Source organism: Oncorhynchus clarkii, chromosome 32 (genome assembly GCF_045791955.1).
Source record: "Oncorhynchus clarkii lewisi isolate Uvic-CL-2024 chromosome 32, UVic_Ocla_1.0, whole genome shotgun sequence".
Classification (NCBI taxonomy): Eukaryota; Metazoa; Chordata; class Actinopteri; order Salmoniformes; family Salmonidae; genus Oncorhynchus; species Oncorhynchus clarkii.
Window position 1 is genome coordinate 1817929 of NC_092178.1, and position 72089 is coordinate 1890017.

General features: G+C 46.3%; 1 protein-coding gene across 1 annotated transcript; it reads right to left on the bottom strand.

Annotated features, from left to right (window-relative positions):
- Positions 1-29423: 29423 nt before the first annotated feature.
- Positions 29424-54692, bottom strand: LOC139391866 (tribbles pseudokinase 1). Its single transcript, XM_071139472.1, has 3 exons — positions 53909-54692; positions 51288-51580; positions 29424-33476 (listed from the first exon to the last, which is right to left on the bottom strand). The coding sequence occupies exons 1-3, from the start codon at positions 54212-54214 to the stop codon at positions 33002-33004; spliced, it is 1074 nt and encodes a 357-aa protein (XP_070995573.1). The 5' UTR covers positions 54215-54692; the 3' UTR covers positions 29424-33001.
- Positions 54693-72089: the final 17397 nt, after the last annotated feature.

Consider the following 72089-nt stretch of genomic DNA (forward strand, 5'->3'; position numbering starts at 1 on the left):
TGTGAATAGAGTCCTTCAATTTGAATCACACTGTGAAGCTGAACTTCTGCCATGTGAATAGAGTCCTTATTTTGAATCACACTGTGAAGTTGAACTTCTGCCATGTGAATAGAGTCCTTATTTTGAATCACACTGTGAAGCTGAACTTCTGCCATGTGAATAGAGTCCTTATTTTGAATCACACTGTGAAGCTGAACTTCTGCCATGTGAATAGAGTCCTTATTTTGAATCACACTGTGAAGCTGAACTTCTGCCATGTGAATAGAGTCCTTATTTTGAATCACACTGTGAAGCTGAACTTCTGCCATGTGAATAGAGTCCTTATTTTGAATCACACTGTGAAGCTGAACTTCTGCCATGTGAATAGAGTCCTTATTTTGAATCACACTGTGAAGCTGAACTTCTGCCATGTGAATAGAGTCCTTATTTTGAATCACACTGTGAAGCTGAACTTCTGCCATGTGAATAGAGTCCTTATTTTGAATCACACTGTGAAGCTGAACTTCTGCCATGTGAATAGAGTCCTTATTTTGAATCACACTGTGAAGCTGAACTTCTGCCATGTGAATAGAGTCCTTCAATTTGAATCACACTGTGAAGCTGAACTTCTGCCATGTGAATAGAGTCCTTCAATTTGAATCACACTGTGAAGCTGAACTTCTGCCATGTGAATAGAGTCCTTATTTTGAATCACACTGTGAAGCTGAACTTCTGCCATGTGAATAGAGTCCTTATTTTGAATCACACTGTGAAGCTGAACTTCTGCCATGTGAATAGAGTCCTTCAATTTGAATCACACTGTGAAGCTGAACTTCTGCCATGTGAATAGAGTCCTTATTTTGAATCACACTGTGAAGCTGAACTTCTGCCATGTGAATAGAGTCCTTATTTTGAATCACACTGTGAAGTTGAACTTCTGCCATGTGAATAGAGTCCTTCAATTTGAATCACACTGTGAAGCTGAACTTCTGCCATGTGAATAGAGTCCTTATTTTGAATCACACTGTGAAGCTGAACTTCTGCCATGTGAATAGAGTCCTTATTTTGAATCACACTGTGAAGCTAAACTTCTGCCATGTGAATAGAGTCCTTATTTTGAATCACACTGTGAAGCTGAACTTCTGCCATGTGAATAGAGTCCTTCAATTTGAATCACACTGTGAAGCTGAACTTCTGCCATGTGAATAGAGTCCTTATTTTGAATCACACTGTGAAGCTGAACTTCTGCCATGTGAATAGAGTCCTTATTTTGAATCACACTGTGAAGCTGAACTTCTGCCATGTGAATAGAGTCCTTATTTTGAATCACACTGTGAAGTTGAACTTCTGCCATGTGAATAGAGTCCTTATTTTGAATCACACTGTGAAGCTGAACTTCTGCCATGTGAATAGAGTCCTTATTTTGAATCACACTGTGAAGCTGAACTTCTGCCATGTGAATAGAGTCCTTATTTTGAATCACACTGTGAAGCTGAACTTCTGCCATGTGAATAGAGTCCTTATTTTGAATCACACTGTGAAGCTGAACTTCTGCCATGTGAATAGAGTCCTTATTTTGAATCACACTGTGAAGCTGAACTTCTGCCATGTGAATAGAGTCCTTATTTTGAATCACACTGTGAAGCTGAACTTCTGCCATGTGAATAGAGTCCTTATTTTGAATCACACTGTGAAGCTGAACTTCTGCCATGTGAATAGAGTCCTTATTTTGAATCACACTGTGAAGCTGAACTTCTGCGATGTGAATAGAGTCCTCATGGAAGTTTTGTAATGCATTCTGTTATTACTAAACGTGGAATATCATAGGTATTTTAACATTACTAACACAAAAAACAAACATATGATTAATAAAATATTGAATCGGTCTTCTTCCTCAAATGAAGGGGATAATGACGCAAGCTTGGAGTTTGTGAGAGGGAGGGAATCAGATTTGATTGGTCCTCAACTTGCAGCTCAGACAGGATAAATGGAGTTAGCCCTCAATTAGCCTGCCCCGGAACAAGCCGGAACAAGCCGGTTCTGAAGGATTCGTTGCAATATATATTTACCTTGCTAAAAGGTAAGCCCCTTTTGTGGTACCAGTTATGCCTAGTTAAATTCAGAGTTGAATAAAGTTTCATGGTACCTAGTAGAGGGTTAGGTTAAGTTACCTTGTTGAGGGTTAGGGTTAAGTTACCTTGTTGAGGGTTAGGGTTAAGTTACCTAGTAGAGGGTTAGGGTTAAGATACCTAGTAGAGGGTTAAGTTAAGTTACCTTGTTGAGGGTTAGGGTTAAGTTACCTAGTAGAGGGTTAGGGTTAAGATACCTAGTAGAGGGTTAGGTTAAGTTACCTTGTTGAGGGTTAGGGTTAAGTTACCTAGTAGAGGGTTAGGGTTAAGATACCTAGTAGAGGGTTAGGATTATGTTACCTTGTAGAGGGTTAGTGTTGAGGGATAGGTTAAAACTTATCTAGGGTAGGGGGCAGCATTTGGAATTTTGGATGAACAGCCCAAATGAAACAGCCTTCTACTCAGGCCCAGATGATAGGATATGCATCATTTTACCCTTATTTTACCAGGTCTGTGGAATGAGAACATGTTCTCATTTACAGCTACAACCTGGGGAATAGTTACAGGGGACAAATGAGCCAATTGGAAGCTGGCGATGATTAGGTGGTCATGATGGTATGTGGGCCAGATTGGGAATTTAGCCAGGACACCAGCTCTTACAATAAGTGCCAAGGGGTCTTTAGTGACCACAGAGAGTTAGGAGAGTTAGACTCCAGCTGATCCACTCCAGCACTTTATTCTCCCTGGTGGACTCCAGCTGGGTCGCGTGGGGAGAACAACAGCGTGGCTGAAGCTGTTGCTGGGACAACTGATCCGGGATTTAAACAGAGGTACAATGGGAGCTGTGTGTGTGTGTTTATCCAGAGGTACAATGGGGTCTATGTACTAAGAAGGCTGGGGGCCAGCTCTCACTAATGGGCTCTTACACAGGACAGAGCACTATATCATTATAGTCAGAACCAATAGCTATGTCATTATAGCCAGGACCAAGCACTACATCATTATAGCCAGGACCAAGCACTACATCATTATAGCCAGGACCAAGCACTACATCATTATAGCCAGGACCAAGCACTACGTCATTATAGCCTGGCCCAAGCACTACATCGTTATAGCCAGGACCAAGCACTACATCATTATAGCCAGGACCAAGCACTACAACAATTTAGCCAGGACTAAGCACTACATCGTTATAGCCAGGACCAAGCACTACATCATTATAGCCAGGACCAAGCACTACATCGTTATAGCCAGGACCAAGCACTACATCTTTATAGCCAGGACCAAGCACTACATCATTATAGCCAGGACCAAGCACTACAACAATTTAGCCAGGACTAAGCACCACATCGTTATAGCCAGGACCAAGCACTACATCATTATAGCCAGGACCAAGCACTACATCATTATAGCCAGGACTAAGCACTACATCATTATGGCCAAGACCAAGCACTACAACAATTTAGCCAGGACTAAGCACTACATCATTATAGCCAGGACCAAGCACTACATCATTATAGCCAGGACCAAGCACTACATCATTATAGCCAGGACCAAGCACTACATCATTATAGCAAGGACCAAGAACTACAACAATTTAGCCAGGACCAAACACATCATTATAGCCAGGACCAAGCACTACATCAATTTAGCCAGGACAAATCAGCACATTCTTATAGTCAGGAACAAAGATGACATCATTATAGCCAGGACCAAGGACCACATCATAAAATCACCATCACTGTAAAGCCCTAGTTATTTTGTTGCTTTGTCAAAGTCATTTCTGTAGATTCTTATTCTTAGTGCATTTTTACAATATAGCCAATTCCAATTTTGCAGCTGGCTCATCAAGTGGAAACCTTTTCAGTTGTGCCCCCAAGAGAAGAATGGTGACAATAATAACCTTCATTAACCATCATTAACCAAACATAACCATCATTAATCAAACATAACCATCATTAGCCAAACATAACCACCATTAACTAAACATAACCATCATTAACCAAACATAACCATCATTAACCAAACATAACCATCATTAATCAAACATAACCATCATTAGCCAAACATAACCACCATTAACTAAACATAACCATCATTAACCAAACATAACCATCATTAACCAAACATAACCAACATTAACTAAACATAACCACCATTAACTAAACATAACCATCATTAACTATCATTAACCATCACTAACCTTAAACAACCTTCATTAACCTTAACCATCATTAACCAAACATAACCATCATTAACCAAACATAACCATCATTAACCATCATTAACCAAACATAACTATCATTAACCAAACATAACCATAATTTACACATTTAAAATCAACCATCATATCCCATAACCATAACTAAGTATCTTAACCCATCGTAACTATCAGTAACCATCATTAACCCTAAATAACCTTCATTAACCTTAACCATCATTACCAATAATTCACCATCATACCCATCATTACCCATCATTAACCATCATAAACATTAAACACATAACTGTCAAGCCCTGACCTCAGTTACCTCTGTTTTCTTTATTATTTTGGTTAGATCAGGGTGTGACGAGGGTGGGTATGCTAGTATTACATTGTCTAGGGTTTTTGTATGTCTAGGGGTTTAGTAGGTCTAGGTATTTGTATGTCTATGGTGGCCTGATTATGGTTCCCAATCAGAGGCAGCTGTTTATCGAGGAGATTGGCTGAGTCAGGTTGGAGACATGAGCCAACTCCTTGTGGTTACCGTGGGGAGCATGTGACTGGTCAGGCACCGTGTTATGCAGAGATGCGCAGTTCGCATTCATAGCCCGGTGCGCTCTATTCCAGCTCCTCGCATTTGCCGGGCTAGAATGGGCATCCAGCCAGGACGGATGATGCTGGCTCAGCGCTCCTGGTCTCCAGTACAACTCCTTAGACCAGGATATCCTGCGCCGGCTCTGCGTACTGTGTCTCCAGTGCATCCTGTGCTAGCGCCCCGCACTTGCCGGGCTCAAGTGAGCATCCAGCCAGGACGCATTGTACCAGCTCTACGCTCCAGATCTCGCCCTGAGGTGTGTGTCCCCAGCCCGGTACCACCAGTGCCGGCATCACGCACCAGGTAACCATTGCTTCTCCGCAGTCCAGAGCTTCTGGCGACAGTACCCAGTCCAGAGCTTCTGGCGACAGTACCCAGTCCAGAGCTTCTGGCGACAGTTCCCAGTCCAGAGCTTCTGGCGACAGTTCCCAGTCCAGAGCTTCTGGCGACAGTTCCCAGTCCAGAGCTTCTGGCGACAGTACCCAGTCCAGAGCTTCTGGCGACAGTACCCAGTCCAGAGCTTCTGGCGACAGTACCCAGTCCAGAGCTTCTGGCGACAGTTCCCAGTCCAGAGCTTCTGGCGACAGTTCCCAGTCCAGAGCTTCTGGCGACAGTTCCCAGTCCAGAGCTTCTGGCGACAGTTCCCAGTCCAGAGCTTCTGGCGACAGTTCCCAGTCCAGAGCTTCTGGCGACAGTACCCAGTCCAGAGCTTCTGGCGACATTTCCCAGTCCAGAGCTTCTGGCGACATTTCCCAGTCCAGAGCTTCTGGCGACAGTACCCAGTCCAGAGCTTCTGGCGACAGTTCCCAGTCCAGAGCTTCCGGCGACAGTTCCCAGTCCAGACCTTCGGACGACAGTTCCCAGTCCAGAGCTTCTGGCGACAGTTCCCAGTCCAGAGCTTCCGGCGACAGTTTCCAGTCCAGAGCTTCCGGCGATGTTTCACAGTCCAGGACCTCCAACGACGGGCCACAGTCCGGAACCTCCAACAATAATTTACAATTATAATCATCATAAACCATCATTAGCCAATCATTAACCATCAATACCCATAATTAGCCATCGTTAGCCATCATTAGCCATCATAACCATAATTTACCCATTCACCATCAACCATCATAACCCATAACTATCACTAACCATCATTAACGATCTTAACCCATCATTAGCCATCGTAGCCATCATTAACCTTAATTACCCTTCATTACTTATTAATAATAATTTACCATCCTAAACCATCATAACCATCATTTACCATCATTAACCATCATGACCATCATAACCAATCATAAGCCATCAGAATCATCATTACCCATCATTTACAATCATCAAATCAAATCAAATGTATTTATATAGCCCTTCTTACATCAGTTGATATCTCAAAGTGCTGTACAGAAGCCCAGCCTTAAACCCCAAACAATGCAGGTGTAGAAGCATGGTGGTTAGGAAAAACTCCCTAGAAAGGCCAAAACCTAGGAAGAAACCTAGAGAGGAACCAGGCTAGGAGGGGTGGCCAGTCCTCTTCTGGCTGTGCCGGGTGGAGATTATAACAGAACATGGCCAAGATGTTAAAATGTTCATAAATGACCAGCATGGTCAAATAATAATAATCACAGTAGTTGCCGAGGGTGCAACAAGTCAGCCCCTCAGGAGTAAATGTCAGTTGGCTTTTCATAGCCGATCATTGAGAGTATCTCTACCACTCCTGCTGTCTCTAGAGTGTTGAAAACAGCAGGTCTGGGACAGGTAGCACGTCCAGTGAACAGGTCAGGGTTCCATAGCCGCAGGCAGAACAGTTGAAACTGGAGCAGCAGCACGGCCAGGTGGACTGGGGACAGCAAGGAGTCATCATGCCAGGTAGTCCTGAGGCATGGTCCTAGGGCTCAGGTCCTCCGAGAAAGAAAAAGAGACAAAGAGAGAATTAGAGAGAGCATACTTAAATTCACACAGGACACCGGATAAGACAGGAGAAGTACTCCAGATATAACAGACTGACCCTAGCCCCCCGACACATAAGCTACTGCAGCATAAACACTGGAGGCTGAGAAAGGAGGGGTCAGGAGACACTGTGGCCCCATCCGAAGATACCCCCGGACAGGGCCAAACAGGCGGGATATAACCCCACCCACTTTGCCAAAGCACAGCCCCCACACCACTAGAGGGATATCTTCAACCACCAACTTACCATCCAGAGACACGGCCGAGTATAGCCCACAAATATCTCCGAAACGGCACAACCCAAGGGGGGGCGCCAACCCAGACAGGAAGATCACATCAGGTACTCAACCCACTCAAGTGACACACCCCTCCTAGGGATGGCATGAAAGAGCACCAGTAAGCCAGTGACTCAGCCCCTGTAATGGGGTTAGAGGCAGAGAATCCCAGTGGAAAGAGGGGAACCGGTCAGGCAGAGACAGCAAGGGAGGTCCGTTGCCCCAGAGCCTTTCCGTTCACGTTCACACACCTGGGCCAGACTACACTCAATCATATGACCCACTGAAGAGATGAGTCTTCAGTAGAGACTTAAAGGTTAAGACCGAGTTTACGTCTGCGGTATCGGTTGAGACCGATATCCCATGTGTGTGTGTGTTTGTTTAACTATCCTTGTGTGTACCAGAAGTCCTCATAAGGAAAGAAAAACAAGCAACATTCTGACAAGTGGGGACATTTTGCTGGTCCCCACAAGGACAAATTGTACTCTAGACTTAGGGGTTAGGTTGATGGTCAGGGTTACAGTTAGGGTTAGAATTAACAGTCAGGAGTTACTTTTAGGTTTAGGGTTAGTTTTAGGGTTTGGGGTTAGGGTTAGATTTAGGGTTTAGAATTAACAGTCAGGAGTTACTTTTAGGGTTAGTCTTAGGGTTTGGGGTTAGGGTTAGATTTAGGGTTTGGGGTTAGGGTTAGATTTAGGGTTAGGGTTAGGGAAAATAGGATTTTGGATGGGAATCAATTCTTTGGTCCCCACATGGAAAGCAACACAAAACTGTGTGTTTATTCGAGCTGAAGGCTGTAACATTCTATCAATGAAACCTTGGTTGTGGAAATGCTGTAGGACTATTATAATGAATTGAATTTGAATTTTGTCCTACGATCTGTTGAACCGCCCTACATAACGCCCCTACATAACGCCCCTACATAATGCCTCTTAATAACGCCCCTACATAATGCCCCTTAATAATGACCCTACATAATGCCCCTTAATAACGCCCCTACATAATGCCCCTTAATAACGCCCCTACATAATGCCCATACATAATTCCCCTTAATAATGCCCCTACATAATTCCCCTACATAATGCCCCTTAATAACGCCCCTACATAATGCCCCTTAATAACGCCCCTACATAATGCCCCTTAATAACGCCCCTACATAATGCCCCTACATAATGTCCCTTAATAACGCCCTTACATAACGCCCCTTAATAATGCCCTTACATAATGCCCCTTAATAAGCCCCTACATAATGCCCCTTAATAATGCCCCTACATAATGCCCCTTAATAACGCCCTTACATAATGCCCCTTAATAACGCCCCTACATAATGCCCCTTAATAACGCCCCTACATAATGCCCCTTAATAACGCCCCTACATAATGCCCCTTAATAACGGCCCTACATAATGCCCCTACGTAATACCCCTTAATAACGCCCCTACATAATGCCCCTTAATAACGCCCCTACATAATTCCCCTTAATAACGCCCCTACATAATGCCCCTTAATAACGCCCCTACATAATGCCCCTACATAATGCCCCTTAATAACGCCCCTACATAATACCCCTTAATAACGCTCCTACATAATACCCCTTAATAACGCCCCTACATAATGCCCCTTAATAACGCCCCTACATAATGCCCCTTAATAACGCCCCTACATAATGCCCCTTAATAACGCCTCCACATAATCGCCCTTACATAATGCCCCTTAATAACGCCCCTACATAATGCGGTTGTGGGTGAATTGCCCCAAAGGAGACTGTTTTACCTATTTTTATCATGGAGAGAGAAATCCTGACAAAGGGGGAAGCCATAGCCAATCCCATTAAAGAGGAGGAGCTCTACCACAGTCTCATCCAGGAAATTCATCCAGACCGCTTGAGAGAGTGGAGAGAGTAGGTGCTCTCTGGTGTATATACACTGCTCAAAAAAATAAAGGGAACACTTAAACAACACAATGTAACTTCAAGTCAATCACACTTCTGTGAAATCAAACTGTCCACTTAGGAAGCAACACTGATTGACAATAAATGTCACATGCTGTTGTGCAAATGGAATAGACAACAGGTGGAAATTATAGGCAATTAGCAAGACACCCCTAATAAAGGAGTGGTTCTGCAGGTGGTGACCATAGACCACTTCTCAGTTCCTATGCTTCCTGGCTGATGTTTTGGTCACTTTTGAATGCTGGCGGTGCTTTCACTCTAGTGGTAGCATGAGACGGAGTCTACAACCCACACAAGTGGCTCAGGGAGTGCAGCTCATCCAGGATGGCACATCAATGCGAGCTGTGGCAAGAAGGTTTGCTGTGTCTGTCAGCGTAGTGTCCAGAGCATGGAGGCACTACCAGGAGACAGGCCAGTACATCAGGAGACGTGGAGGAGGCCGTAGGAGGGCAACAACCCAGCAGCAGGACCGCTACCTCCGCCTTTGTGCAAGGAGGAGCAGGAGGAGCACTGCCAGAGCCCTACAAAATGACCTCCAGCAGGCCACAAATGTGCATGTGTCTACTCAAACGGTCAGAAACAGACTCCATGAGGGTGGTATGAGGGCCCGACGTCCACAGGTGGGGGTTGTGCTTACAGCCCAACACCGTGCAGGACGTTTGGCATTTTCCAGAGAACACCAAGATTGGCAAATTTGCCACTGGCGCCCTGTGCTCTTCACAGATGAAAGCAGGTTCACACTGAGCACATATGACAGAGTCTGGAGACGCCGTGGAGAACGTTCTGCTGCCTGCAACATCCTCCAGCATGACCGGTTTGGCGGTGGGTCAGTCATGGTGTGGGGTGGCATTTCTTTGGGGGGCCGCACAGCCCTCCATGTGCTCGCCAGATGTAGCCTGACTGCCATTAGGTACCGAGATGAGATCCTCAGACCCCTTGTGAGACCATATGCTGGTGCGGTTGGCCCTGGGTTCCTCCTAATGCAAGACAATGCTAGACCTCATGTGAATGGAGTGTGTCAGCAGTTCCTGCAAGAGGAAGGCATTGATGCTATGGACTGGACCGCCCGTTCCCCAGACCTGATTCCAATTGAGCACATCTGGGACATCATGTCTCGCTCCATCCACCAACGCCACGTTGCACCACAGACTGTCCAGGAGTTGGTGGATGCTTTAGTCAGGTCTGGGAGGAGATCCCTCAGGAGACCATCCGCCACCTCATCAGGAGCATGCCCAGGCGTTGTAGGGAGGTCATACAGGCACGTGGAGGCCACACACACTACTGAGCCTCATTTTGACTTGTTTTAAGGACATCACATCAAAGTTGGATCAGCCTGTAGTGTGGTTTTCCACTTTAATTTTGAGTGTGACTCCAAATCCAGACCTCCATGGGTTGATAAATTTGATTTCCATTGATAATTTTTGTGTGATTTTGTTGTCAGCACATTCAACAATGTAAAGAAAAAAGTATTTAATAAGAATATTTCATTCATTCAGATCTAGGATGTGTTATTTTAGTGTTCCCTTTATTTTTTTGAGCAGTGTATATCTTCTCAGTAAGGAAACAAGGGCAAAGCTTCTGATCAGAGAAATAACAGTTAGAGGAAAACATCTTGTGTTCAAAGAGAATCATCCGTTCAGTTTGATGTCGCGCGTGGCTGACCAGAACTCTAGTTACAATTAAAGAACTACCTGAATCAGCAGATGATAGTGTTGTGACTGAGTTTCTGGCTGAAGCTGGATGTAAGGTGATGGGGAGCGTGATGAGGCGCATGATAGAATGCAAAGGTCAACTTACAATCTGCTCCAATGGAGATCCTTTTGTATATGTTGAAGCAGCATCCATCATTCCTATAACACGGTCTGTAAAGATGGGCCCCTCACTGGGTCCAAGTATTTTATTACAGACAAGGTTATGCGTGTTGACAGGACTGGCTGACACAATCCCACAATAGAGGGGGTCAGGAGATGCTAGAGTACAGTCCCACACTAGAGGGGGGTCAGGAGATGGTAGAGTACAGTCCCACACTAGAGGGGGGTCAGGAGATGGTAGAGTACAGTCCCACACTAGAGGGGGCCAGGAGATGGTAGAGTACAGTCCCACACTAGAGGGGGGGGCCAGGAGATGGTAGAGTACAGTCACACACTAGAGGGGGGGGCCAGGAGATGGTAGAGTACAGTCCCACACTAGAGGGGGCCAGGAGATGGTAGAGTACAGTCACACACTAGAGGGGGGTCAGGAGATGGTAGAGTACAGTCCCACACTAGAGGGGGGTCAGGAGATGGTAGAGTACAGTCCCACACTAGAGGGGGGGGGGCCAGGAGATGGTAGAGTACAGTCCCACACTAGAGGGGGGGCCAGGAGATGGTAGAGTACAGTCACACACTAGAGGGGGGTCAGGAGATGGTAGAGTACAGTCCCACACTAGAGGGGGCCAGGAGATGGTAGAGTACAGTCCCACACTAGAGGGGGTCAGGAGATGGTAGAGTACAGTCCCACACTAGAGGGGGGGTCAGGAGATGGTAGAGTACAGTCCCACACTAGAGGGGGCCAGGAGATGGTAGAGTACAGTCCCACAATAGAGGGGGGGGCCAGGAGATGGTAGAGTACAGTCCCACACTAGAGGGGGGCCAGGAGATGGTAGAGTACAGTCACACACTAGAGGGGGGTCAGGAGATGGTAGAGTACAGTCCCACACTAGAGGGGGCCAGGAGATGGTAGAGTACAGTCCCACACTAGAGGGGGTCAGGAGATGGTAGAGTACAGTCCCACACTAGAGGGGGGGTCAGGAGATGGTAGAGTACAGTCCCACACTAGAGGGGGCCAGGAGATGGTAGAGTACAGTCCCACAATAGAGGGGGGGGCCAGGAGATGGTAGAGTACAGTCCCACACTAGAGGGGGGTCAGGAGATGGTAGAGTAAAGTCCCACACTAGAGGGGGGTCAGGAGATGGTAGAGTACAGTCCCACACTAGAGGGGGGTCAGGAGATGGTAGAGTACAGTCCCATACTAGAGGGGGTCAGGAGATGGTAGAGTACAGTCCCACACTAGAGGGGGGGTCAGGAGATGGTAGAGTACTGTCCCACACTAGAGGGGGTCAGGAGATAGTAGAGTACAGTCCCACACTAGAGGGGGCCAGGAGATGGTAGAGTACAGTCCCACACTAGAGGGGGTCAGGAGATGGTAGAGTACAGTCCCACACTAGAGGGGGTCAGGAGATGGTAGAGTACAATCCCACACTAGAGGGGGTCAGGAGATGGCAGAGTACTGTCCCACACTAGAGGGGGTTCAGGAGATGGTAGAGTACAGTCCCACACTAGAGGGGGCCAGGAGATGGTAGAGTACTGTCCCACACTAGAGGGGGTCAGGAGATGGTAGAGTACAGTCCCACACTAGAGGGGGTCAGGAGATGGTAGAGTACTGTCCCACACTAAAGGGGTGGTCAGGAGATGGTAGACTACAGTCCTACTACACTGGACAGCATAAGGTGCATAGAGGACATGTTTTCACACCATGTGCAGGGCAACAATCCTGTCCCCTTGAGTAGAGCAGACATATCACATATCTCAGCTGAAATGGCTGAACGTGAGACTGAGGTTGAAGAGGATAATTACTCGGCTCTCAAGGACAAAGACGGAGTGAATGAAACATTGGAATTGGTACCTGGTGAGCCAGAGTCGGCAACAGTGACCTCTCATTCCAAGAAAAAAAAGAAGAAAAAGATGAAAAATGCTAAAAATGAACCTGGGAAAGTGGCTCCTGAGACCAGGGACAATCAGCGACAATCATAACCCAATAGAAAACCTCTGAGGTTAATAAGGGACCCCCTCGAGTTACGGTGTAACTCTCTGGGGAATACGAAAGAAGGCAGCCAAACATCAATGCTGGTCTTCATTCAAACAATCCAGAATCAACATACACCCAGGAGGCCCAGTGTACCAATCCAGAATCAACATACACCCAGGAGGCCCAGTGTACCAATCCAGAATCAACATACACCCAGGAGGCCCAGTGTAACAATCCAGAATCAACATACACCCAGGAGGCCCAGTGTACCAATCCAGAATCAACATACACCCAGGAGGCCCAGTGTACCAATCCAGAATCAACATACACCCAGGCGGCCCAGTGTACCAAGCTCCCCATCAGTCAGGAGTAAGGTCAACTGTAGAAACAAAGGCTGATATGGAGGATGATATGGAGAAGTAGAGAAAAGTCCCACTATTTTGCCATCCAGACCAAAATCATTGATGAAGGATTGAAATAATCTATATTTGAGTAACATATGATATCTGGATCAAAACCCGACTTACCGCCACTACATAATGACCCGACTTAACGCCACTACATAATGACCCTACATAATGACCCGACATAACGCCACTACATAATGACCTTACATAACGCCACTACATAATGACCATACATAATGACCCTACATAATCACCCTACATAATGACCATACATAATGACCCTACATAACGCAACTACATAATGAACCTACATAATGACCCTGCAAAATGACCCGACATAATTACCCGACATAACGCCCTACATAATGACCCTACATAATGACCCTACATAATGACCCTACATAACGCAACTACATAATGAACCTACATAATGACCCTGCAAAATGACCCTACATAACGCCACTACATAATGACCCTACATAATGACACTACATAATGACTCTACATAATGACCCGACATAATTACCCGACATAACGCCACTACATAATGACACTACATAATGCACCTTCTAAATGTCCCTACATAACGCCCCTAGATAACGCCCCTACATATGGCCCGACATAATGTCCCTACATAATGGGGTTCAGGGCCAATAGGGTGCAGTGAATAGGGTTCAGGGGACATAGGGTGTAGTGAATATGGTTCAGAGGACAAAGGGTGTAGTGAATGGGGTTCAGGGCCCATAGGGTGTAGTGAATAGGGTTCAGGGCCCATAGGGTCTAGTGAAAAGGGTTTAAAGCCCATAGGGTGTAGTGAATAGGGTTCAAAGCCCATAGGGTGTAGTGAACAGGGTTCAGGGCTCATAGGGTGTAGTGAATAGGGTTCAGGGCCCATAGGGTGTTGTGAATAGGGTTTAGGGCCCATAGGGTGTAGTGAATAGGGTTCAGGGCCCATAGGGTGTAGTGAACAGGGTTCAGGGCTCATAGGGTGTAGTGAATAGGGTTCAGGGCCCATAGGGTGTTGTGAATAGGGTTTAGGGCCCATAGGGTGTAGTGAATAGGGTTCAGGGCCCATAGGGTGTACTGGATAGGGTTCATGGCCCATAGGGTGTAGTGAATAGGGTTCAGGGCCCATAGGGTGTAGTGAACAGGGTTCAGGGCTCATAGGGTGTAGTGAATAGGGTTCAGGGCCCATAGGGTGTTGTGAATAGGGTTTAGGGCCCATAGGGTGTAGTGAATAGGGTTCAGGGCCCATAGGGTGTAGTGAATAGGGTTCAGGGCTCATAGGGTGTAGTGAATAGGGTTCAGGGCCCATAGGGTGTACTGGATAGGGTTCAGGGCCCATAGGGTGTAGTGAATAGGGTTCAGGGCTCATATGGTGTAGTGAATAGGGTTCAGGGCCCATAGGGTGTAGTGAATATGGTTCAGGGCCCATAGTGTGTAGTGAATAGGGTTCAGGGCTCATAGGGTGTAGTGAATAAGGTTCAGGGCTCATAGGGTGTACTGGATAGGGTTCAGGGCCCATAGGGTGTAGTGAATAGGGTTCAGGGCCCATAGGGTGTAGTGAATAGGTTTCATGGCCCATAGGGTGTAGTGAATAGGGTTCAGGGCTCATAGGGTGTAGTGAATAGGGTTCAGGGCCCATAGGGTGTAGTGAAAAGGGTTCAAAGCCCATAGGGTGTAGTGAAAAGGGTTCAAAGCCCATAGGGTGTAGTGAACAGGGTTCAGGGCCCATAGGGTGTAGTGAATAGGGTTCAGGGCCCATAGGGTGTTGTGAATAGGGTTTAGGGCCCATAGGGTGTAGTGAATAGGGTTCAGGGCCCATAGGGTGTAGTGAATAGGGTTCAGGGCTCATAGGGTGTAGTGAATAGGGTTCAGGGCCCATAGGGTGTACTGGATAGGGTTCATGGCCCATAGGGTGTAGTGAATAGGGTTCAGGGCCCATAGGGTGTAGTGAACAGGTTTCAGGGCTCATAGGGTGTAGTGAATAGGGTTCAGGGCCCATAGGGTGTTGTGAATAGGGTTCAGGGCCCATAGGGTGTAGTGAATAGGGTTCAGGGCCCATAGGGTGTAGTGAATAGGGTTCAGGGCTCATAGGGTGTAGTGAATAGGGTTCAGGGCCCATAGGGTGTAATGGATAGGGTTCAGGGCCCATAGGGTGTAGTGAATAGGGTTCAGGGCACATATGGTGTAGTGAATAGGGTTCAGGGCCCATAGGGTGTAGTGAATATGGTTCAGGGCCCATAGTGTGTAGTGAATAGGGTTCAGGGCTCATGGGGTGTAGTGAATAAGGTTCAGGGCTCATAGGGTGTAGTGAATAGGATTCAGGGGCCATAGGGTGTAGTAAATAGGGTTCAGGGCCCATAGGGTGTAGTGAATAGGGTTCATGGCCCATAGGGTGTAGTGAATAGGGTTCAGGGCTCATAGGGTGTAGTGAATAGGGTTCAGGGCCCATAGGGTGTAGTGAATAGGGTTCAGGGCTCATAAGATGTAGTGAATAGGGTTTAGGGCCCATAGGGTGTAGTGAATATGGTTCAGGGCCCATAAGGTGTATTGAATAGGGTTCAGGGCCCATAGGGTGTAGTGAATAGGGTTCAGGGCCCATAGGATGTAGTGAATATGGTTCAGGGCCCATAGTGTGTAGTGAATAGGGTTCAGGGCCCATAGGGTGTAGTGAATAGGGTTCAGGTATCATAGGGTGTAGTGAATAGGGTTCAGGGCCCATAGGGTGTAGTGAATATGGTTCAGGGCCCATAGTGTGTAGTGAATAGGGTTCAGGGCCCATAGGGTGTAGTGAATAGGGTTCAGGTCTCATATGGTGTAGTGAATAGGGTTCAGGGCCCATAGGATGTAGTGAATATGGTTCAGGGCCCATAGGGTGTAGTGAATAGGGTTCAGGGGCCATAGGGTGTAGTGAATAGGGTTCAGGGCCCATAGTGTGTAGTGAATAGGGTTCAGGTCTCATATGGTGTAGTGAATAGGGTTCAGGGCCCATAGGATGTAGTGAATATGGTTCAGGGCCCATAGTGTGTAGTGAATAGGGTTCAGGGCCCATAGGGTGTAGTGAATAGGGTTCAGGTCTCGTAGGGTGTAGTGAATAGGGTTCAGGGCCCATAGGGTGTAGTGAATATGGTTCAGGGCCCATAGGGTGTAGTGAATAAGGTTCAGGGCCCATAGGGTGTAGTGAAAAGGGTTCAGGGCCCATAGTGTGTAGTGAATAGGGTTCAGGTCTCATAGGGTGTAGTGAATAGGGTTCAGGGCCCATAGGGTGTAGTGAATAGGGTTCAGGGCCCATAGTGTGTAGTGAATAGGGTTCAGGTCTCATAGGGTGTAGTGAATAGGGTTCAGGGCCCATAGGGTGTAGTGAATATGGTTCAGGGCCCATAGGGTGTAGTGAATAGGGTTCAGGGCCCATAGTGTGTAGTGAATAGGGTTCAGGGCTCATAGGGTGTAGTGAATAGGGTTCAGGGCCCATAGGGTGTACTGGATAGGGTTCAGGGCCCATAGGGTGTAGTGAATAGGGTTCAGGGCTCATATGGTGTAGTGAATAGGGTTCAGGGCCCATAGGGTGTAGTGAATATGGTTCAGGGCCCATAGTGTGTAGTGAATAGGGTTCAGGGCTCATAGGGTGTAGTGAATAAGGTTCAGGGCTCATAGGGTGTACTGGATAGGGTTCAGGGCCCATAGGGTGTAGTGAATAGGGTTCAGGGCCCATAGGGTGTAGTGAATAGGTTTCATGGCCCATAGGGTGTAGTGAATAGGGTTCAGGGCTCATAGGGTGTAGTGAATAGGGTTCAGGGCCCATAGGGTGTAGTGAAAAGGGTTCAAAGCCCATAGGGTGTAGTGAAAAGGGTTCAAAGCCCATAGGGTGTAGTGAACAGGGTTCAGGGCCCATAGGGTGTAGTGAATAGGGTTCAGGGCCCATAGGGTGTTGTGAATAGGGTTTAGGGCCCATAGGGTGTAGTGAATAGGGTTCAGGGCCCATAGGGTGTAGTGAATAGGGTTCAGGGCTCATAGGGTGTAGTGAATAGGGTTCAGGGCCCATAGGGTGTACTGGATAGGGTTCAGGGCCCATAGGGTGTAGTGAATAGGGTTCAGGGCTCATATGGTGTAGTGAATAGGGTTCAGGGCCCATAGGGTGTAGTGAATATGGTTCAGGGCCCATAGTGTGTAGTGAATAGGGTTCAGGGCTCATGGGGTGTAGTGAATAAGGTTCAGGGCTCATCGGGTGTAGTGAATAGGATTCAGGGGCCATAGGGTGTAGTAAATAGGGTTCAGGGCCCATAGGGTGTAGTGAATAGGGTTCATGGCCCATAGGGTGTAGTGAATAGGGTTCAGGGCTCATAGGGTGTAGTGAATAGGGTTCAGGGCCCATAGGGTGTAGTGAATAGGGTTCAGGGCTCATAAGATGTAGTGAATAGGGTTTAGGGCCCATAGGGTGTAGTGAATATGGTTCAGGGCCCATAAGGTGTATTGAATAGGGTTCAGGGCCCATAGGGTGTAGTGAATAGGGTTCAGGGCCCATAGGATGTAGTGAATATGGTTCAGGGCCCATAGTGTGTAGTGAATAGGGTTCAGGGCCCATAGGGTGTAGTGAATAGGGTTCAGGTATCATAGGGTGTAGTGAATAGGGTTCAGGGCCCATAGGGTGTAGTGAATATGGTTCAGGGCCCATAGTGTGTAGTGAATAGGGTTCAGGGCCCATAGGGTGTAGTGAATAGGGTTCAGGTCTCATATGGTGTAGTGAATAGGGTTCAGGGCCCATAGGATGTAGTGAATATGGTTCAGGGCCCATAGGGTGTAGTGAATAGGGTTCAGGGGCCATAGGGTGTAGTGAATAGGGTTCAGGGCCCATAGTGTGTAGTGAATAGGGTTCAGGTCTCATATGGTGTAGTGAATAGGGTTCAGGGCCCATAGGATGTAGTGAATATGGTTCAGGGCCCATAGTGTGTAGTGAATAGGGTTCAGGGCCCATAGGGTGTAGTGAATAGGGTTCAGGTCTCATAGGGTGTAGTGAATAGGGTTCAGGGCCCATAGGGTGTAGTGAATATGGTTCAGGGCCCATAGGGTGTAGTGAATAAGGTTCAGGGCCCATAGGGTGTAGTGAAAAGGGTTCAGGGCCCATAGTGTGTAGTGAATAGGGTTCAGGTCTCATAGGGTGTAGTGAATAGGGTTCAGGGCCCATAGGGTGTAGTGAATAGGGTTCAGGGCCCATAGTGTGTAGTGAATAGGGTTCAGGTCTCATAGGGTGTAGTGAATAGGGTTCAGGGCCCATAGGGTGTAGTGAATATGGTTCAGGGCCCATAGGGTGTAGTGAATAGGGTTCAGGGCCCATAGTGTGTAGTGAATAGGGTTCAGGGCTCATAGGGTGTAGTGAATAGGGTTCAGGGCCCATAGGGTGTACTGGATAGGGTTCAGGGCCCATAGGGTGTAGTGAATAGGGTTCAGGGCTCATATGGTGTAGTGAATAGGGTTCAGGGCCCATAGGGTGTAGTGAATATGGTTCAGGGCCCATAGTGTGTAGTGAATAGGGTTCAGGGCTCATAGGGTGTAGTGAATAAGGTTCAGGGCTCATAGGGTGTACTGGATAGGGTTCAGGGCCCATAGGGTGTAGTGAATAGGGTTCAGGGCCCATAGGGTGTAGTGAATAGGTTTCATGGCCCATAGGGTGTAGTGAATAGGGTTCAGGGCTCATAGGGTGTAGTGAATAGGGTTCAGGGCCCATAGGGTGTAGTGAAAAGTGTTCAAAGCCCATAGGGTGTAGTGAAAAGGGTTCAAAGCCCATAGGGTGTAGTGAACAGGGTTCAGGGCCCATAGGGTGTAGTGAATAGGGTTCAGGGCCCATAGGGTGTTGTGAATAGGGTTTAGGGCCCATAGGGTGTAGTGAATAGGGTTCAGGGCCCATAGGGTGTAGTGAATAGGGTTCAGGGCTCATAGGGTGTAGTGAATAGGGTTCAGGGCCCATAGGGTGTACTGGATAGGGTTCATGGCCCATAGGGTGTAGTGAATAGGGTTCAGGGCCCATAGGGTGTAGTGAACAGGTTTCAGGGCTCATAGGGTGTAGTGAATAGGGTTCAGGGCCCATAGGGTGTAGTGAATAGGGTTCAGGTCTCATATGGTGTAGTGAATAGGGTTCAGGGCCCATAGGATGTAGTGAATATGGTTCAGGGCCCATAGGGTGTAGTGAATAGGGTTCAGGGGCCATAGGGTGTAGTGAATAGGGTTCAGGGCCCATAGTGTGTAGTGAATAGGGTTCAGGTCTCATATGGTGTAGTGAATAGGGTTCAGGGCCCATAGGATGTAGTGAATATGGTTCAGGGCCCATAGTGTGTAGTGAATAGGGTTCAGGGCCCATAGGGTGTAGTGAATAGGGTTCAGGTCTCATAGGGTGTAGTGAATAGGGTTCAGGGCCCATAGGGTGTAGTGAATATGGTTCAGGGCCCATAGGGTGTAGTGAATAAGGTTCAGGGCCCATAGGGTGTAGTGAAAAGGGTTCAGGGCCCATAGTGTGTAGTGAATAGGGTTCAGGTCTCATAGGGTGTAGTGAATAGGGTTCAGGGCCCATAGGGTGTAGTGAATAGGGTTCAGGGCCCATAGTGTGTAGTGAATAGGGTTCAGGTCTCATAGGGTGTAGTGAATAGGGTTCAGGGCCCATAGGGTGTAGTGAATATGGTTCAGGGCCCATAGGGTGTAGTGAATAGGGTTCAGGGCCCATAGTGTGTAGTGAATAGGGTTCAGGGCTCATAGGGTGTAGTGAATAGGGTTCAGGGCCCATAGGGTGTACTGGATAGGGTTCAGGGCCCATAGGGTGTAGTGAATAGGGTTCAGGGCTCATATGGTGTAGTGAATAGGGTTCAGGGCCCATAGGGTGTAGTGAATATGGTTCAGGGCCCATAGTGTGTAGTGAATAGGGTTCAGGGCTCATAGGGTGTAGTGAATAGGGTTCAGGGCTCATAGGGTGTACTGGATAGGGTTCAGGGCCCATAGGGTGTAGTGAATAGGGTTCAGGGCCCATAGGGTGTAGTGAATAGGTTCCATGGCCCATAGGGTGTAGTGAATAGGGTTCAGGGCTCATAGGGTGTAGTGAATAGGGTTCAGGGCCCATAGGGTGTAGTGAAAAGGGTTCAAAGCCCATAGGGTGTAGTGAAAAGGGTTCAAAGCCCATAGGGTGTAGTGAACAGGGTTCAGGGCCCATAGGGTGTAGTGAATAGGGTTCAGGGCCCATAGGGTGTTGTGAATAGGGTTTAGGGCCCATAGGGTGTAGTGAATAGGGTTCAGGGCCCATAGGGTGTAGTGAATAGGGTTCAGGGCTCATAGGGTGTAGTGAATAGGGTTCAGGGCCCATAGGGTGTACTGGATAGGGTTCATGGCCCATAGGGTGTAGTGAATAGGGTTCAGGGCCCATAGGGTGTAGTGAACAGGTTTCAGGGCTCATAGGGTGTAGTGAATAGGGTTCAGGGCCCATAGGGTGTTGTGAATAGGGTTTAGGGCCCATAGGGTGTAGTGAATAGGGTTCAGGGCCCATAGGGTGTAGTGAATAGGGTTCAGGGCTCATAGGGTGTAGTGAATAGGGTTCAGGGCCCATAGGGTGTACTGGATAGGGTTCAGGGCCCATAGGGTGTAGTGAATAGGGTTCAGGGCTCATATGGTGTAGTGAATAGGGTTCAGGGCCCATAGGGTGTAGTGAATATGGTTCAGGGCCCATAGTGTGTAGTGAATAGGGTTCAGGGCTCATAGGGTGTAGTGAATAAGGTTCAGGGCTCATAGGGTGTAGTGAATAGGATTCAGGGGCCATAGGGTGTAGTAAATAGGGTTCAGGGCCCATAGGGTGTAGTGAATAGGGTTCATGGCCCATAGGGTGTAGTGAATAGGGTTCAGGGCTCATAGGGTGTAGTGAATAGGGTTCAGGGCCCATAGGGTGTAGTGAATAGGGTTCAGGGCTCATAAGATGTAGTGAATAGGGTTTAGGGCCCATAGGGTGTAGTGAATATGGTTCAGGGCCCATAAGGTGTATTGAATAGGGTTCAGGGCCCATAGGGTGTAGTGAATCGGGTTCAGGGCCCATAGGATGTAGTGAATATGGTTCAGGGCCCATAGTGTGTAGTGAATAGGGTTCAGGGCCCATAGGGTGTAGTGAATAGGGTTCAGGTATCATAGGGTGTAGTGAATAGGGTTCAGGGCCCATAGGGTGTAGTGAATATGGTTCAGGGCCCATAGTGTGTAGTGAATAGGGTTCAGGGCCCATAGGGTGTAGTGAATAGGGTTCAGGTCTCATATGGTGTAGTGAATAGGGTTCAGGGCCCATAGGATGTAGTGAATATGGTTCAGGGCCCATAGGGTGTAGTGAATAGGGTTCAGGGGCCATAGGGTGTAGTGAATAGGGTTCAGGGCCCATAGTGTGTAGTGAATAGGGTTCAGGTCTCATATGGTGTAGTGAATAGGGTTCAGGGCCCATAGGATGTAGTGAATATGGTTCAGGGCCCATAGTGTGTAGTGAATAGGGTTCAGGGCCCATAGGGTGTAGTGAATAGGGTTCAGGTCTCATAGGGTGTAGTGAATAGGGTTCAGGGCCCATAGGGTGTAGTGAATATGGTTCAGGGCCCATAGGGTGTAGTGAATAAGGTTCAGGGCCCATAGGGTGTAGTGAAAAGGGTTCAGGGCCCATAGTGTGTAGTGAATAGGGTTCAGGTCTCATAGGGTGTAGTGAATAGGGTTCAGGGCCCATAGGGTGTAGTGAATAGGGTTCAGGGCCCATAGTGTGTAGTGAATAGGGTTCAGGTCTCATAGGGTGTAGTGAATAGGGTTCAGGGCCCATAGGGTGTAGTGAATATGGTTCAGGGCCCATAGGGTGTAGTGAATAGGGTTCAGGGCCCATAGTGTGTAGTGAATAGGGTTCAGGGCTCATAGGGTGTAGTGAATAGGGTTCAGGGCCCTTATGTTGTAGACTTCCATTTCAGAAGCAGATAAGCAATTGTCATCTGGAGTTCACTGGAGATCTAATGAAATCAGCATATTTTTCTTCCCTCTCATATCTATAGTATGTAGAATTGTAACAATGTTTATTTGTAATATAGAGGTCAAAGGTAATCTACATGATTCGGTGTTGATGACTTTAGTGGAAGTGTAACTGCCATTCTATAAATGTCCAAAAGATGGCAGCAGAGGTATTCCTGCAACAGTGTGATTTGTGCTAGTCTGTGAGGGGATATACCATCCATCCATATTCCTCCACAAAGTCTGGAAAATTAATGTGAATATTGAACCCAGATCAACGTTATACCTGAGATTCCTCTGGGGATTGATATAAATCAGGCCATAGTGACATTTAAACACACATTTAAACAGACTACCCAATTTCCATTATGTCAATGGAGCACCTGTATGAGTCCAACCATCTCAGCTTCCAGGAACACACTAGACTAGCTACAGAGACACATTCCCTATGTACTGCACTACTACACTACCAGGGCCCTGTGTACTGCACTACCAGGGTCTTGTGTACTACACTACCACACTACCAGGGCCCTGTGTACTGCACTACAACACTACCAGGGACCTGTGTACTGTACTACTACACTACCAGGGCCCTGTGTACTGCACTACTACACTACCAGGGCCCTGTGTACTGCACTACTACAGTACCAGGGCCCTGTGTGCTACACTACCAGGGCCCTGTGTACTGCACTACAACACTACCAGGGCTCGGTGTGCTACACTACCACACTACCAGGGCCCGGTGTACTGCACTACCACACTACCAAGGCCCTGTGTACTGCACTACAACACTACCAGGGCCCGGTGTATGGCACTACCACACTACCAGGGCCCTGTGTACTGCACTACCAGGGCCCTGTGTACTACACTACCAGGGCCCTGTGTACTACACTAACCGGGCCCTGTGTACTGCACTACCAGGGCCCTGTGTACTACACTACCAGGGCCCTGTGTACTACACTACCAGGGCCCTGTGTACTGCACTACCAGGGCCCTGTGTACTACACTACCAGGGCCCTGTGTACTGCACTACAACACTACCCCAACACACAGACACACTCCCCCACCCCAACACACAGACACACTCCCCCACCCCAACACACAGACACACTCCCCCATCCCAACACACAGACACAGTCCCCCACCCCAACACACAGACACAGTCCCCCACCCCAACACACAGACACACTCCCCCACCCCAACACACAGACCCCCAGTGGTGGAAAAAGTAACCAACTGTCCTACTTGAGTTTAAGTCTAAAAGTATTTGGTTTTAATTATACTTAAGTATCAAAAGTCAATATAATTGCTAAAATATACTTCAGTGTCAAAAGTATCAATCATTTCACATTCCTTATATTAAGCAAACCAGACTCCACAATATATTTGTATGTTTTATTTACGCATAGTCAGGGGCTCCAAAGGTTAGACAATTATTTATATTTTAAAAATGGTGTTTAGTGAGTCTGCCAAGTCAGAGGCAATATGGAGAACCTGGGATTTATTCTTGATAAGTGGTTCTCATAGGTTAAACTACAGTACACACAGCAGATATACCTGGTGGTTCTCGTGGGTTAAACTACTGTACACACAGCAGATATACCTGGTGGTTCTCTCATAGGTTAAACTACTGTACACACAGCAGATATACCTGGTGGTTCTCTCATAGGTTAAACTACTGTATACACAGCAGATATACCTGGTGGTTCTCGTGGGTTAAACTACTGTATACACACAGCAGATATACCTGGTGGTTCTCGTGGGTTAAACTACTGTACACACAGCAGATATACCTGGTGGTTCTCGTGGGTTAAACTACTGTACACACAGCAGATATACCTGGTGGTTCTCATAGGTTAAACTACTGTACACACAGCAGATATACCTGGTGGTTCTCGTAGGTTAAACTACTGTACACACAGCAGATATACCTGGTGGTTCTCATAGGTTAAACTACTGTACACACAGCAGATATACCTGGTGGTTCTCGTAGGTTAAACCACAGTATACACACAGCATATATACCTGGTGGTTCTCGTAGGTTAAACTACTGTACACACAGCAGATATACCTGGTGGTTCTCGTAGGTTAAACCACAGTATACACACAGCATATATACCTGGTGGTTCTCTCATAGGTTAAACTACTGTACACACTGGTGGCAGAAGTGTCTGCCTGCCTTGCTCTTAGAGGAATGAGGAAAGAGACAGTTTGCGTCCAAAATGGCATCTTGTTCCCTAGATAGGGAATAGTGTGCCACAAAGTAGTGCAAAAAAGGGAAAGAGAGTGGCATTAGGGATGCACACAGTCTATACCTTTTCCTTACTGCACGAAACGGGGAATAGGGTGCCATTTGGGATACAACCCTGCCTATCCCAGGAGATGACTTACAACTGACACTTTCACACCTACCAAAGTGTTGAGGTCACTAGGGTGTTTTGAGGAGTGGATGTAGAGGTCACTAGGGTGTTTTGAGGTGGGGATGTAGAGGTCACTAGGGTGTTTTGAGGAGTGGATGTAGAGGTCACTAGGGTGTTTTGAGGAGTGGATGTAGAGGTCACTAGAGGTCACTAGGGTGTTTTGAGGTGGGGATGTAGAGGTCACTAGGGTGTTTTGAGGTGGGGATGTAGAGGTCACTAGAGGTCACTAGGGTGTTTTGAGGAGTGGATGTAGAGGTCACTAGGGTGTTTTGAGGAGTGGATGTTGAGGTCACTAGGGTGTTTTGAGGAGTGGATGTAGAGGTCACTAGAGGTCACTAGGGTGTTTTGAGGTGGGGATGTAGAGGTCACTAGGGTGTTTTGAGGTGACGATGTAAAGGTCACTAGGGTGTCTTGAGGAGTGAAGTAAAGGTCACTAGGGTGTTTTGAGGTGGGGATGTAGAGGTCACTAGGGTGTTTTGAGGAGTGGATGTAGAGGTCACTAGGGTGTTTTGATGAGTGGATGTAGAGGTCACTAGGGTGTTTTGAGGAGTGGATGTAGAGGTCACTAGGGTGTTTTGATGAGTGGATGTAGAGGTCACTAGAGGTCACTAGGGTGTTTTGAGGTGACGATGTAAAGGTCACTAGGGTGTCTTGAGGAGTGAAGTAAAGGTCACTAGGGTGTTTTGAGGTGGGGATGTAGAAGTCACGAGGGAGACTGTGTTGTTGCATTTATGGGCCCTGGTCAAGACTAGGGCACTATGTAGGGATCAGGATGCCATCTATGGGCCCTGGTCAAGACTAGGGCACTACGTAGGGATCAGGATGCCATTTATGGGCCCTGGTCAAGACTAGGGCACTACGTAGGGAACAGGATGCCATTTATGGGCCCTGGTCAAGACTAGGGCACTACGTAGGGATCAGGATGCCATTTATGGGCCCTGGTCATGACTAGGGCACTACGTAGGGAACAGGATGCCATTTATGGGCCCTGGTCATGACTAGGGCACTACGTAGGGAACAGGATGCCATTTATGGGCCCTGGTCAAGACTAGGGCACTACGTAGGGAACAGGATGCCATTTATGGGCCCTGGTCATGACTAGGGCACTACGTAGGGAACAGGATGCCATTTATGGGCCCTGGTCAAGACTAGGGCACTACGTAGGGAACAGGATGCCATTTATGGGCCCTGGTCAAGACTAGGGCACTACGTAGGGATCAGGATGCCATTTGGTATGAACGCTTTGTGTTTTCTTTCAATGCTGGAAGGACTTACGAAGAGTAATTCAGGTGTGTAGTGGTTCCTTTGTGCTAACACAGGTATGTCTCTAAATCTTTTTCCTAGATGTCCCTGTAAGGCATTCAGTCATTCTTGTGCAGGTATGTCTCCATGTCTTTGTATGTGTGTGTGTGAGAGAGAGAGAGAGAGAGAATGTGCATGTGTGTGTGTTTGTGGGTGTGCATATGTGTGAGGGGGAGAGTGTGTATGTGAATCTGTGTGTGTGGACAAAGTAGAGCCCTGTGCCGGACATTAATTGCAATCTCGAGCCCTAGCCATTTAAAAAAAAAAATTGTATTTCCCCTTTATTTAACCAGGTAGGCCAGTTGAGAACAAGTTCTCATTTACAACTGCGACCTGCCCAAGATAAAGCAAAGCAGTGTGAACAGACAACACAGAGTTACACATGGAGTAAACAAGCATACAGTCAATAACACAGTAGAAGAAAAAAAAGTGAGATACACCTGCTGGAACGCGTGCTACGGGTGGGTATTGTTATCGTGACCAGTGAGATACACCTGCTGGAACGCGTGCTACGGGTGGGTATTGTTATCGTGACCAGTGAGATACACCTGCTGGAACGCGTGCTACGGGTGGGTATTGTTATCGTGACCAGTGAGATACACCTGCTGGAACGCGTGCTACGGGTGGGTATTGTTATCGTGACCAGTGAGATACACCTGCTGGAACGCGTGCTACGGGTGGGTATTGTTATCGTGACCAGTGAGATACACCTGCTGGAACGCGTGCTACGGGTGGGTATTGTTATCGTGACCAGTGAGATACACCTGCTGGAACGCGTGCTACGGGTGGGTATTGTTATCGTGACCAGTGAGATACACCTGCTGGAACGCGTGCTACGGGTGGGTATTGTTATCGTGACCAGTGAGATACACCTGCTGGAACGCGTGCTACGGGTGGGTATTGTTATCGTGACCAGTGAGATACACCTGCTGGAACGCGTGCTACGGGTGGGTATTGTTATCGTGACCAGTGAGATACACCTGCTGGAACGCGTGCTACGGGTGGGTATTGTTATCGTGACCAGTGAGATACACCTGCTGGAACGCGTGCTACGGGTGGGTATTGTTATCGTGACCAGTGAGATACACCTGCTGGAACGCGTGCTACGGGTGGGTATTGTTATCGTGACCAGTGAGATACACCTGCTGGAACGCGTGCTACGGGTGGGTATTGTTATCGTGACCAGTGAGATACACCTGCTGGAACGCGTGCTACGGGTGGGTATTGTTATCGTGACCAGTGAGATACACCTGCTGGAACGCGTGCTACGGGTGGGTATTGTTATCGTGACCAGTGAGATACACCTGCTGGAACGCGTGCTACGGGTGGGTATTGTTATCGTGACCAGTGAGATACACCTGCTGGAACGCGTGCTACGGGTGGGTATTGTTATCGTGACCAGTGAGATACACCTGCTGGAACGCGTGCTACGGGTGGGTATTGTTATCGTGACCAGTGAGATACACCTGCTGGAACGCGTGCTACGGGTGGGTATTGTTATCGTGACCAGTGAGATACACCTGCTGGAGCGCGTGCTACGGGTGGGTATTGTTATCGTGACCAGTGAGATACACCTGCTGGAACGCGTGCTACGGGTGGGTATTGTTATCGTGACCAGTGAGATACACCTGCTGGAACGCGTGCTACGGGTGGGTATTGTTATCGTGACCAGTGAGATACACCTGCTGGAACGCGTGCTACGGGTGGGTATTGTTATCGTGACCAGTGAGATACACCTGCTGGAACGCGTGCTACGGGTGGGTATTGTTATCGTGACCAGTGAGATACACCTGCTGGAACGCGTGCTACGGGTGGGTATTGTTATCGTGACCAGTGAGATACACCTGCTGGAGCGCGTGCTACGGGTGGGTATTGTTATCGTGACCAGTGAGATACACCTGCTGGAACGCGTGCTACGGGTGGGTATTGTTATCGTGACCAGTGAGATACACCTGCTGGAACGCGTGCTACGGGTGGGTATTGTTATCGTGACCAGTGAGATACACCTGCTGGAACGCGTGCTACGGGTGGGTATTGTTATCGTGACCAGTGAGATACACCTGCTGGAACGCGTGCTACGGGTGGGTATTGTTATCGTGACCAGTGAGATACACCTGCTGGAACGCGTGCTACGAGTGGGTATTGTTATCGTGACCAGTGAGATACACCTGCTGGAACGCGTGCTACGGGTGGGTATTGTTATCGTGACCAGTGAGATACACCTGCTGGAACGCGTGCTACGGGTGGGTATTGTTATCGTGACCAGTGAGATACACCTGCTGGAGCGCGTGCTACGGGTGGGTATTGTTATCGTGACCAGTGAGATACACCTGCTGGAGCGCGTGCTACGGGTGGGTATTGTTATCGTGACCAGTGAGATACACCTGCTGGAACGCGTGCTACGGGTGGGTATTGTTATCGTGACCAGTGAGATACACCTGCTGGAGCGCGTGCTACGGGTGGGTATTGTTATCGTGACCAGTGAGATACACCTGCTGGAACGCGTGCTACGGGTGGGTATTGATATCGTGACCAGTGAGATACACCTGCTGGAACGCGTGCTACGGGTGGGTATTGTTATCGTGACCAGTGAGATACACCTGCTGGAACGCGTGCTACGGGTGGGTATTGTTATCGTGACCAGTGAGCTGAGATAAGGTTGAGCTTTACCTAGCATAGACTTATAGATGATCTGGAGCCAGTGGGTCTGGCGACGAATATGTAGCGAGGGCCAGCGGACTAGAGCATACAGGTCTCAGTGGTGGGTGGTATAATGTGCTTTAGTAACAAAACGGATGGCACTGTGATAAACTGCATCCAGTTTGCTGAGTAGAGTATTGGAAGCTATTTTGTAGATGACATCGCCGAAGTCGAGGATCGGTAGGATAGTCAGTTTTACTAGGGTACGTTTGACAGCATGAGTGAAGGAGGCTTTGCCTATTCTAGATTTGATATGTTTGATATGAGTCTGGAAGGAGAATTTACAGTCAACCCAATCCCGAGCCCTACCCATGCCCGCAAAGTTCAAAGCACTACCATACCCAGGCCTGATTTCTTCTGAGACATTTTAGCCTCAGCCCTGCCTGAAACCCAAAACCTCAGTTAGTAAATCCATTAGCTGCTCCTCTGTGCCTGTCACTCCTGCACACAGCTCGCTCTGCATGCACTCTTCTCGTGGCGGCTCTGTGAGTATCCATAGCAACGGAACCACTTGAGATGTTTTGTTCAATGACGAGACATTAGAGAGCAGTTAGCTGTGGATTATTATTATTAGACATGATTATTTTCTGTGAAATAATCTATCCTGTTTTATATTTGAAGCACTTCTAACACTATGTTATGATCTTAGTCAGATATGACTGTACTGAGCAGCAGAGCACGAGCAAATGGCTCAGCTTTAAAATGTAAGTGATCAATTTAGTGATACCCTGCATAGCAGTAACTCGATGTATAATGTCGGGGTCAGGTAGGAGAGGTCTAAGACAAATATACAATACACAACAGAATATGAAACAAATTCGATTTTTATTCAATTTTTCCACACATTTACAATATACATATTTACATGTTTTTATATGAACTAATATATTCTCTTTAACCGATGTGGCCAAACCTTCAGGTCGTGTCACAAATACAGAATTCAGAGTGCAATATAAATGTTGTTCACTCATGCCAGTTAAAGTCTATTTGCTTGTACATGTGGCTCACCCTGTGGCGAACTGCGTTTCAAAGGAAATAGAAAACATCAGAGATCTTCTAATTCAAAAAGAAAAACAATATAAATCTTATCATTCAAATCCTAATAAAACCAACAGTTGATTGTAGATTAATTTGTCTAAACGGTTTTGAGGAAACACACTAGCTGGGCCACAACAGACAAGAGGAGAATCAATGCCAGACAAAGCACTAAAGATAGGGAACTTCACTGTCATAGGAGAATGAATGGTAGACTGAGCACTAAGGAGAGGGACCTTCACTGTCATAGGAGAATGAATGGTAGACTGAGCACTAAGGAGAGGGACCTTCACTGTCATAGGAGAATCAATGCCAGACAGAGCACTAAGGAGAGGGACCTTCACTGTCATAGGAGAATGAATGGTAGACTGAGCACTAAGGAGAGGGACCTTCACTGTCATAGGAGAATGAATGGTAGACTGAGCACTAAGGAGAGGGACCTTCACTGTCATAGGAGAATCAATGCCAGACAGAGCACTAAGGAGAGGGACCTTCACTGTCATAGGAGAATGAATGTTAGACTGAGCACTAAGGAGAGGGACCTTCACTGTCATAGGAGAATGAATGTTAGACTGAGCACTAAGGAGAGGGACCTTCACTGTCATAGGAGAATGAATGGTAGACTGAGCAGTAAGGAGAGGGAACCTCACTGTCATAGGAGAATGAATGTTAGACTGAGCACTAAGGAGAGGGAACTTCACTGTCATAGGAGAATGAATGGTAGACTGAGCACGAAGGAGAGGGAACTTCACTGTCATAGGAGAATGAATGGTAGACTGAGCACGAAGGAGAGGGAACTTCACTGTCATAGGAGAATGAATGGTAGACTGAGCACTAACCTCCTAACATGGCTACAGTTTAATCTGCCTCACCTGAAGCCCATTCTGGTGGGAAGCTGATATTGACCACCAAGTGCTAACAGTCAGTATCTGGACAACATGTGAAATCCTTAATAATCTACGTGATATCAACAGAGAGGTATATTTTCTGGGTGATTTAAATATTGACTGGCTTTCATCAAACTGCCCACTCAAGAAAAACCTTCAAACTGTAACCAGTGCCTGCAACCTGTCAACCTACCAGGGTCGTTACAAACAACCGTGTTCAGTTTATCAGCCTACCTACCAGGGTAGTTACAAACAACCGTGTTCAGTTTACCAGCCTACCTACCAGGGTAGTTACAAACAACCGTGTTCAGTTTATCAGCCTACCTACCAGGGTAGTTACAAACAACCGTGTTCAGTTTATCAGCCTACCTACCAGGGTAGTTACAAACAACCGTGTTCAGTTTATCAGCCTACCTACCAGGGTAGTTACAAACAACCGTGTTCAGTTTATCAGCCTACCTACCAGGGTAGTTACAAACAACCGTGTTCAGTTTATCAGTAAACCTACCAGGGTAGTTACAAACAGCACAGGAAGGAAATCATCAACATGTATTGATCACATCTTTACTAATACTGCAGAAATATGATTGAAAGCAGTATCCAGATCCATCAGAAGTAGTGATCTCAATATAGTATAGCAATATCTATGAAAACCAAAGTTCCAAAGGCTGGGCCTAATATAAAGTATAAGAGGTCAGGCTGGGCCTAATATAGTGTATAAGAGGTCAGGCTGGGCCTAATATAGTGTATAAGAGGTTAGGCTGGGCCTAATATAGTGGATAAGAGGTTAGGCTGGGCCTAATATAGTGCATAAGAGGTCAGGCTGGGCCTAATATAGTGTATAAGAGGTCAGGCTAGGCCTAATATAGTGTATAAGAGGTCAGGCTGGGCCTAATATAGTGTATAAGAGGTCAGGCTGGGCCTAATATAGTGTATAAGAGGTTAGGCTGGGCCTAATATAGTGTATAAGAGGTCAGGCTGGGCCTAATATAGTGTATAAGAGGTCAGGCTGGGCCTAATATAGTGTATAAGAGGTCAGGCTGGGCCTAATATAGTGTATAAGAGGTCAGGCTGGGCCTAATATAGTGTATAAGAGGTTAGGCTGGGCCTAATATAGTGTATAAGAGGTTAGGCTGGGCCTAATATAGTGGATAAGAGGTTAGGCTGGGCCTAATATAGTGCATAAGAGATCAGGCTGGGCCTAATATAGTGCATAAGAGGTCAGGCTGGGCCTAATATAGTGCATAAGAGGTCAGGCTGGGCCTAATATAGTGTATAAGAGGTCAGGCTGGGCCTAATATAGTGTATAAGAGGTCAGGCTGGGCCTAATATAGTGTATAAGAGGTCAGGCTGGGCCTAATATAGTGTATAAGAGGTCAGGCTAGGCCTAATATAGTGTATAAGAGGTCAGGCTGGGCCTAATGTAGTGTATAAGAGGTTAGGCTGGGCCTAATATAGTGGATAAGAGGTTATACAATACCTTTTGTAGTGATTCCTATGTTGTTGATGTAAAGAATAATTGCTGGTCAGTGGTGTGTAATGAAGAGCAACCAGACGCTGCTGGTCTGTGGTGTGTAATGAGGAGCAACCAGACGCTGCTGGTCTGTGGTGTGTAATGAGGAGCAACCAGACGCTGCTGGTCTGTGGTGTGTAATGAGGAGCAACCAGACGCTGCTGGTCTGTGGTGTAATGAGGAGCAACCAGACGCTGCTGGTCTGTGGTGTGTAATGAGGAGCAACCAGACGCTGCTGGTCTGTGGTGTAATGAGGAGCAACCAGACGCTGCTGGTCTGTGGTGTGTAATGAGGAGCAACCAGACGCTGCTGGTCTGTGGTGTGTAATGAGGAGCAACCAGACGCTGCTGGTCTGTGGTGTGTAATGAGGAGCAACCAGACGCTGCTGGTCTGTGGTGTAATGAGGAGCAACCAGACGCTGCTGGTCTGTGGTGTGTAATGAGGAGCAACCAGACGCTGCTGGTCTGTGGTGTAATGAGGAGCAACCAGACGCTGCTGGTCTGTGGTGTGTAATGAGGAGCAACCAAACGCTGCTGGTCTGTGGTGTAATGAGGAGCAACCAGATGCTGCTGGTCTGTGGTGTGTAATGAGGAGCAACCAAATGCTGCTGGTCTGTGGTGTGTAATGAGGAGCAACCAGACGCTGCTGGTCTGTGGTGTGTAATGAGGAGCAACCAGACGCTGCACTTGACATAATATATGAAATTGCTTATTCCAGTTACTAATAAACATGAAAGGGACTGTAAAAACTGTTACATTCCCTTAGATTGGCGAGGAATTAAAGAAATGGTATGGTTGAGAAGGATGAGGCAAAAGGAATGGCCAATAAGTCTGGCTGCACAACCGATTGGCAAACATACTGCAAAGTATACAACCAAAATAACCTTCTCAAATGTGCCACAAAAGATTCCACTCGAGGGGTTGAGTGAGTCACAGTGATTCATCCCATCGATCAACAGAACAGATCATCCTCCTCTTCCGTGTCACAGGAAGGCACTGTCTGTTCCGACGAATCCACTTCCTGTTCACTGACACCTGTTTCCTGTATGTTGGCGGTGGTGGTGTGGAACCACGGATGGATAAGCACCTCGGCGGCGGTCAGTCTGTCCCATGGTTCTTTCCTCAGCAGGGAGCGCAGCAGACACTTGGCCCGGGGAGAGAGGCCTTCGGGAAGGCAGCACTGGCCCCACCGGATCTTGGAGAAGAGGGTAGCTCGGTCTGGGTCGTGGAAAGGGTAGCGTCCCACCAGCATAGTGTAGAGCATCACCCCTAGGGACCAGATGTCCGCCTGCTTCCCGGAGTAGGAGCTGGAGCCGTTCAGGATCTCTGGGCTGACGTAGGCTGGGCAGCCGTGGGTGTCTGACATGGAGTCGTCTTCTCCTTCTAGAACCTTGCAGTCCTCCAGGCCTTCCAGCTTCACATGGGTCCTACAGGACAACAAAGAGCATGGGTTATTAGCAGAGAGGAAGAGGCAAAGCAAGAGGCTCCACTCCCTTAAAAATCTGTTCACGAGAGAAAACAGCAGTAAAGCAGACCAAGTGGGGACGTTTTGTATAGCGGTTTATGAAAGAGTTTCACATTTGATCAACATTTGGTTGTTTATTTTGCTTATTTTTAAATCAGAAGATATTTCTGATTCTATGAAGGGCAAATTACTAAACCCTACCATCATGCCTAAAGACAACACAGCATGGTTTGGTTATTAGAGACAGGACAACACAGCACGTTTTGGTCATTAGAGACAGGACAACACAGCACGTTTTGGTCATTAGAGACAGGACAACACAGCACGTTTTGGTCATTAGAGACAGGACAACACAGCACGTTTTGGTCATTAGAGATAGGACAACACAGCACGGTTTGGTCATTAGAGACAGGACAACACAGCACGGTTTGGTCATTAGAGACAGGACAACACAGCACGTTTTGGTCATTAGAGATAGGACAACACAGCACGGTTTGGTCATTAGAGACAGGACAACACAGCACGTTTTGGTCATTAGAGACAGGACAACACAGCACGGTTTGGTCATTAGAGACAGGACAACACAGCACGTTTTGGTCATTAGAGACAGGACAACACAGCACGTTTTGGTCATTAGAGACAGGACAACACAGCACGGTTTGGTCATTAGAGACAGGACAACACAGCACGGTTTGGTCATTAGAGACAGGACAACACAGCACGGTTTGGTCATTAGAGACAGGACAACACAGCACGGTTTGGTCATTAGAGACAGGACAACACAGCACGGTTTGGTCATTAGAGACAGGACAACACAGCACGTTTTGGTCATTAGAGACAGGACAACACAGCACGTTTTGGTCATTAGAGACAGGACAACACACATTGATGTACTACAGTATCACCTCACAGCCAGACACATCCAGTCAAACACCCATTCGCTCACTGTGCTGCAGCCATATTAATAGCAGAGCTTAAGTCCATGGGTTTATTTGTTGGGGGGTGTCCCTTAACAGAGTCTGGAGAGGACAAGCTAATGATCGGAGACTGGATGGGATGTGTCCCAAATGGAGCCCTATTCCCTACACAGGGCCTGTAGGGCTCTGGTCAAAAGTAGTGCACTATAAACATTGAGTGCACAAAATATTAGGAAATCCTTCAGGGCATCAAAGCAAATTTTATTGGTCACATACACGTGTGTAGCAGATGTTACTGCTGGTGTAGCGAAATGCTTGTGTGTGTGTCAACCCCCCCCCCCTCCTCTCCCCCTCCCCTTCTCTCCCCCCTCCCCTTCTCTCCTCTCCCCCCTCCCCTTCTCTCCTCTCCCCCCTCCCCTTCTCTCCTCTCCCCCTCCCCTTCTCTCTCCTCCCCTCTCTCCTCTCCTCTGGCAGGTCAGGCTGTCATCTAGGTCAAATGTCTGGTGTGTCTGCCTGCCTGGTGTGTGCCTATGTATCTGACCTGGAAGCAGAGTGTTGCTATGTCAGCCACCCACGTCAACATCTAGCTAGCTAAAATTATCTCTGTGTGAGGCTGGTTATATAAACAAAGTCTCGGTTTATGATCTCCAACTTTCTCTGAGCGCCTCCCTCCCTCCTACCCTCCCTCCTCAGTGCAGTGGAGTGACCCTTTGCAGCCATATTGCTATCAGAGAGACTCAAGGTCCTTAATCTTTATTCACTTTGCCCTTGTTTTTAAAGGTCACAGGTCGCTGGGAAGGAAGTGTTGCTGTTGAAACTTTGCATGGAACTGTTATGTTAAGAGTGGAGAGGACTATGGGAAAATGAGGTGGTAATAGAGGACTATGGGAAAAGGAGGTGGTAATAGAATATTATAGGAAAAGGAGGTGGTAATAGAGGACTATAGGAAAAGGAGGTGGTAATAGAGGACTATAGGAAAAGGAGGTGGTAATAGAGGACTATGGGAAAAGGAGGTGGTAATAGAGGACTATAGGAAAATGAGGTGGTAATAGAGGACTATAGGAAAAGGAGGTGGTAATAGAGGACTATGGGAAAAGGAGGTGGTAATAGAGGACTATAGGAAAAGGAGGTGGTAATAGAGGACTATGGGAAAAGGAGGTGGTAATAGAGGACTATGGGAAAAGGAGGTGTTCTACAGGAAGACATTGAGGCTTTCTGTAGGGGGGAGGGTGTTCTACAGGAAGACATTGAGGCTGTCTGTAGGGGGAGGGGGGAGGTGTTCTACAGGAAGACATTGAGGCTGTCTGTAGGGGGAGGGGGGAGGTGTTCTACAGGAAGACATTGAGTCTGTCTGTAGGGGGGGGAGGTGTTCTACAGGAAGACATTGAGGTTGTCTGTAGGGGGGGGGGGGGGTGTTCTACAGGAAGACATTGAGGCTGTCTGTAGGGGGAGGAGGTGTTCTACAGGAAGACATTGAGGCTGTCTGTAGGGGGAGGGGGAGATGTTCTACAGGAAGACATTGAGGCTGTCTGTAGGGGGAGGGGGAGGAGGTGTCCTATAGGAAGACATTGAGGCTGTCTGTAGGGGGGAGGAGGTGTTCTACAGGAAGACATTGAGGCTGTCTGTAGGGGGGAGGAGGTGTTCTACCGGAAGACATTGAGGCTGTCTGTAGGGGGAGAGGGGGAGGAGGTGTCCTATAGGAAGACATTGAGGCTGTCTGTAGCGGGGGAGGGGGAGGAGGTGTCCTATAGGAAGACATTGAGGCTGTCTGTAGGGGGGAGGAGGTGTTCTACAGGAAGACATTGAGGCTGTCTGTAGGGGGGAGGAGGTGTTCTACAGGAAGACATTGAGGCTGTCTGTAGGGGGGAGGAGGTGTTCTACAGGAAGACATTGAGGCTGTCTGTAGGGGGAGGGGGAGGTGTTCTACAGGAAGACATTGAGGCTGTCTGTAGGGGGAGGGGGAGGTGTTCTACAGGAAGACATTGAGGCTGTCTGTAGGGGGAGGGGAGGTGTTCTACAGGAAGACATTGAGGCTGTCTGTAGGGGGAGGGGAGGTGTTCTACAGGAAGACATTGAGGCTGTCTGTAGGGGGAGGGGGAGGTGTTCTACAGGAAGACAATGAGGCTGTCTGTAGGGGGAGGGGAGGTGTTCTACAGGAAGACATTGAGGCTGTCTGTAGGGGGAGGGGGGGAGGAGGTGTTCTACAGGAAGACATTGAGGCTGTCTGTAGGGGGAGGGGGAGGAGGTGTCCTATAGGAAGACATTGAGGCTGTCTGTAGGGGGGAGGTGTTCTACAGGAAGACATTGAGGCTGTCTGTAGCGGGGGAGGGGGAGGAGGTGTCCTATAGGAAGACATTGAGGCTGTCTGTAGGGGGGGAGGGGGAGGAGGTGTTCTACAGGAAGACATTGAGGCTGTCTGTAGGGGGGAGGGGGAGGAGGTGTCCTATAGGAAGACATTGAGGCTGTCTGTAGGGGGGAGGAGGTGTTCTACAAGAAGACATTGAGGCTGTCTGTAGGGGGGAGGAGGTGTCCTACAGGAAGACATTGAGGCTGTATGTAGGGGGAGGGGGAGGTGTTCTACAGGAAGACATTGAGGCTGTCTGTAGGGGGGGAGGGGGAGGAGGAGGTGTTCTACAGGAAGACATTGAGGCTGTCTGTAGGGGGAGGAGGTGTTCTATAGGAAGACATTGAGGCTGTCTGTAGGGGGAGGGGGAGGTGTTCTACAGGAAGACATTGAGGCTGTCTGTAGGGGGAGGAGGTGTTCTACAGGAAGACATTGAGGCTGTCTGTAGGGGGAGGAGGTGTTCTACAGGAAGACATTGAGGCTGTCTGTAGGGGGAGAGGGGGAGGAGGTGTTCTACAGGAAGACATTGAGGCTGTCTGTAGGGGGTGAGGGGGAGGAGGTGGTAATAGCATTTTACCAGTAAACTCTGATTGATATGAAGGAATTTTGAGTGTAGTAGAAAACAGTACTGTGAATAGGTGACTGTGAAAAACAATAAACATTATATTTGGCCAATAACCCGAATTACACCGTGAAACCAAAGTCTTCTTCCTCATTCGACTAAGGTTCAGAGTTGGGTAACACTTTACTTAAATGCTTGCAGTTAATAAATGATCACAAATATGTCTCTTCCCGTTTAACTTCTGTGGGGAATGTGTTGTGAAATTGTGTAGGAAGGAATCGAAGTCTCCTCCCTTGCAGAAGGAAACCAAAGACGGTAGAGTATGAAGATAGACTGAAACTGCCTCTCCAATAGAAATCCCCCATCACACTTGTAGGTGATGTCATGGCGACTTTGGCTTGCTGAGCTTATGCGTAGAAACACATCATCGGGTCTGAAGGTCATAGCGCTCCGAACTGAGCATGTGCAGGCCGTCAAATCAAAGGAACTCCTTCATTGTAGAGTTGTTTACGTTGAAAATAAATTTAAATAACGTGTCAGTTTGTCACTTTCACAAGGTTGGAGTAGTAACATGTTCAACTACTGAAGACTTTCGCTCAAATCTAGGTTGTGCCTTTAGATTTGAAGAAAACGAAGGATATAATGTTTTCCTTCTCCCATTGACTTGTCAAATCCCAAACCCCCGGCCTGGTCTGTTTGGTCTGTTTCGTAAGTGTTCCCTGAAGTCTCATCATGTTGCTCCTCTGTTTCGTAAGCGTTCCCTGAAGTCTCACCATGTTGCTCCTCTGTTTCGTAAGCGTTCCCTGAAGTCTAACCATGTTGCTCCTTTGTTTCGTAAGCGTTCCCTGAAGTCTCATCATGTTGCTCCTCTGTTTCGTAAGCGTTCCCTGAAGTCTCACCATGTTGCTCCTCTGTTTCGTAAGCGTTCCCTGAAGTCTCACCATGTTGCTCCTTTGTTTCGTAAGCGTTCCCTGAAGTCTCACCATGTTGCTCCTCTGTTTCGTAAGCGTTCCCTGAAGTCTCACCATGTTGCTCCTCTGTTTCGTAAGCGTTCCCTGAAGTCTCACCATGTTGCTCCTTTGTTTCGTAAGCGTTCCCTGAAGTCTCATCATGTTGCTCCTCTGTTTCGTAAGCGTTCCCTGAAGTCTCACCATGTTGCTCCTCTGTTTCGTAAGCGTTCCCTGAAGTCTCACCATGTTGCTCCTTTGTTTCGTAAGCGTTCCCTGAAGTCTCATCATGTTGCTCCTCTGTTTCGTAAGCGTTCCCTGAAGTCTCACCATGTTGCTCCTCTGTTTCGTAAGCGTTCCCTGAAGTCTCACCATGTTGCTCCTTTGTTTCGTAAGCGTTCCCTGAAGTCTCACCATGTTGCTCCTCTGTTTCGTAAGCGTTCCCTGAAGTCTCACCATGTTGCTCCTCTGTTTCGTAAGCGTTCCCTGAAGTCTCACCATGTTGCTCCTTTGTTTCGTAAGCGTTCCCTGAAGTCTCATCATGTTGCTCCTCTGTTTCGTAAGCGTTCCCTGAAGTCTCACCATGTTGCTCCTCTGTTTCGTAAGCGTTCCCTGAAGTCTCACCATGTTGCTCCTTTGTTTCGTAAGCGTTCCCTGAAGTCTCACCATGTTGCTCCTCTGTTTCGTAAGTGTTCCCTGAAGTCTCACCATGTTGCTCCTCTGTTTCGTAAGCGTTCCCTGAAGTCTCATCATGTTGCTCCTCTGTTTCGTAAGCGTTCCCTGAAGTCTCACCATGTTGCTCCTCTGTTTCATAAGCATTCCCTGAAGTCTCACCATGTTGCTCCTCTGTTTCGTAAGCGTTCCCTGAAGTCTCATCATGTTGCTCCTCTGTTTCGTAAGCGTTCCCTGAAGTCTCACCATGTTGCTCCTCTGTTTCGTAAGCGTTCCCTGAAGTCTCACCATGTTTCTCCTCTGTTTTGTAAGCGTTCCCTGAAGTCTCATCATGTTGCTCCTCTGTTTTGTAAGCGTTCCCTGAAGTCTCACCATGTTGCTCCTCTGTTTCGTAAGCGTTCCCTGAAGTCTCACTATGTTGCTCCTCTGTTTCGTAAGCGTTCCCTGAAGTCTCACCATGTTGCTCCTCTGTTTCGTAAGCGTTCCCTGAAGTCTCACCATGTTGCTCCTCTGTTTCGTAAGCGTTCCCTGAAGTCTCACCATGTTGTTTAATAAGCGTTCCCTGAAGTCTCACCATGTTGCTCCTCTGTTTTGTAAGCGTTCCCTGAAGTCTCATCATGTTGCTCCTCTGTTTCGTAAGCGTTCCCTGACGTCTCACCATGTTGCTCCTCTGTTTCGTAAGCGTTCCCTGAAGTCTCACCATGTTGCTCCTCTGTTTCGTAAGCGTTCCCTGAAGTCTCACCATGTTGCTCCTCTGTTTCGTAAGCGTTTCCTGAAGTCTCATCATGTTGCTCCTCTGTTTCGTAAGCGTTCCCTGAAGTCTCACCATGTTGCTCCTCTGTTTCATAAGCGTTCCCTGAAGTCTCACCATGTTGCTCCTCTGTTTCGTAAGCGTTCCCTGAAGTCTCACCATGTTGTTTCGTAAGCGTTCCCTGAAGTCTCAACATGTTGCTCCTCTGTTTCGTAAGCGTTCCCTGAAGTCTCACCATGTTGCTAGTCTGTTTCGTAAGCGTTCCCTGAAGTCTCACAATGTTGCTCCTCTGTTTCGTAAGCGTTTCCTGAAGTCTCATCATGTTGCTCCTCTGTTTCGTAAGCGTTCCCTGAAGTCTCACCATGTTGCTCCTCTGTTTCGTAAGCGTTCCCTGAAGTCTCACCATGTTGCTCCTCTGTTTCGTAAGCGTTCCCTGAAGTCTCATCATGTTGCTCCTCTGTTTCGTAAGCTTTCCCTGAAGTCTCACCATGTTGCTCCTCTGTTTTGTAAGCGTTCCCTGAAGTCTCACCATGTTGTTTCGTAAGCGTTCCCTGAAGTCTCACCATGTTGCTCCTCTGTTTCGTAAGCGTTCCCTGAAGTCTCACCATGTTGCTAGTCTGTTTCGTAAGCGTTCCCTGAAGTCTCACAATGTTGCTCCTCTGTTTCGTAAGCGTTTCCTGAAGTCTCATCATGTTGCTCCTCTGTTTCGTAAGCGTTCCCTGAAGTCTCACCATGTTGCTCCTCTGTTTCGTAAGCGTTCCCTGAAGTCTCACCATGTTGCTCCTCTGTTTCGTAAGCGTTCCCTGAAGTCTCATCATGTTGCTCCTCTGTTTCGTAAGCTTTCCCTGAAGTCTCACCATGTTGCTCCTCTGTTTTGTAAGCGTTCCCTGAAGTCTCACCATGTTGTTTCGTAAGCGTTCCCTGAAGTCTCACCATGTTGCTCCTCTGTTTCGTAAGCGTTCCCTGAAGACTCACTATGTTGCTCCTCTGTTTCGTAAGCGTTCCCCGAAGTCTCACCATGTTGCTCCTCTGTTTCGTAAGCGTACCCCGAAGTCTCACCATGTTGCTCCTCTGTTTCGTAAGCGTTCCCTGAAGTCTCACCATGTTGCTCCTCTGTTTTGTAAGCGTTCCCTGAAGTCTCATCATGTTGCTCCTCTGTTTCGTAAGCGTTCCCTGAAGTCTCACCATGTTGCTCCTCTGTTTCGTAAGCGTTCCCTGAAGTCTCATCATGTTGCTCCTCTGTTTCGTAAGCGTTCCCTGAAGTAACACCATGTTGCTCCTCTGTTTGGTAAGCGTTCCCTGAAGTCTCACCATGTTGTTTCGTAAGCATTCCCTGAAGTCTCACGATGTTTCTCCTCTGTTTCATAAGCGTTCCCTGAAGTCTCACCATGTTGCTCGTCTGTTTCGTAAGCGTTCCCTGAAGTCTCATCATGTTGCTCCTCTGTTTCATAAGCGTTCCCTGAAGTCTCACCATGATGCTCCTCTGTTTCGTAAGCGTTCCCTGAAGTCTCACCATGTTGCTCCTCTGTTTCGTAAGCGTTCCCCGAAGTCTCACCATGTTGCTCGTCTGTTTCGTAAGCGTTCCCTGAAGTCTCATCATGTTGCTCCTCTGTTTCATAAGCGTTCCCTGAAGTCTCACCATGATGCTCCTCTGTTTCGTAAGCGTTCCCTGAAGTCTCACCATGTTGCTCCTCTGTTTCGTAAGCGTTCCCCGAAGTCTCACCATGTTGCTCCTCTGTTTCGTAAGCGTTCCCTGAAGTCTCACCATGTTGCTCCTCTGTTTCGTAAGCGTTCCCTGAAGTCTCACCATGTTGCTCCTCTGTTTCGTAAGTGTTCCCTGAAGTCTCACCATGTTGTTTAATAAGCGTTCCCTGAAATCTCACCATGTTGCTCCTCTGTTTCGTAAGCGTTACCTGAAGTCTCACCATGTTGCTCCTCTGTTTCGTAAGCGTTCCCTGAAGTCTCACCATGTTGCTCCTCTGTTTCGTAAGCGTTCCCTGAAGTCTCACCATGTTGCTCCTTTGTTTCGTAAGCGTTCCCTGAAGTCTCATCATGTTGCTCCTCTGTTTCGTAAGCGTTCCCTGAAGTCTCACCATGTTGCTCCTCTGTTTCGTAAGCGTTCCCTGAAGTCTCACCATGTTGCTCCTTTGTTTCGTAAGCGTTCCCTGAAGTCTCACCATGTTGCTCCTCTGTTTCGTAAGTGTTCCCTGAAGTCTCACCATGTTGCTCCTCTGTTTCGTAAGCGTTCCCTGAAGTCTCATCATGTTGCTCCTCTGTTTCGTAAGCGTTCCCTGAAGTCTCACCATGTTGCTCCTCTGTTTCATAAGCATTCCCTGAAGTCTCACCATGTTGCTCCTCTGTTTCGTAAGCGTTCCCTGAAGTCTCATCATGTTGCTCCTCTGTTTCGTAAGCGTTCCCTGAAGTCTCACCATGTTGCTCCTCTGTTTCGTAAGCGTTCCCTGAAGTCTCACCATGTTTCTCCTCTGTTTTGTAAGCGTTCCCTGAAGTCTCATCATGTTGCTCCTCTGTTTTGTAAGCGTTCCCTGAAGTCTCACCATGTTGCTCCTCTGTTTCGTAAGCGTTCCCTGAAGTCTCACTATGTTGCTCCTCTGTTTCGTAAGCGTTCCCTGAAGTCTCACCATGTTGCTCCTCTGTTTCGTAAGCGTTCCCTGAAGTCTCACCATGTTGCTCCTCTGTTTCGTAAGCGTTCCCTGAAGTCTCACCATGTTGTTTAATAAGCGTTCCCTGAAGTCTCACCATGTTGCTCCTCTGTTTTGTAAGCGTTCCCTGAAGTCTCATCATGTTGCTCCTCTGTTTCGTAAGCGTTCCCTGACGTCTCACCATGTTGCTCCTCTGTTTCGTAAGCGTTCCCTGAAGTCTCACCATGTTGCTCCTCTGTTTCGTAAGCGTTCCCTGAAGTCTCACCATGTTGCTCCTCTGTTTCGTAAGCGTTTCCTGAAGTCTCATCATGTTGCTCCTCTGTTTCGTAAGCGTTCCCTGAAGTCTCACCATGTTGCTCCTCTGTTTCATAAGCGTTCCCTGAAGTCTCACCATGTTGCTCCTCTGTTTCGTAAGCGTTCCCTGAAGTCTCACCATGTTGTTTCGTAAGCGTTCCCTGAAGTCTCAACATGTTGCTCCTCTGTTTCGTAAGCGTTCCCTGAAGTCTCACCATGTTGCTAGTCTGTTTCGTAAGCGTTCCCTGAAGTCTCACAATGTTGCTCCTCTGTTTCGTAAGCGTTTCCTGAAGTCTCATCATGTTGCTCCTCTGTTTCGTAAGCGTTCCCTGAAGTCTCACCATGTTGCTCCTCTGTTTCGTAAGCGTTCCCTGAAGTCTCACCATGTTGCTCCTCTGTTTCGTAAGCGTTCCCTGAAGTCTCATCATGTTGCTCCTCTGTTTCGTAAGCTTTCCCTGAAGTCTCACCATGTTGCTCCTCTGTTTTGTAAGCGTTCCCTGAAGTCTCACCATGTTGTTTCGTAAGCGTTCCCTGAAGTCTCACCATGTTGCTCCTCTGTTTCGTAAGCGTTCCCTGAAGACTCACTATGTTGCTCCTCTGTTTCGTAAGCGTTCCCCGAAGTCTCACCATGTTGCTCCTCTGTTTCGTAAGCGTTCCCCGAAGTCTCACCATGTTGCTCCTCTGTTTCGTAAGCGTTCCCTGAAGTCTCACCATGTTGCTCCTCTGTTTTGTAAGCGTTCCCTGAAGTCTCATCATGTTGCTCCTCTGTTTCGTAAGCGTTCCCTGAAGTCTCACCATGTTGCTCCTCTGTTTCGTAAGCGTTCCCTGAAGTCTCATCATGTTGTTCCTCTGTTTCGTAAGCGTTCCCTGAAGTAACACCATGTTGCTCCTCTGTTTGGTAAGCGTTCCCTGAAGTCTCACCATGTTGTTTCGTAAGCATTCCCTGAAGTCTCACGATGTTTCTCCTCTGTTTCATAAGCGTTCCCTGAAGTCTCACCATGTTGCTCGTCTGTTTCGTAAGCGTTCCCTGAAGTCTCATCATGTTGCTCCTCTGTTTCATAAGCGTTCCCTGAAGTCTCACCATGATGCTCCTCTGTTTCGTAAGCGTTCCCTGAAGTCTCACCATGTTGCTCCTCTGTTTCGTAAGCGTTCCCCGAAGTCTCACCATGTTGCTCGTCTGTTTCGTAAGCGTTCCCTGAAGTCTCATCATGTTGCTCCTCTGTTTCATAAGCGTTCCCTGAAGTCTCACCATGATGCTCCTCTGTTTCGTAAGCGTTCCCTGAAGTCTCACCATGTTGCTCCTCTGTTTCGTAAGCGTTCCCCGAAGTCTCACCATGTTGCTCCTCTGTTTCGTAAGCGTTCCCTGAAGTCTCACCATGTTGCTCCTCTGTTTCGTAAGCGTTCCCTGAAGTCTCACCATGTTGCTCCTCTGTTTCGTAAGTGTTCCCTGAAGTCTCACCATGTTGTTTAATAAGCGTTCCCTGAAATCTCACCATGTTGCTCCTCTGTTTCGTAAGCGTTACCTGAAGTCTCACCATGTTGCTCCTCTGTTTCGTAAGCGTTCCCTGAAGTCTCACCATGTTGCTCCTCTGTTTCGTAAGCGTTTCCTGAAGTCTCATCATGTTGCTCCTCTGTTTCGTAAGCGTTCCCTGAAGTCTCACCATGTTGCTCCTCTGTTTCATAAGCGTTCCCTGAAGTCTCACCATGTTGCTCCTCTGTTTCGTAAGCGTTCCCTGAAGTCTCATCATGTTGCTCCTCTGTTTCGTAAGCGTTCCCTGAAGTCTCACCATGTTGTTTAATAAGCGTTCCCTGAAGTCTCACCATGTTGCTCCTCTGTTTCGTAAGCGTTACCTGAAGTCTCACCATGTTGCTCCTCTGTTTCGTAAGCGTTCCCTGAAGTCTCACCATGTTGCTCCTCTGTTTCGTAAGCGTTTCCTGAAGTCTCATCATGTTGCTCCTCTGTTTCGTAAGCGTTCCCTGAAGTCTCACCATGTTGCTCCTCTGTTTCGTAAGCGTTCCCTGAAGTTTCATCATGTTGCTCCTCTGTTTCGTAAGCGTTCCCTGAAGTCTCACCATGTTGCTCCTCTGTTTCGTAAGCGTTCCCTGAAGTCTCACCATGTTGTTTCGTAAGCGTTCCCTGAAGTCTCACCATGTTGCTCCTCTGTTTCGTAAGCGTTCCCTGAAGTCTCACCATGTTGCTAGTCTGTTTCGTAAGCGTTCCCTGAAGTCTCATCATGTTGCTCCTCTGTTTCGTAAGCGTTTCCTGAAGTCTCACCATGATGCTCCTCTGTTTCGTAAGCGTTCCCTGAAGTCTCATCATGTTGCTCCTCTGTTTCGTAAGCGTTCCCTGAAGTCTCACCATGTTGCTCCTCTGTTTCGTAAGCGTTCCCTGAAGTCTCACCATGTTGTTTTGTAAGCGTTCCCTGAAGTCTCACCATGTTGCTCCTCTGTTTCGTAAGCGTTCCCTGAAGACTCACTATGTTGCTCCTCTGTTTCGTAAGCGTTCCCCGAAGTCTCACCATGTTGCTCCTCTGTTTCGTAAGCGTTCCCCGAAGTCTCACCATGTTGCTCCTCTGTTTCGTAAGCGTTCCCTGAAGTCTCACCATGTTGCTCCTCTGTTTCGTAAGCGTTCCCTGAAGTCTCATCATGTTGCTCCTCTGTTTCGTAAGCGTTCCCTGAAGTCTCACCATGTTGCTCCTCTGTTTCGTAAGCGTTCCCTGAAGTCTCATCATGTTGCTCCTCTGTTTCGTAAGCGTTCCCTGAAGTAACACCATGTTGCTCCTCTGTTTCGTAAGCGTTCCCTGAAGTCTCACCATGTTGTTTCGTAAGCATTCCCTGAAGTCTCACGATGTTTCTCCTCTGTTTCATAAGCGTTCCCTGAAGTCTCACCATGTTGCTCGTCTGTTTCGTAAGCGTTCCCTGAAGTCTCATCATGTTGCTCCTCTATTTCATAAGCGTTCCCTGAAGTCTCACCATGATGCTCCTCTGTTTCGTAAGCGTTCCCTGAAGTCTCACCATGTTGCTCCTCTGTTTCGTAAGCGTTCCCTGAAGTCTCACCATGTTGTTTCGTAAGCGTTCCCTGAAGTCTCACCATGTTGTTTCGTAAGCGTTTCCTGAAGTCTCACCATGTTGCTCCTCTGTTTCGTAAGCGTTCCCTGAAGTCTCACCATGTTGCTCCTCTGTTTCGTAAGCGTTCCCTGAAGTCTCATCATGTTGCTCCTCTGTTTCGTAAGCGTTCCCTGAAGTCTCACCATGATGCTCCTCTGTTTCGTAAGCGTTCCCTGAAGTCTCACCATGTTGCTCCTCTGTTTCGTAAGCGTTCCCTGAAGTCTCATCATGTTGCTCCTCTGTTTCGTAAGCGTTCCCTGAAGTCTCACCATGTTGCTCCTCTGTTTCGTAAGCGTTCCCTGAAGTCTCACCATGTTGTTTCGTAAGCGTTCCCTGAAGTCTCACCATGTTGCTCCTCTGTTTTGTAAGCGTTCCCTGAAGTCTCACCATGATGCTCCTCTGTTTCGTAAGCGTTCCCTGAAGTCTCACCATGTTGCTCCTCTGTTTCGTAAGCGTTCCCTGAAGTCTCACCATGTTGTTTCGTAAGCGTTCCCTGAAGTCTCACCATGTTCCTCCTCTGTTTCGTAAGCGTTCCCTGAAGTCTCACCATGTTGCTCCTCTGTTTCGTGAGCGTTCCCTGAAGTCTCACCATGTTGCTCCTCTGTTTCGTAAGCGTTCCCTGAAGTCTCACCATGTTGCTCCTCTGCTTCGTAAGCGTTCCCTGAAGTCTCATCATGTTGCTCCTCTGTTTCGTAAGCGTTCCCTGAAGTCTCACCATGATGCTCCTCTGTTTCGTAAGCGTTCCCTGAAGTCTCACCATGTTGCTCCTCTGTTTCGTAAGCGTTCCCTGAAGTCTCATCATGTTGCTCCTCTGTTTCGTAAGCGTTCCCTGAAGTCTCACCATGTTGCTCCTCTGGGTTTAGACAATCTATGAAGAAACTCTTGGCCCCTCCCTCCCATCCCGCATATTAAAATGTGTGATCGACAATATACCATAGAAGAAGAACCCCTCCCTTCTGCTAATTTACATTTTTACATTCTAGTCATTTAGCAGACGCTCTTATCCAGAGTGACTTGCAGGAGCAATTAGGGTTAAGTGCCTTTTGCTCAAGGGCACATCGGCAGATTTTTCACCTCGTCGGATCTGGGATTCAAACCAGCGACTTTTCGGTTACTGGCCGACGGGTGCGGGAGCGTAATCATCGACTGACACTAATTAGCATAACGCAACGGACATAAATATTCCTAGAAAATATTCCTATTCATGAAAATCACAAGTGAAATATATTGAGACACAGCTTAGCCTTTTGTTAATCACCCTGTCATCTCAGATTTTCAAAATATGCTTTACAGCCAAAGCTAGACAAGCATTTGTGTAAGTTTATCGATAGCATAGCATAGCATTTTGTCCAGCTAGAAGTAGGTAACTTGGTCACGGAAATCAGAAAAGCAATCAAATTAAATTGTTTACCTTTGATGAGCTTCGGATGTTTTCACTCACGAGACTCACAGTTAGATAGCCAATGTTCCTTTTTTCCAAAAATATTATTTTTGTTTGCGAAATAGCTCCGTTTGTTCTTCAGGTTTGGCTGAGAAATCGCCCGGAAATTGAAGTCACGAAAACTCCGAAAAATATTCCAAATTAGCTCCATAATATCGACAGAAACATGGCAAACGTTGTTTATAATCAATCCTCAAGGTGTTTTTCAAATATCTATTCGATAATATATCCACCTATCACAGGGACAATTGGTTTTTCAGTAGGACCGATTGGAATAATGTCTACGTCTGTATTTTACACGAGAATCACTCTGGGAGCCATCAGGTGACCAGTTGCGCAATGTAGCCGCTTACGGGTATTCTTCTACATAAATGCGTAAAACTACGTCACAATGCTGTAGACACCTTGGGGAATATGGAGAAAGAGTAATCTGGTTGATAGCCCATTCACTGCTCAATAGGGACGCATTGGAACGCAGAGCTTTCAAAAGATTAGTCACTTCCGGATTGGATTTTTCTCAGGCTTTCGCCTACAATATCAGTTCTGTTATACTCACAAACAATATTTTTTTACAGTTTTGGAAACTTTAGAGTGTTTTCTATCCTAAGCTGTCAATTATATGCATATTCTAGCATCTTGTCCTGACAAAATATCCCGTTTACTACGGGAGCGTTATTTTTCCAAAAATGAAAATACTGCCCCCTAGTCACAAAGGGTACCGCGGGACTACCTGCCTCCCATGTTCATGATCCGGTTGGACGTGCATGAAGCAGTCAACATGGACGATGTCAGTGAGGATGTTTTCAACACAGTTATTTAAAATCGTAGCAGTGTCCATTCCATACCAGTATTTAAGCCAATGCAACAGTTGCGCTTAAACAATTTGACTGGCAAAGGGAATTGTTTTGCATGCTTGCCAACTGGCTATGGCAAAGGGAAGGTTTTATACAGTTGGCTGGCCAGCTGTATCATTCATACTACTTTACTATCAACTGGCCGGCTGTATCATTCATACTACTTTACTATCAACTGGCCAGCCAGCTGTATCATTCATACTACTTTACTATCAACTGGCCAGCTGTATCATTCATACCACTTTACTATCAACTGGCCAGCTGTATCATTCATACCACTTTACTATCAACTGGCCAGCTGTTTCATTCATACTACTTTACTATCAACTGGCCAGCCAGCTGTATCATTCATACTACTTTACTATCAACTGGCCAGCTGTATCATTCATACTACTTTACTATCAACTGGCCAGCTGTATCATTCATACTACTTTACTATCAACTGGCCAGCTGTATCATTCATACCACTTTACTATCAACTGGCCAGCTGTATCATTCATACTACTTTACTATCAACTGGCCAGCTGTATCATTCATACTACTTTACTATCAACTGGCCAGCTGTATCATTCATACTACTTTACTATCAACTGGCCAGCTGTATCATTCATACTACTTTACCATCAACTGGCCAGCTGTATCATTCATACTACTTTACTATCAACTGGCCAGCTGTATCATTCATACTACTTTACTATCAACTGGCCAGCTGTATCATTCATACTACTTTACTATCAACTGGCCAGCCAGCTGTATCATTCATACTACTTTACCATCAACTGGCCAGCTGTATCATTCATACTACTTTACTATCAACTGGCCAGCTGTATCATTCATACTACTTTACTATCAACTGGCCGGCTGTATCATTCATACTACTTTACTATCAACTGGCCGGCTGTATCATTCATACTACTTTACTATCAACTGGCCAGCCAGCTGTATCATTCATACTACTTTAATATCAACTGGCCGGCCGTATCATTCATACTACTTTACTATCAACTGGCCAGCCAGCTGTATCATTCATACTACTTTACTATCAACTGGCCAGCCAGCTGTATCATTCATACTACTTTACTATCAACTGGCCGGCTGTATCATTCATACTACTTTATTATCAACTGACCAGCTGTATCATTCATACTACTTTACTATCAACTGACCAGCTGTATCATTCATACTACTTTACTATCAACTGGCCAGCTGTATCATTCATACTACTTTACTATCAACTGGCCAGCTGTATCATTCATACTACTTTACTATCAACTGGCCAGCTGTATCATTCATACTACTTTACTATCAACTGGCCAGCTGTATCATTCATACTACTTTACTATCAACTGGCCAGCTGTATCATTCATACTACTTTACCATCAACTGGCCAGCTGTTTCATTCATACTACTTTACTATCAACTGGCCAGCCAGCTGTATCATTCATACTACTTTACTATCAACTGGCCGGCTGTATCATTCATACTACTTTACTATCAACTGGCCAGCTGTATCATTCATACTACTTTACTATCAACTGGCCGGCTGTATCATTCATACTACTTTACTATCAACTGGCCGGCTGTATCATTCATACTACTTTACTATCAACTGGCCAGCTGTATCATTCATACTACTTTACTATCAACTGGCCGGCCGTATCATTCATACTACTTTACTATCAACTGGCCAGCCAGCTGTATCATTCATACTACTTTACTATCAACTGGCCAGCCAGCTGTATCATTCATACTACTTTACCATCAACTGGCCAGCCAGCTGTATCATTCATACTACTTTACTATCAACTGGCCAGCCAGCTGTATCATTCATACTACTTTACTATCAACTGGCCGGCTGTATCATTCATACTACTTTACTATCAACTGGCCAGCTGTATCATTCTTACTACTTTACTATCAACTGACCAGCTGTATCATACTACTTTACTATCAACTGGCCAGCTGTATCATTCATACTACTTTACTATCAACTGGCCAGCTGTATCATTCATACTACTTTACTATCAACTGGCCAGCTGTATCATTCATACTACTTTACTATCAACTGGCCAGCTGTATCATTCATACTACTTTACTATCAACTGGCCAGCCAGCTGTATCATTCATACTACTTTACTATCAACTGGCCAGCCAGCTGTATCATTCATACTACTTTACTATCAACTGGCCGGCTGTATCATTCATACTACTTTACTATCAACTGGCCGGCCAGCTGTATCATTCATACTACTTTACTATCAACTGGCCAGCTGTATCATTCATACTACTTTACTATCAACTGGCCAGCTGTATCATTCATACTACTTTACTATCAACTGGCCAGCTGTATCATTCATACTACTTTAATATCAACTGGCCAGCTGTATCATTCATACTACTTTACTATCAACTGGCCAGCTGTATCATTCATACTACTTTACTATCAACTGGCCAGCTGTATCATTCATACTACTTTACTATCAACTGGCCAGCTGTATCATTCATACTACTTTACTATCAACTGGCCAGCTGTATCATTCATACTACTTTAATATCAACTGGCCAGCTGTATCATTCATACTACTTTACTATCAACTGACCAGCTGTATCATACTACTTTACTATCAACTGGCCAGCTGTATCATTCATACTACTTTACACCTACAGTGTTCGCTCAGGAGTACAATAACTACTGCGCACAGGGCTTGATATCACTGCCCCCGTTTAAGGACCACTTTCGCCTAATCCTGATTCATCAAAATAGTCAATGAAGAAAAGCCAAACCAGAAACTACTGCTGATCACAATCACATAATTCTACAGTCTTGACAGATTCTCACTGTTTACATGTGAATCTGTCCACAAGAGATTTCTACAATTATAATCCATTATAAGACTTTCAAAAGCATGTACAACCCCTTATATTGCATCAATTATCCCCTGCTCCTCCGCTCACCCTGTCTTGCTGCGTATACTGCGTGTCTCTACAAAAATCTCAATGACATCAATCAAGGGCCCTTTCAGTGCTACATAGCTAAGCCAAGCTGAGTCGAGCCGAGTCGAGCTGAGCCAAGCTATGTTGTGCTGGCCTGGTTACATATCCACCGTAAGTGCAGAAACAGTGTGGTCAAAAGAAAGGCAATATCTGACCCAGCTTGGTACGGGTTGGGTTGACAGGATAGTGTGTGAAAACGGTACACGTGTCATCTCAAGTCTCTCTCTACCTTTTCCTGTTGGAGAAGACAAACTTGCGTAGCTTCAGGTCTCCTAATACGACGCCATGCTGGTGACAGTGTGACACGGCCGACGCCACCTGGTGAAAGAGCTGTGCCGCCCGCTCCTCGTCCAAACGCTTGCAGCTCTTAACGAAGGTGTGCATGTCCCCGTGGTCCTTCTCTAGGAAGACGTATGCCCAACGCTCCCCTAGGACAATGTCTCGGATACAGCTGATGTTCCTGTGGATCGGCAGGATGCGGTAGGCCCGGATCTTCTCCTGGTACAGACCCATGTCAAACACCTGTGAGAACAGAGAGAGGAGACGGGGATCTATCAGGGTGGATTCAGATGTATTAGCTTAGAGTTTGGCCTCATTGGTGTGAGTCAATACGTATTATAATAGTCTAACAAATCCAATCCATTGAAAACAACTGATTTCAAATGTTTAGTATTTAAACCTGTAGGCTATCAGTGTGGGCTCTGCTTATTTATGAGAGTTATGCCCCCAAGGGGTGGAGAAAGTGGATTTACACCAATGATAAAATGAGACAGTTATTTAATGTGTTAAAATTAGGGGTCGCAGGTCTCCCAAACTACACCTGGCTTTAATCTCATCTGTGACCAAGGTTGGTCTTTATTTAAGCACCTGGAACAGGAGAACGACAGCTATACATCTCCACTCTGATGTTGACATATCATATCTCAGCCATGGCTTAGTCTACTGACTTGAACACAAATGAGAGGAGTTGATAGACAGGGGAGAGGGTGGGAAGTGTGACGGCATCCGTTACATAACATAAACTTGAATAAAAGGAAGTCCAGGTGAAGTAGGCATTTACCATTTTATTAGGCTAGTATTTTATTAAGCTATTACATTATTAGTAGGCTAGTATGTTATTATTAGGCTAGTATCTTATTATTAGGCTAGTATCTTATTAAGCTATTACCTTATTATTAAGCTATTATCTTATTATTAGGCTATTATCTTATTATTAGGCTATTATCTTATTATTAGTCTAGTATCTTATTAAGCTATTACCTTATTATTAGGCGAGTATCTTATTAAGCTATTACCTTATTATTAGGCTATTATCTTATTATTAGGCTATTATCTTATTATTAAGCTATTACCTTATTATTAGGCTATTATCTTATTATTAAGCTATTACATTATTATTAGGCGAGTATCTTATTATTAGGCTAGTATCTTATTAAGCTATTACCTTATTATTAGGCTATTATCTTATTATTAGGCTATTATCTTATTATTATGCTAGTATCTTATTAAGCTATTACCTTATTATTAGGCTATTATCTTATTAAGCTATTACCGTATTATTAGGCTAGTATCTTATTATTAAGCTATTACCTTATTATTAGGCTATTATTTTATTAAGCTATTACCTTATTATTAGGCTATTATCTTATTATTAGGCTATTATCTTATTATTAAGCTATTACCTTATTATTTGGATATTATCTTATTATTAAGCGATTACCTTATTATTAGGCTATTACCTTATTATTAGGCTATTATCTTATTATTAGGCTATTATCTTATTATTATGCTAGTATCTTATTAAGCTATTACCTTATTATTAGGCTATAATCTTATTAAGCTATTACCTTATTATTAGGCTAGTATCTTATTAAGCTATTACCTTATTATTAGGCTATTATCTTATTATTAGGCTAGCATCTTATTAAGCTATTACCTTATTATTAGGCTATTATCTTATTATTAGGCTAATATCTCATTATTAGGCTAGTATCTTATTAAGCTATTACCTTATTATTAGGCTAGTATCTTATTATTAAGCTATTATCTTATTATTAGGCTAGTATCTTATTATTAAGCTATTATCTTATTATTAAGCTATTATCTTATTATGAGGCTATTATCTTATTATGAGGCTATTATCTTATTATTAGGCTATTACCTTATTATTAGGCTATTACCTTATTAGTAGGCTATTATCTTATTCTGTGATCTTATTATTAGGCTATTTATTACCTTATTATTAGGCTATTACCTTATTTTTAGGCTATTACTTTATTATAAGGCTATTATCTTATTCTGCTATAATCTTATTATTAGGCTATTATCTTATTATTCTGCTATTATCTTATTATTCTGCTATTATCTTATTATTAGGCCACCTTATTATTAGCCTATTATCTTAATAGGCTATCTTATTATTAAGCCATTACCTTATTATTAGGCTAATATCTTATTCTTCTGCTATTATCTTATTATTAGGCTATTATCTTATTATCACGCTATTATCTTATTATTAGGCTATTATCTTTTTATTAACCTATTACCATATTATTAGGCTATTACCTTATTATTACTTAATGCACAATAGGCGCACGAGGTATTGGATCATTGGCCACTGCTCATCAATTCATTGGTTGAACATAATGGATAAATGAATGATTTCCGATTATTTAAATAGGCTACTGTCACATTCGTCTCAGTTAAAACATTGTATAATGACACCAAAGGGTTAATGAAGATCAGGATATGCATCATGTGAGATTGGTGCTGTTGAGCAACACAGGACATATCAGAAACAGTCATTCATTCAAAGGAATTGCACAATGAATGGGTAGTTTTTGCGCCTACCTTGCACACCATCGCGTCTCCCGTGTCAATGTTGAGTGCGCTGTGTATCCTGTCCCTGGCAGCCATATGTTGGATCAGAAATTGGCCTATCCGAGACGGACCTTGATTGTTCGGGGAGCCGCTCAAGAGGACCGGGGAAACAGGGGAACCCGGCGAGCTATCGAGAAACCCCACGTCACCCATACACTCGATCAGCCCAGCGCATTTGGACACCGGCTCGTTACCTGTTTCTGAGTCCACACGTTTCTGTCCGACTTTTCCACTGCGGATGCATTGGACCGGGTTACTCCACTGAACGTTCATCATTCTAATAGAGCGCGAGTTGTTATGATGAATTGTAGTTTATGCGCACGGAGCAGCTGCAGTCCTAATGATTTTCATCCAACTGCAAATCTAACTTCTCAGGCTAAAATATATATTTGCATGCTGATCAGAAAACTGGTTTTGGAATGGATCCTTCAAATATGACAAATTCTTTCCTTCACCCAGGTTCTGTGTCAAGAACTGTCGACGGTTTTGGAAGACATTCCCAGTCAGTCCACAAAATGTCTCCCAACGGTGCGTCTGGACTGGAGACAGAAGTCCGGGGCGAGAGCGCTGTACTTTTTGGTGTGAAATTCTCAGCGCTGTATCGAAGAGTGAGAGACTGTCTTGCTCAAGCAGAGAGAGAGAGAGAGAGAGAGAGAGAGAGAGATCTACACAGCCCTGTTGATTGCAAAGCTCTGTGCTCAGTCAATCATTGGGCCGCTGGACATCCGCCGGGTTCAGCCTCTTGAAAAGCACTGTACCGCCCCAGCGATGTAGCAATCCACACACGCACGCACACAAGCCACTTGAAGCCGCACGGGTAGAGTAAAATAAGCATGGTTGGTTCCGCCATCCGCTGTAAAAACATCACACCAACAGGTGAATGGTTACGTATTGTTATGTTATGTCAATAACAAAACATGTGACGCAAATGCAAATACTGTTTGATTCATCAAAACAAGTGACCCGGACAATGATTAACTTTTTATTTCGACAGTTCTGGCTCTTCTGATAAACTCGGCACACTAGCCTAGGCTACATTTCAGTGATGATATAACCCCCAATCATAATATAATGTCAGTCATATCATGTGACAAGGCCGCAATAAACAGCGCATATGAACCATATAGTCCTACTATGAACAGGGTTAATACTGCAGTAGGGATTTTCCATAGTAGAAGCACTAGCATTATCTAAAGTACTAGTATTTAACAGCTGAACGTGTTTTCCTTGCATGTTAGTTGTGTTCATGAAGCAACCTCCATAAAGGTTGAGTGGTGGTAGAGTAGTCTATAGTCTGGCTCAAACATTCACATAAACTGCAGGCCTTCTTGTCGTTGGTGTAAAGTACTTCCGTAAAAATACTTTAAATGACTTCGTCTTTTTTTAGGGTATCTGTACTTTACTTTACTATTTATATTTGTTGACTACTTTTTTAAATTTTGACTTTACTACATTCCTAAAGAAAATAATGCACTTTTACTCCATACATTTACTTTGACAACCAAATGAACTCGTTACATTTTGAAAAGGAAAATAGTCCTGTTCAAGAGAACATCCCTGGTCAACTCTATCGCCTCTGAGCTGGCGGACTCACTAAACAGAGAACATCCCAGGTCATCCCTACTGCCTCTGATCTGGAGGACTCACTAAACAGAGAACATCCCTGGTCATCTCTACCGCCTCTGAGCTGGCGGACTCATTAAACTCACATTATTCGTTTGTAAATAACGTCTGAATGCTGTAGTGTGCCCCTGGCTTTCCGTAAATGAAAAATACAAGAAAATGGTTCCATCTGTTACTTTTGATACTTATTAAGTATATTTAAAACCAAATTCTTTTAGACTTTTACTAAAGTAGCATTTTACTGGGTGACTTTTACTTTAACTTGAGTCATTTTCTTTGAACGCATCTTTGTTCAAGTTGAACAGTTGGGTACTTTTCCACCAGTGGTTGTGAACAAGACTATAGCAGGATCACAGAAAGATTAACACGGTATTCCCATGAAGTCAAAGCTCAATGTATCTCAACCAAAAATAACAAGGAACATAATCGTTCTATAGCAATACAGTACAGTCAAATATCTTCAAAGGGAACAGTCAGCACCCTCTTTCTGTTGACTACAAAGTTCAAGTGAGAGTTAGAGTCTCCTAAACGACACTCTGTTTCCGATAAAGTACACTACTTTCAGGCAAACAGTGGACTAGCTTAGGTCAAACAGGGCACTACTAGGTCAAACAGGGCACTACATTAGGTCAAACAAGGCACTACTTTAGGTCAAACAGGGCACTACATTAGGTCAAACATAGGACACTACTTCTGTTGGTGAGTTAGTCTCTGTGCAGTGGTCTCCCTGTTGGTGAGTCACCATGCAGCTGGCTGACTGATGCGTGTGTTTGTCATGCAGTGTAACAGGACTGACTGACAGTAACAGGACTGACTGACTGTAACAGGACTGACTGACAGTAACAGGGCTGACTGACAGTAACAGGACTGACTGACTGTAACAGGACTGACTGACAGTAACAGGACTGACTGACAGTAACAGGACTGACTGACAGTAACAGCACTGACTGACAGTAACAGGACTGACTGACAGTAACAGGACTGACTGACAGTAACAGGACTGACTGTTAAAGAACTGGAGGCAGCGAAAGCTGAGCGGCGGCGTCATGAGGTAAGGCAGTGCAACAGGCACGAGAGGCAGACCCACATTTTTTGGGGCGGGGGGTGGATTGGTGGAGTCGAGTCAGGCGATAGACCTGAGCCAACTTCCGTTCTTATCGGAAGAAGCGCAGTACTGGTCAGGCACCGTGTTATGCGGTCAAGAGCACGGTGTCGCCAGTAGCCCGGTGCGCTATAGGCCAGCCCCCCGCAAGTGCCATGCGAGAGTGGGCATCCAGCCAGGGCGTATTGTGCCGGCACAGAGTGTTTGGTCTCCGGTACGTCGTTTCGGCCCAGGGTATCCTGCGCCGGCTCTGCGTGCTGTGTCTCCAGGGCGCTGGGAGGGTGCAGTGCGTCCTATGCCTGCGCTCTGCCCGTGCCGGGCGAATGTGGGCATTGAGCCTAAGGGAGAGGTGCGAGTGGTATGCACCAGATCTCCAGTGCTCCCCCACAGCCCGGTCCATCCGGTGCCTCCTCCACGCACCAGGCCTCCTGTAGGTCTCCCCAGCCTGGTGGGTCCTGTGGCAGCTCCACACACCAGGCCTCCTGTAGGTCTCCAGGCTGTCTCTCCGTCTCCTCCCTCCAGGTTTTCCCGTCTGTCAGGAGCTGCCAGAGCCGCCCGTCAGTCAGGAGCTGCCAGAGCTGCCCGTCAGTCAGGAGCTGCCAGAGCCGCCCATCAGTCAGAAGCTGCCAGAGTCGCCCTTCACTCCGGAGCTGCCAGAGCCGCCCATCAGTCCGGAGCTGCCAGAGCCGCCCATCAGTCAGGAGCTGCCAGAGTCGCCCTTCATTTACATCTATTGATCTTTTGTTTTCTGTGTTCAGTTTAATAAATATATTATGGACACTTACCACGCTGCTCGTTGGTCCGATATTTCATACTCCTCGTCAGAGGAAGAAGAAAATCGTTGGAACTTAACCGAGGAGACATTGGGAATTTGTTTCCACGACCATAGAATAGTCTAATCTGATCTGCTTCCAGAAGCAGAGTAAATTATTCTCTACTTGGGTTGTTGATCACACACATTCTCCCAGCACTTGGCAGTTTAGTTCAGAGAGCTGTGTGTGTGTGGCTGACTGGCTCTCTGGCTCCTGACTAATGTAATGAAATTGCAAACATGCATGTATGCGCACACACACACACACACACACACACACACACACACACACACACACACACACACACACACACACACACACACACACCCCCCCAGTGGCGTAGAGCAGTTTGCACTCCCCTGGAAAAAACATTTACCATTTAAAAAAAGAAAAGTGCAATAATAGTCCTTTTTGTGGACATTTTGTCGTGAGGCTGAGAGGAAACGTTGCTGTTTTAGAGCTCAGGGATTCTTGAACAAAGGGACAATCAACTTTTTTCCCGCAAATATTTGTCTTTAATATTAAGACAATTTGAACTATATATTTTGATAGACCAAAGAATCAGCTACCACGCATGTTAATGAACAAAGTCCTACATTTTTTATATATTGTTTTGAAAATGCAACTAATTGGATTCATGTCAACTCTGCCATAAAATGAATTTTATTTGTACAATTATTGTCCAATGAGTGTTTATAGGCTTAATGGTTGCTTAAGTCTAACATTAGTTTATTAAAATATGCAATCCAAATGTATTTTTGTTGTTGTTTTGTTTATAGCACCCCGGGTTTAATTTCCTTAGCATTCTGTCATCTTCTAGATTTAGAACATAAAACATTTATAAAGCAAACATCATCCATCAAAAAGGAACAGTTTGGAGATCATGGAATAATTATTAGACTAAAGGAGAAGACAAAATACTTCATCTGACAGAAGACCGTATTTGCTATAATTGCCAGATGGCCAATTCACCGCTGCATAGTGAACATTAACACTATTATACGACAGGAGCTTTATGATATGGAAATGTGAAGTGCAAATCTGGACTAATGGGTGTTTGGCTTGCTTGTATGACAAAACAGTATTTATTATAATCCTCAATGTCTCATCTTCGAAAATACATTGAATCCTCTTACTTTACAGAATTTCTGTAGCGTAGACACAGGGAGTCAGCAAGCAGGTGCAGATGGTTTATTAATAACGAACATGGAGAGTCACAAAACAAGAGATACATCTGGACATAAACTGAACCAATACTGCCTGAAGAGTGATGCTAGAGAGTGCCAGATAAAGGGGGAGTAATCAGGGTAGTGATGGAGTTCAGGTGTGCCTCACGCTGGGTTGCCAGGTGTGCGTAATGAGGGTTGCCAGGTGTGCCTCACGATGGGTTGCCAGGTGTGCGTAATGAGGGTTGCCAGGTGTGCCTCACGATGGGTTGCCAGGTGTGCATAATGAGGGTTGCCAGGTGTGCGTAATGAGGGTTGCCAGGTGTGCCTCACGATGGGTTGCCAGGTGTGCGTAATGAGGGTTGCCAGGTGTACCTCACGATGGGTTGCCAGGTGTGCGTAATGAGGGTTGCCAGGTGTGCCTTACGATGGGTTGCCAGGTGTGCATAATAATGGGTACCAGGACCGGAGGTTAGTAGACCGGCAATGTCGAGCGCAGGCGAGGGGGAATAGACGTGACAGTACACCCCACCCCCCACCTCCCTCACCGGGAGCTTCTTACAGGGCAGGCGGAGTGGGAGGATCCTGTAGAGATTGAGACTTGATCACCAGGATGGAACACAGGAGCCTCAATGCGGTAGCCTGCTCTTTGATGGCGCGCTAGAGTCTCACATGGGTATCTTTACCTCTTCTGTGCACCTGAACCACTCGTACACTGCAGGAGCTTCGGTCTGGCTTGTAGTCAGAGAGCCATGGCTGGCTGATAACCCAGAACACAATGGAAGGGAGTCAGCCCGGTGGAAGAGTGTCGCAATGAATTACGAGAGTATTCAGCCCAAGGAAGGAATTGGGCTTTTCAATGAAAGCCTTCCATACACGTAGTGTAGTTCCGGAAGACTTCAGCGACCTGGAGAGCGGTAGGATGAAACGGCACGGTTTTGAGAATCTGTCCAAAACCACCAAAATGGTGGTGAAACCATCAGAGGAGGGGAGATCAGTGACAAAATGAATGGACAGCTGAGACCAGGGCCGCTGAGGCACGGTGAGGGGAAGGAGGTTACCTGCTGGAGCGTTACTGGGGAGATTTAGATTGAGTACACACTGAGCAGGAGATGACATATTGTGCAATATCCTGCGCCACAGCGGCGAGGGATGTGTGTGCCCAGGTCAACAACTGACCTCTCACCCCCGTGGGGACGTAGATACACTGTGGAGGGCAGGTGGCAGGAGCGGGTTCCCTCTCCAAAGTTGAGCGGATGTCCACATCTACGTCCCAAAACACGAGAACAACGATACGGGAGGACCGATTGTTGGGCTGGAGGGCACTCACAGTACCCTCCACCAACATGGAACCACAGGGTGTGGGAAAGCAGGTCCTCCGACATCCTGGTCCCCAGGCGATAAACCTCTGACCAGGAGATGGGGGGATCATGGAGTTGGAGCCATGGGAGGCTGAAGAATGACCTTGAGAAGATGAAGAAGGGAAGGGTTTCCACGGTGAGTCCGAAAGGTAAGGGCATAATCTGCAGCGGTCTGCGCACCCTGCTCCCCTCCCTCTCTGCCATCTGGAAGATGGTCGAAGAACGCCCTGAACAGAGCCATATACCTCTCATAGGAACCCAACTCATTCTCTCTCATCCTCTCCCTTCTCCCAGACAGCCGTAGCCCACTCCAACACCCATCCAGTCAGCAGGGAAATGATCATGGCAACCTTGGTCCTCTCATTGGAGAAGGAAGCCACGGCATTTCAATGGAGTAGCATTATACTTATCCGGAAGGGAAAGTCGGGCATCGCTGACCTGGGCAGACGGCTGGGTAAGCTGGGGGACTGGCTCACTGTGACGACCCGTGGCAGGAGGCCCTACATCAGAGGTATGGAAAACCTCGCTGGTGAAGTCGAGGCGGTGGAGAACGTAGAGGACCACCTTCACTGTCTTACCCAGTAGAGCCAGTTGGTGAAGGTCGACCGTATGGAAGATGGTGTAATCTTCTGCTGCTTCCATCATTTCTGATGCAGTATTCTGTAACGTAGATGCAGGGAGTCAGGAAGCAGGTGCAGATGGTGAGTCTAATAATAACGAACATGGAGAGTTACAAAACAAGAGAAACATCTGGACATAAACTGAACCAATACTGCCTGAAGAGTGATGCTAGAGAGTGCCAGATAAAGGGGGAGTAATCAGGGTAGTGATGGGTTGCCAGGTGTGCGTAATGAGTGTTGCCAGGTATGCCTCACGATGGGTTGCCAGGTGTGCCTCATGATGGGTTGCCAGGTTTGCCTCACGATGGGCTGCCAGGTGTGCGTAATGAGTGTTGCCAGGTGTGCATAATGAGGGTTGCCAGGTGTGCATAATATTGGGTACCAGGACCGGTGGTTAGTAGTGCCGGAGAGAGGGTGAGTAGAGGTGACAATTTCCCTCACTCAGACAACAAAAAATGTGCAGAAGTTGTCAATTAGCGGGATGGATGGGGGCAACTTGTTGTCTCGCACTGTGTTCCAGTTCAGAACCGCTGTCAGTCAAAACCAATTAAGCGGAGATCTTGAGCCCTGACGTCATGTATAGCATACTAATATTGTAAAGTCACTACATTCCAATTTAGGAATTTAGTGTCCAAATCTTCTAACAATAGACCACTCAGTTTGTGTTCAGCAGCTGTCTTCTTCTAGTCAGACAGCCAGTCATCTGTCATCTACCAGTCTGGCAGCCAGTCATCTGTCTTCTACTTGTCAGGCAGCCAGTCATCTGTCTTCTTCTAGTCTGGCAGCCAGTCATCTGTCTTCTTCTAGTCTGGTAGCCAGTCATCTGTCTTCTTCTAGTCTGGAAGCCAGTCATCTGTCTTCTTCTAGTCTGGAAGCCAGTCGTCTGTCTTCTTCCAATCTGGCAGCCAGCCATCTGTCTTCTTCTAGTCTGGCAGCCAGTCACCTGTCTTCTTCTAGTCTGGAAAGCCAGTCATTTGTCTACTTCTAGTCAGGCAGCCAGTCATCTTTCTTCTTCTAGTCAGGCAGCCAGTCATCTGTCTTCTTCTAGTCAGGCAGCCAGTCATCTTTCTTCTTCTAGTCAGGCAGCCAGTCATCTGTCTTCTTCTAGTCAGGCAGCCAGTCATCTTTCTTCTTCTAGTCAGGCAGCCAGTCATCTGTCTTCTTCTAGTCAGGCAGCCAGTCATCTTTCTTCTTCTAATCAGGCAGCCAGTCATCTGTCTTCTTCTAGTCAGGCAGCCAGTCATCTGTCTTCTTCTAGTCAGGCAGTCAGTCATCTGTCTTCTTCTAGTCAGGCAGCCAGTCATCTTTCTTCTTCTAGTCAGGCAGCCAGTCATCTGTCTTCTTCTAGTCAGGCAGCCAGTCATCTGTCTTCTTCTAGTCAGGCAGCCAGTCATCTGTCTTCTTTCGTCTTTCATTATTATTATTATTATTATTCAGAGCTTAACCTCATTTCCACAACGACGTGATGTTGAAGTTGATGGTGATCGTGAGTGAGCAGCCAGCCAGCCAGCCAGCCAGTCAGCCAACCAGCCAGTCAGCCAGCCAGCCAGTCAGCAAGCCAGTCAGCCAACCAACAGTGTGTTTATTTGTACCTCAAGTACCTGAAAGCTTGAGGCTGTGTGAAGATGTTGTGTCGTCATGTAGGCTGTTTTAATTAAATTAAATCACGTGGACGTGATCTGTCGTTCACTGCTACCAACTGCCTGCGGGATTGATGTTGCTCTGTGGGAGCTTGACAGATCTCCAGACACACACGCAGGGTGGCAGGAATGAACACAGACACACAAAACACTCAATGACTGGGTAGCGGTGATATTAACAGTAAACAGCAGTGTTTCTATTCAATGTCTGGTAGGTGTTCAGCTCCTCGTCTGGTAGGTGTTCGGCTCCTCGTCTGGTAGGTGTCAGCTCCTCGTCTGGGAGGTGTCAGCTCCTCATCTGGTATGTGTCAGCTCCTCGTCCGGTAGGTGTCAGCTCCTCATCTGGTAGGTGTCAGCTCCTCGTCCGGTAGGTGTCAGCTCCTCGTCTGGGAGGTGTCAGCTCCTCGTCTGGTAGGTGTCAGCTCCTCGTCTGGTAGGTGTTCAGCTCCTCGTCTGGTAGGTGTCAGCTCCTCGTCTGGTAGTTGTTCAGCTTCTCGTCTGGTAGGTGTCAGCTCCTCGTCTGGTAGGTGTCAGCTCCTCGTCTGGTAGGTGTTCAGCTCCTCGTCTGGTAGGTGTTCAGCTTCTTGTCTGGTAGGTGTCAGCTCCTCATCTGGTAGGTGTTCAGCTCCTCGTCTGGGAGGTGTTCAGCTTCTCGTCTGGTAGGTGTCAGCTCCTCATCTGGTAGGTGTTCAGCTCCTCGTCTGGTAGGTGTCAGCTCCTCGTCTGGTAGGTGTTCAGCTTCTCGTCTGGTAGGTGTTCAGCTCCTGGTCTGTTAGGTGTCAGCTTCTCGTCTGGTAGGTGTTCAGCTCCTCGTTTGGTAGGTGTTCAGCTCCTCGTCTGGTAGGTGTCAGCTCCTCGTCTGGTAGGTTTCAGCTTCTCGTCTGGTAGGGTTTCAGCTTCTCGTCCGGTAGGTTTCAGCTTCTCGTCTGGTAGGGTTTCAGCTTCTCGTCTGGTAGGGTTTCAGCTTCTCGTCTGGTAGGGTTTCAGCTTCTCGTCTGGTATGGTTTCAGCTTCTCGTCTGGTAGGTTTCAGCTTCTTGTCTGGTAGGTTTCAGCTTCTCGTCTGGTAGGGTTTCAGCTTCCCGTCTGGTATGGTTTCAGCTTCTCGTTTGGTAGGGTTTCAGCTTCTCGTCTGGTAGGGTTTCAGCTTCTCGTCTGGTAGGGTTTCAGCTTCTCGTCTGGTAGGTTTCAGCTTCTCGTCTGGTAGGTTTCAGCTTCTCGTCTGGTAGGGTTTCAGCTTCTCATCCGGTAGGTTTCAGCTCCTCGTCAATGACACCTAATATTGTGTGTGTGTGTGTGTGTGTGTGTGTGTGTGTGTGTGTGTACTGTATGTGCTACAGGTTATCGGTGTTTCCACCCTTCATTAACTGTCTATAATATTCCCCTTGGAGTTGAAACTCAAATGTAACTCTCATATTCTGGGGGAACATAAACGCAGCATGCACTGTCCTACAGCCCCGGGCTACGGAGACCATGATCATACAGTGGTCTGGAACTGCGCCACTCGGGCTCCCGAGACCCTGGTTCGATTTCAGGCTGTATCACAACTGGCCTTGATTGGGAGTCCCATAGAGCGGCGTACAATTGGCCCAGTTTTGTCCGGGTTAGGGTTTGGCTGTGGTAGACCATCTTCGTAAATAACTGACTAGAAAATAAATGTTTGGGGTCAGCATGGTGATGGTAGTGTGATGGTTTGGGCCCTCAGGACCTGGACAACATGTCTGTTATTTATTAAATATTCACTCCCTGTACTTGCTACTCATCTCCCAATGTCTGTCCTTACAGAATGCTGACACCAATGTTGGAAGTGTAACAGTATAACTTTAGACCGCCCCCTCGCCCATACCCGGGTGTGAACCAGGAACCCTCTGCACACATCAACAACAGTCACCCACGAAGCATCGTTACCCATCACTCCACAAAAGCCGGCTGAGCTGTGGGAGCCTGACGAGCCGGCTGAGCCTGACTAGCCTGACGAGACGGCTGAGGCGTGGGAGCCTGACGAGCTGGCTGAGCCTGACGAGCCTGACGAGCCGGCTGAGGCGTGGGAGCCTGCCGAGCAAGGGGAACTACTACTTCAAGGTCTCAGAGCAAGTGACGTCACCGATTGAAATGCTATGTAGCGCGCACCACCGCTAACTAAGCTAGCCGTTTCACATCCGTTACACTCACCCCCCTTTTGAGCTCCTCCTTTTCCGCAGCAACCAGTGATCCGGGTCAACAGCATCAATGTAACAGTATAACTTTAGACCGCCCCCTTGCCCATACCCAGGTGCAAACCAGGGACCCTCTGCACACATCAACAACAGTCACCCACGAAGCATCGTTACCCATCGCTCCACAAAAGCCGCGGCCCTTGCAGAGCAAGGGGAACCACTACTTCAAGGTCCTAGAGCAAGTGACGTCACCGATTGAAACGCTATTTAGCGCGCACCACCGCTAACTAGCTAGCTATTTCAAATCCGTTACAGAAGCATCAGGGAGTGTTTTGTTTTTGTTGGTGATGTCGTGTCCGGGTGCTGCTGCCGAAGGAACCGGGGATGCCTTGGCTGGCTCAAGAGTTTTTCTTGCCTCAGTTGGCTCGGCAGGCTCCCACGCCTCAGCCGGCTCGTCAGGCTCCCACGCCTCAGCCGGCTCGTCAGGCTCGTCAGGCTCAGCCGGCTCGTCAGGCTCCCACGCCTCAGCCGTCTCGTCAGGCTAGTCAGGCTCAGCCGGCTCGTCAGGCTCCCACAGCTCAGCCGGCTCGTCAGGCTCGTCAGGCTCAGCCGGCTCGTCAGGTTCACACGCTTCAGCCGGCTCGTCAGGCTCCCACGCCTCAGCCGGCTCGTCAGGCTAGTCAGGCTCATCCGGCTCGTCAGGCTCCCACGCCTCAGCCGGCTCGTCAGGCTCGTCAGGCTCAGCCGGCTCGTCAGGCTCACACGCTTCAGCCGGCTCGTCAGCCTCAGCCGGCTCGTCAGGCTCACATGCCTCAGCCGGCTCGTCAGGCTCCTCAGGCTCAGCCAGCTCGTCAGGATTCCATGCCTTGGTCGGCCCGTCTGGCTCGCCCAGGTGGGACGCCAGGTGGCACCCCTAGAGGGGGGGGGGGGGGGGGTACTGTCACGCATGCTCCAGCTCCCCCTCTCTGGAGCAATCATCACACGCATCAGCGCTTCATTGGACTCACCTGAACTCCTTCACTTTGCTGATTGCCTCACCTACAGTGCCTTGCGAAAGTATTCGGCCCCCTTGAACTTTGCGACCTTTTGCCACATTTCAGGCTTCAAACATAAAGATATAAAACTGTATTTTTTTGTGAAGAATCAACAACAGGTGGGACACAATCATGAAGTGGAACGACATTTATTGGATATTTCAAACTTTTTTAACAAATCAAAAACTGAAAAATTGGGCGTGCAAAATCATTCAGCCCCTTTACTTTCAGTGCAGCAAACTCTCTCCAGAAGTTCAGTGAGGATCTCTGAATGATCCAATGTTGACCTAAATGACTAATGATGATAAATACAATCCACCTGTGTGTAATCAAGTCTCCGTATAAATGCACCTGCACTGTGATAGTCTCAGAGGTCCGTTAAAAGCGCAGAGAGCATCATGAAGAACAAGGAACACACCAGGCAGGTCCGAGATACTGTTGTGAAGAAGTTTAAAGCCGGATTTGCATACAAAAAGATTTCCCAAGCTTTAAACATCCCAAGAAGCACTGTGCAAGCGATAATATTGAAATGGAAGGAGTGTCAGACCACTGCAAATCTACCAAGACCTGGCCGTCCCTCTAAACTTTCAGCTCATACAAGGAGAAGACTGATCAGAGATGCAGCCAAGAGGCCCATGATCACTCTGGATGAACTGCAGAGATCTACAGCTGAGGTGGGAGACTCTGTCCATAGGACAACAATCAGTCGTATATTGCACAAATCTGGCCTTTATGGAAGAGTGGCAAGAAGAAAGCCATTTCTTAAAGATATCCATAAAAAGTGTTGTTTAAAGTTTGCCACAAGCCACCTGGGAGACACACCAAACATGTGGAAGAAGGTGCTCTGGTCAGATGAAACCAAAATTGAACTTTTTGGCAACAATGCAAAACGTTGTGTTTGGCGTAAAAGCAACACAGCTCATCACCCTGAACACAGGCAGCATCATAGTTTGGGCCTGCTTTTCTTCAGCAGGGACAGGGAAGATGGTTAAAATTGATGGGAAGATGGATGGAGCCAAATACAGGACCATTCTGGAAGAAAACCTGATGGAGTCTGCAAAAGACCTGAGACTGGGACGGAGATTTGTCTTCCAACAAGACAATGATCCAAAACATAAAGCAAAATCTACAATGGAATGGTTCAAAAATAAACATATCCAGGTGTTAGAATGGCCAAGTCAAAGTCCAGACCTGAATCCAATCGAGAATCTGTGGAAAGAACTGAAAACTGCTGTTCACAAATGCTCTCCATCCAACCTCACTGAGCTCGAGCTGTTTTGCAAGGAGGAATGGGAAAACATTTCAGTCTCTCGATGTGCAAAACTGATAGAGACATACCCCAAGCGACTTACAGCTGTAATCGCAGCAAAAGGTGGCGCTACAAAGTATTAACTTAAGGGGGCTGAATAATTTTGCACGCCCAATTTTTCAGTTTTTGATTTGTTAAAAAAGTTAGAAATATCCAATAAATGTCGTTCCACTTCATGATTGTGTCCCATTTGTTGTTGATTCTTCACAAAAAAATACAGTTTTATATCTTTATGTTTTTGTAGCTCCCTTCAGTAACCACAAGCACAACCGTTCCTTGATTTTAACTGGCGGCTTTATTCTGTAGTTTTAGTCAGAATTATCACCTTCCGTGAGAACTATAAAGTAAATGAAAAATACAGTTAAGCACACTCTTACAAGCTTAACTTACAAGTGACTTATTAGCTTGGTATAACTCTGAAGTGCTTACATACATAACAGTTTAACCGGCGTTATAACAGGTTCAGATTAAACACATGAATAAAGGAAAAAATACCTCATTGGCTGCTTATTACAGAAGGGAGGAAATCAAACTTCACACTTATTATTCCTGGCATGAATTCACACTTCATCCTAACATACACTCTTCAACCTTTATGAACTACACCCGATGACATGAAAACTTAGCTAACGCAGCGCAGGATTGCTTTCCCTCCAAAGGTGTGTTGCTACAATAAGGATCCCCGTTACAACAGTATTAGCTACGTAGTTCCGCTTGTATTATAATTTCCCCCGCACAGCGGACACGTAAACAATTCAAACAAAAGACAATGACATAACCCGTAAGTCTAACTGTCAGTTACAGTTTGAAGCCTGAAATGTGGCAAAAGGTCGCAAAGTTCAAGGGGGCCGAATACTTTCGCAAGGCACTGTATATCTGTCTGTTCCTCAGTTTGATCTCAGTGTCAGCATTAATGTCATTATGTTTCTCTTGTCCAGACTCTGTCCGTGTTTTGTTTCATGTCTATTATGTATTACTTATTCACTCCCCGTACCTGCTTCTCGTCTCCCAGCGTCTGTCCTTACACTACACTATTTGACCTAGATAGTTTGTGTGTATGTATTGATTTGTAGGCTCTGCGTGCTGTTTTTACGTTTATGTAGTTCTGTCCTTGAGCTGTTCTTCATTGACACTCGAATCACAAAGAAAGATTAATTATGACCACTTCCTTCCATTTGAATATTTGAGAAAAGTAATGTTGATGCAATTAAAAACAATATTTCCTCTGCTATCTTAGCAAATGATGAGGGAAAGCTAACTACACTTGGCAAGGAGGAATTGAACCAAAGCCTACCTGTTTTTAACCAAGACAAAGCACTTCATAAGTTGCTTTTTCTTGCATAATATTTAGGTTTATGGGTATAGCAGATCGTATGGGACACTTTTAAACGAGACCTTAGAACAAAACCTAAAATAATTTAGGTATTTACAAAGGAAATACAAGAAATAACAGATAGAAACTGTTACCATAGAGGCAGAGAATAAGTTATAGGAAAAGCTCAATTAAATCAGGGAACTTATTTGGGAACGATCAAGTAGAATGTATTGTAAAAATAGAACGAACTGAATTGGAAATTGTGAAAAATGCGTCAACATAGAAATGCTACCAAAAATAATTTACAGAAACTTGTTACAAATGACTCATCCATGATGGTCAACACCTTGTTACAAATGACTCATCCATGATGGTCAACACCTTGTTACAAATGACTCATCCATGATGGTCAACACCTTGTTACAAATGACTCATCCATGATGGTCAACACCTTGTTACAAATGACTCATCCATGATGGTCAACACCTTGTTACAAATGACTCATCCATGATGGTCAACACCTTGTTACAAATGACTCATCCATGATGGTCAACACCTTGTTACAAATGACTCATCCATGATGGTCAACACCTTGTTACAAATGACTCATCCATGATGGTCAACACCTTGTTACAAATGACTCATCCATGATGGTCAACACCTTGTTACGAATGACTCATCCATGATGGTCAACACCTTGTTACAAATGACTCATCCATGATGGTCAACACCTTGTTACAAATGACTCATCCATGATGGTCAACACCTTGTTACAAATGACTCATCCATGATGGTCAACACCTTGTTACAAATGACTCATCCATGATGGTCAACACCTTGTTACAAATGACTCATCCATGATGGTCAACACCTTGTTACAAATGACTCATCCATGATGGTCAACACCTTGTTACAAATGACTCATCCATGATGGTCAACACCTTGTTACAAATGACTCATCCATGATGGTCAACACCTTGTTACAAATGACTCATCCATGATGGTCAACACCTTGTTACAAATGACTCATCCATGATGGTCAACACCTTGTTACAAATGACTCATCCATGATGGTCAACACCTTGTTACAAGTGACTCATCCATGATGGTCAACACCTTGTTACAAATGACTCATCCATGATGGTCAACACCTTGTTACAAATGACTCATCCATGATGATAAACACCTTGTTACAAATGACTCATCCATGATGGTCAACACCTTGTTACAAATGACTCATCCATGATGGTCAACACCTTGTTACAAATGACTCATCCATGATGATCAACACCTTGTTACAAATGACTCATCCATGATGGTCAACACCTTGTTACAAATGACTCATCCATGATGGTCAACACCTTGTTACAAATGACTCATCCATGATGATCAACACCTTGTTACAAATGACTCATCCATGATGGTCAACACCTTGTTACAAATGACTCATCCATGATGGTCAACACCTTGTTACAAATGACTCATCCATGATGGTCAACACCTTGTTACAAATGACTCATCCATGATGGTCAACACCTTGTTACAAATGACTCATCCATGATGATCAACACCTTGTTACAAATGACTCATCCATGATGGTCAACACCTTGTTACAAATGACTCATCCATGATGGTCAACACCTGATGATATTTTGAAAGAGGAAGCAAAGTACTGTACTCTAAAGCAACAGTGCCGTGAAAAAGTATTTGCCCCGTTACTGATTTTCTAAATTTTTTATATGGAACGTTATTAAATCTTCAACCAAAACGTGATATTAAATGGAATGTGAGTTTACAAAATAGCATAAAAAATGGATACTTGTTTTATTTATTTATTTAACAAAGTAATTGTCACCACTTCTGCCGAAGCCGTTGCCTCTCCTTGTTCGGGCGGTGCTCGGCGGTCGACGTCACCGGTCTTCTAGCCGTCATTGATCCATTTTTCATTTTCCATTGGTTTTGTCTTGTCTTCCCACACACCTGTTTTCAATCCCACTCATTACCTGTTGTGTATTTAACCCTCTGTTTCCCCTCATGTCTTTGTCAGAGATTGTTTTATTGTCAGTGTAGTTTTATGTTGTATAGGTGCGCGTCGGGTCCTCGTACCCATGTTTGTTTATGTCTGTACATTTTAGTGTTATGGAGCATGTTCTGTTGTCATTTATTAAAAGACTCCATTTACACTTCATTTTGACTCTCCTGCACCTGACTTCCCTGCCACCTATACACACGACGCTTATGCAACACCCAAATCCTCCGTGTGAAAAAACAATTGCCCCCTTACACTCAATAAATGGTTGCGCCACCTTTAGCTGCAATGACGTCAACCAACCACTTCCTGTAGTTGTTGATCAGTCTCTCACATCGCTGTGGAGGACTTTTGGCCCACTCTTCCAGCTTTAACTGGAATTTGTGGGTTTTCAACATCTCAATTGGGATTAGGTCTACTACTGCACAGCTATGAATCAATTTATCCTGCCTCTCTCTCTCTCTGTTCTTCCACAGCTATGAAATCATTAAGAGCAGAGATTGGCAGCTTCAGTATGGATATGAATATATACACTCCTGGTTGCCCTAAATGGCACCTTATTCCCACTTTAAAAGTAGGACACCACACTGCCTTCTCAGCAGCTTTTTGTACGCTGTCATTTCATAGCTGAAGTTATTTGATCTGACGAGGCTGGTCACACATTGAAAAGGAAATGAGAAGGTAGCTTGTGCTTCGTTCTCACTGTTTATCAAGCAGTAGATTGTGCTTCGTTCTCATCTTTCCGCAAGCAGTAAACTGAGACTCACTCAGAAGATTTGCAACCTTGTGTGAAAAATGGTTATTAAAATGAAATTATAAACGGTACCCATTAGGTGATTTATGAGTTTATGAACTGTGATATAGGAATACAGAACAAGCTACTGTAACTGACAGGAATACAGAACAAGCTACTGTAACTGACAGGAATACAGAACAAGCTACTGTAACTGACAGGAATACAGAACAAGCTACTGTAACTGTGATATAGGAATACAGAACAAGCTACTGTAACAGACAGGAATACAGAACAAGCTACTGTAACTGTGACAGGAATACAGAACAAGCTACTGTAACTGTGATATAGGAATACAGAACAAGCTACTGTAACTGACAGGAATACAGAACAAGCTACTGTAACTGACAGGAATACAGAACAAGCTACTGTAACTGACAGGAATACAGAACAAGCTACTGTAACTGTGACAGGAATACAGAACCAGCTACTGTAACTGACAGGAATACAGAACAATCTACTGTAACTGACAGTAATACAGAACAAGCTACTGTAACTGACAGGAACACAGAACAAGCTACTGTAACTGTGACAGGAATACAGAACAAGGTACTGTAACTGACAGGAATACAGAACAAGCTACTGTAACTGTGACAGTAATACAGAACAAGATACTGTAACTGAAAGGAACACAGAACAAGCTACTGTAACTGTGACAGGAATACAGAACTAGGTACTGTAACTGACAGGAATACAGAACAATCTACTGTAACTGACAGGAATACAGAACAAGGTACTGTAACTGTGACATAGGAATACAGAACAAGCTAATGTAGCTGTGACAGGAATACAGAACAAGGTACTGTAACTAATAGGAATACAGAACAAGCTACTGTAACTGTGACCTAGGAATACAGAACAAGCTACTGTAACTGACAGTAATACAGAACAAGCTACTGTAACTGACAGTAATACAGAACAAGCTACTGTAACTGACAGGAATACAGAACAAGCTACTGTAACTGACAGTAATACAGAACAATCTACTGTAACTGACAGGAATACAGAACAAGCTACTGTAACTGACAGTAATACAGAACAATCTACTGTAACTGACAGGAATACAGAACAAGCTACTGTAACTGTGACAGGAATACAGAACAAGGTACTGTAACTGTGACAGGAATACAGAACAAGCTACTGTAACTGACAGGAATACAGAACAAGCTACTGTAACAGACAGGAATACAGA

Bases quoted from the DNA above. Each gene is read 5' to 3' on its own strand.
- LOC139391866 (XM_071139472.1), bottom strand. From the start codon at position 54,214: ATGATGAACGTTCAGTGGAGTAACCCGGTCCAATGCATCCGCAGTGGA. The intron at 51,581-53,908 runs GTAGGCGCAAAA...CTGTTCTCACAG, and splicing joins GAGACGCGATGGTGTGCAAG to GTGTTTGACATGGGTCTGTA. The intron at 33,477-51,287 runs GTAGAGAGAGAC...GTTGTCCTGTAG, and splicing joins GTCTTCTCCAACAGGAAAAG to GACCCATGTGAAGCTGGAAG.